Source organism: Hemicordylus capensis, chromosome 1 (assembly GCF_027244095.1).
Source record: "Hemicordylus capensis ecotype Gifberg chromosome 1, rHemCap1.1.pri, whole genome shotgun sequence".
In the NCBI taxonomy this organism is placed as follows: domain Eukaryota; kingdom Metazoa; phylum Chordata; class Lepidosauria; order Squamata; family Cordylidae; genus Hemicordylus; species Hemicordylus capensis.
The window spans coordinates 178,702,735-178,774,823 of record NC_069657.1 but is presented as its reverse complement, the minus strand read 5'-3'; the positions used below and the strand labels follow the sequence as shown (position 1 = coordinate 178,774,823).

The 72,089-nt window shown below is 42.9% G+C and overlaps 1 long non-coding RNA gene across 1 annotated transcript; it reads left to right on the top strand.

The window, feature by feature from the left end:
- Positions 1–62,022: 62,022 nt before the first annotated feature.
- Positions 62,023–70,140, top strand: LOC128346905 (uncharacterized). The gene is made up of 3 exons (XR_008317282.1): positions 62,023–62,125; positions 69,219–69,352; positions 70,014–70,140. It is a non-coding gene; the product is annotated as an uncharacterized LOC128346905 (long non-coding RNA).
- Positions 70,141–72,089: the final 1,949 nt, after the last annotated feature.

Here is a 72,089-nt window from a genome sequence, read left to right as displayed (position 1 = left end):
GTTCACATGAGCAAATAAGAGGAATTTCTGGTCTCATCTTTATAAAGTAGTTCTCAGTTACCTTGGCAACCTCTCTATCCTTCCCTGGACCTATAGAGTTTACTAGCCATGTCCATGGTGGCCGTCATGGAGAGTTCTTATTTTCACATCACAACAGGTATTTGGGGCATCAGGACTGATGTCAGAGGCTGGCATCATTGGGCAGCTTTCAAGAACCCAGAATCCTCAGAAGGACCCATTGTTGATCCCTGAGATCAACAGTGAGATCAAGAAATGGCTCTATGCCCACAGCCTTTGTGGTGTGGTGGTGATGGACATAGTCTCTTGGGATCCACCCAAGTAGAAAGGGGCTCATTGATGCCAGTTGCCAAGGGTCCCCTAAAGCCTGAACCCAGCCCTGTAGCAGTAGGGGGGAAGCACAAGTAATGGGCTACTACCTCAGAGGGCACCTCTTTGGACATAGTATATATATTAGGGCAATGTAAAAAACGACACTAGTATACACAGACAGGGTTCAAATAACTTAGGCAAATCCTGGTTTAGTGTTGCACCACTCCTGCATGGAACACAAAGGAGAAAGGATACTGTGAAGCATAATGCATGGACAAAGGACCCACAAAGAAAATGGCAGGCAATTACAGGCTAGCACTAGTAATACAACAGGCTTATAGAAGTTCTAGTACTCCAAAGAACTAGGATGCCTAAAATGAATCTACAATTCCAGTATTATTTATTTAGTACATTTCTATACCGCCCATACAGAAGTCTCTGGGCAGTTCACAATGTAACACAAGTTAAGTGCCGAAACATTTTGGAATCACATATTACTAGTGCTTTGGATTTTTTTTTTAATTCCTTAGTCTTGATCAACTCTGCCTACAAAAAGGATATTTGATCCTCAGCTGCAAATGCCATTACCTGATTTGGCATCAACCAGGTGTATGCATGGTTGTTTTGTCTTCTCAGGGAAGAAAATTGGTATGTATATATATATTTTAAAAATCAATCTAGCCTTATTCTGGCATGGAACTGGCTCTGTCCCATGATAATAAATTCTGGGCATGTTGAATAGGCATTCATAAGAATATGTTTCCCAGTGAATTTTATGCCAAGGTTTTGACACAACCATCAGTTATGCCAGATACAAATAATTTTCTCTCTGTCAGTTCAAATACACAGTCTTGTTTGGACTGCTCAAATCTATACTGGCACCAAAATACAATAAGCAATATTGCTCAACTGTAGGGCTGAAAACATAGACATATGTGTAAGGTGCCAGTAAATGAAAAATAGAGCTTAAATTAATTTGGGAATTAAAATTCTTAAAACAAATTCTCCTCACTCAAATTTGATTGAAAAAAATTCAAATTTATATTCTAATTTCAGGTTTCCCCCCTCCCCAATATTTCCAGTTATGAATGCTGTTAAAATTAGGGACTTACAAGGGAAAGTACAGAATTTGGCAAACTGGTGAATAACATTATTACCTTACTATAGATAGACAAAATTATATTTATTTATTCCATTTGTATCCTGTCTTCTTCTAAAGAGATAGGCTGGCTGAGGATTTGGAGCTGATCAGCTTCAATGCACTGATTTACCACACACTAAAAGAAATGGAGATATAGGCTTTTAAAAATATATCCTAATATTGAATTTCAACATTTGAATTTGGTTTATAAAATTTTGGCTGATTTCAGATTTGTGTGAATTTTTGCTTCAGTTCTATTCAAAAGATGCTAAAGATAAATAAAAGATAAATAAAATATGTGTTTTGTTTTGGATTGTGTATTCTAATAGTTACACAACTTATCAATATTTTACTGAAATGCAGCATGATGTCATAGAAAGGTGTCTCACACATTTGAACAGTTGTTTTTCATTTATTCATTAAACTCCTTTCCTCTTACTTTGCATGTTTGCATTAATAATTTCCTTCCCAGGAGCACGTTGACAAGACCATTTCCATGAGAATACCATATGCTTCAGAATGTTCTGACTGGGCCTATTATCTAATAAATCACTATGCACCTGCAAGAGAGATCCATGTCTTTAGCTGGAGATTTAAAAAGGGGTTTTCCACTGCTGAAGATACAAGCTATATTTCAAACTGAAAATGTCTTGCCTCTTCAGCAATGTGGGTGGCTGTAGTTAAAATGTCATAGAAACCTCTGGATGCATTAATCCTTCATTCACACATACAGCTATGTTGAATTATAACCTAAGTGATGTTTTGCTATATTGTTATGCAGTATGTATTGTTATGGCTTTTTAAAAATTTATTTTGCAAACTTTCAATGGCAGGGGTAATCTGGTATGTATGTGAAGATATAGTTTTCATAGACCTTACGAGAAGCAGCCCATCCTAATGAGCTGGGGCGGGGGGTGGGGTGCACTGAGCAATGATTAACCAGCCCATAAAGCTCTACCTGATGAACGGCCAGCCGGCAAGCTGTTCAGTCCTTGTCAACTCCGGGCAAGGCAGAATGAGAAAGAGAGGAGCAATGGAGTTGCTGAAAATCTGTGTCTTGTTCAGCACCCACACAGGATGGGCCGCTCCTTTGTCCTACTTTTCCCCATGTACTTGTTGACTTCAGGTTTATGTATTGGAATCCACCCATAACTTCACAAGAAGATGGACTAAGAATATAAATGAATATATTGTCTTTTTCATTTAAAAAAAACCCCATGGAATTACAGAGTAGCCTGTATTTGAACTATAACACACCTTTCAGAAAGACAACCAATCATGATTTAAAGACTCAGAGAGATGAAAAAAATTGCTATCATCCCTGCAAACATTTTTCTTCAGATGATATAAAAGACAATGGCATCTAACATTAAGTGAATAGGCTGGAGGCGATTTACAGATTGGCTTCATTTCCATGTTTCATTGCAGTAATGAGAAATCATCCTTCTCTTCTCTCCTCTCCCCTAGTATTGATGTATACAAGCAGAAAAGTATAGTCGTTGCCCCGTGATGGTCTGGCTACACTTTAACTCTTTAACGGTAAAGCAGGTCATACGTGCTTTTGGTTATGATGCTAACGTGACTTATTCCAGAACAGGCTGGCTAAAGCAGGCCTACTGTGGGATACTTGAAGTTAGGAGTAGAGCTTCAACATGTAACAAAGAAGCAATTCAGCCACGTTCAATTGGGTGGTGACTTTACAGCAATCGTAATTCTGCAAATAAAAAACTCTTCTTTTCCCCCTCCCCATTGCAACTCTTGACCTTTATTAGAAGGTTCTTTTCTTTATGTGCAATGCTACAATAATTTTATCTCATTCACAGGAGAATACAGCCAATATTCATTAGAGTTAATCAAACAGCATTATACATATTGAAGTGTACAGTGCAGGTGTTTCTAAATCTGTCAACAAATAAAGAAATGGCTCTGCTTAAAATTGCTGCAGGATTCTTGCAGAAATAGCAGTTTGGTGGAAGGCCCTAAAACAGCAGAGAAATTAGGTGGAGGTTTGTAGAAGCTAGGACAACAATCGGGCTTAATTTTCCTTGCCTTTCACCATGTCCCTGCAATGTTTCCATATGTGCGCTACTCTTTAGAAATCCCATGTGAGGCCAGTTTTAGTAATGCTGAGTCTAATTTTTAGGAGTGTGCCGAAACACTATTTGGACATCCAAATCGCAGGCACATACCTTTAAAAGCAAGAACTTACACAGCCCCTTTAAAGTGGAGGAGAGCAGGTCCATACTTGCTCTTCCTCTGATGGTCGCCATTGCCGTAATCTTGGTGCTCCTCCAGCTATGCCTTTGCACCAGTGGGGCATCACACAGGGGCAGCTGGGAGATGCCCCGTCCATGTGTGGGCATAGCTGGGGGGAGCACCAGGATTACTGCAATGGAGGCCATCGGATGAGGAGCAGGTATGGACATGTTCTCCTCTGCTTTAAAGGGCTGTGTAAGCCCTCATTTTTAAAGGGAAGTGCCCATGATTCAGATGCCCAAATCATGTTTTGGCACATTCCTACTAATTTTGTAGACCATGCTGTAATAGACTCATATCATTAAAAATGTGTGTGTGTGTGTGAGAGAGAGAGAGACAGAGAAGCATGGAAAACCTTCAAGTAATCTTATGTGCATCAATTAATTTGATGTGTTTGTTGTTTTTGTTAAATTGGAGCTGTAGAGGCATGATCTGGATTGGGCCCATGGGGAAAGGGCCCGTGGGGAGTGAGACCCCATCATGGTCTCATTCCAGATTGGTGTTTTCTGTGGCTGCTATTTGCCCTGGGAGGCAAACTCCTTTTGGTACAATGGGAGCTTTTCTCTTAGGGCAAATTACGGTTGCTTGGTGTGAGATCCATATCAGATTAGGAGGGGCAAAGGGTTGACTCTCATGCTGTGGTCCAGATCCAGACTGGATTTCTCTAGTCTCCAGTTTAGAAAAAGCACATCTGTTCTAGCAACACACATGTGTAGTTTGTCCCTCAGAAATCTGCTCTGAAAGTTCCATCAGCTAACCGAAATCTTGCATGCTTTCATCAAATTCAGTTCATGTCAATCTTGCGAAAGTACAGGACACTAGGCTTTCACTTTATATTCTTTACGATGGACGTTATGTATTCTTGGGCTATCTGCATTTTCACAAAATTGTAAATATCAGTTTTAATCAGTTTTAATCAATGAGTGTTGTGTATTCACATGACCTCTCTCATGATATTCTCATAACATTGTGAACCCAGTCATCTCCAGTAATGGTGTTCATGTCTCAATATCACACTTAACAACAAAGCTGAACTTCTCCTTGTGAAGTCTACAAATCTCATCCCATAATGATATGCAACAAATTACAATTTACAAAAGACTCCTATGCAACAAGTGTATAGAGCTATAATGGATCTGCAGAATTCTAATGTCAGTCTAAACATTCAGGAAGTTGTGTGTTTCCTGTTCAAGAGCATGCCAAACAGACCTATTCAGGGGACGTCAATAAGGCTGTGTGTTGTATCTCTGTGTGCGTGCGCATGTGCATGTGTGAAGGAGGGTGGGAGATCTTGATATCCTAAAGAAATTAGTAAGCCGTTACTATGAATGTAAACTGCTAGGGGTTTCTTAAATATGTGTGTCTGGCAATTACATCAAAGTTTCATACTCTCTGTACACCAGTCAGGTGACCTTTCCATGAGGCATGTGGTTGCCTCAGGTATAAACGTGAAGGGGGGCATAGGAGGTGGCAAGTGCCAATCACCCCGCCACCATAGGAGCCACCCCATGGTCCTGCTATTGTCACTCTTCCTCACTTCACTGGGGCATGCTGTTTATTTTCATCTCTTCTCCCCATAGGAGAGCACCTTTTCTTTCCCGTTCACCTTCAATGTGTGCATTAAGGTAGAACCAAACTCAGACCTTTGAACCCTAACCTTTAGAAAGAAGTGTTAACTGTGTCTGAGATACCACCAGAAACAGTGAATTTAAATAACAAGAAATAAGATTGAGGTTAAACATTTAAGGGTAGGCAAAAGGGTTATTTGCACATGCAAACAATAACAATCTTTATCCATTTTATGAGTTCAGTATCCATAGGTCAGCTCAGGACCACAAGAAGTGAAATTTAAAACTCACATCTTTAGCTCGGTTTATAAGGCCCACATTTCCAATAACAAAACTAGCAATGACAGTGATGTATAGTTTTTTTTATGAAGCCTGATAACTGATGGATATGTGATCTTATAAATGCTTAGACAAACTAATGCACATAATTATATTTTCCATTTGAAGTCTATTGCTAGGCATTATAATACAATATCATTAGTTGAAATGGCCACAATGATACAGCCTGGGCAGTTTGTCATGGTAATTACAGGGTGATTATTTTTGACTGAAATAAAGATTTCAGTTTTAGTATGGTGGAGAGCATAATCACAAATTAGAAGCTGCCTCAGAGTTAAACAAAAATATTGGGAGGGCTTTAAATATGGATTATAGTATAATGCTGAAACAATTTCTTTTAAAAGTAAAGTGTACACACTTGGTTAAATCTCTCTCTCTCTCTCTCTCTCTCTCTCTCTCTCTCACACACACACACACACACACACACACACACACACACACACTTTAAAGAAGTTCTGCCAAAAGGGGTGACAATTATTTAATTAATAGTCCCGATGCTTAACACTTTTTAATGTATGGGGGGAATTTAGGCATACTAAGTAGGGTTGATGTCATAATTTACATAACTGCTAAAATAGGCTCTTTCTTTTTTTTTTTGAAAAAAATTGACACAAAAATAGATCATTTGTCTGTTCTGTTTTCAGAATGGTTGATTAAAGTAGACAGTGTCCTAACATCTGTATTGAAAACTATATTAATCAATTGATTAATCACGAGGCATTAATCAAAATCTTCTCTAAGTGTTTTAGTTTTGGAGCAGCTCTTAGTATTTTCTATCAGATTCCTTTTAAGGCTTCCATTATAAAGATTAAATTTGGGTGGTAAATATTGAAGGGGTTGAGGCGCATGTGCCTTTCCGCTTGAAGGTCACAGCCATAGCTCATTAGTGTTACTTTTAATGGGATAAGAAGCAAAAGTTTTTAATATGTGACTAAGGCAATTAATCATACAGGCAGTTGATTCTTCTTCCCATAAGTATTCTGTATATTTAGAATATGCAAAGAGATCTTTTGCTTTTATGGATCCTGGAAGTGTGTGTGTATTTAAGTTATACAGGAAATATATAGTCAACAATATACTGACTGCAATGGAACACAGCTATATTTAAATAAGCTTTTCAGTATGTTTTGGTTTTGTTTGTATTGAACCATCCTAATCCTAAATTGGAATCCCACATTGGCCTTCTTTAAGTGTGCTTTTAAGAAAATCTTCCAGAGCTTATTTCAGGCTAGGGAGGGTGGGGAGGGTCCTCTGCAACATGGATTTAACGGGCTGGCCCACCTTCCTCCTCTGCTCCCAGTCACCCGCTCCTCCCCACTACACTTCCAAGAGAGAGAGGCTGAGCAAGTAGGAAGATGTGGCAGCTGGTGCTAGATCTCTCTGAGTGACATGGGGAGAAGGATTGCGGTCGGAGGCTCTGCTCAAAGAGACTGCAAGCTGCAGCCTTTGCCTGATGACTTACCCTCACCCCAGGAATGTAGCTAGGGGAAAGGGGGCTCGTGTTCGCCCCTCTCCTTGGCGGCCCTTTGGAGTGAGGGAGATCATGAAGAAAATAGGAAGGGGTGGAGCTGGGTGTCCCTCAGAAGCTGGGGGCCCAGGTTCTTTGAACCCATCCACTCAATTATAGCTACACCTCTGCTTCTCCCTCTCTGGGCAGTGCAGCAGGGAGGACTGGACACATTGGACCCGATTCCCACTACTCCAGCACTTAGAGGGAGAGCACAGGCATGCAGGTGGCAGAGATAGCTGCCCCTTCCAGGAGCAGCTGTTTTGTCCTTTTGCTCACTTACTCTCTCACCTGTGCTCTTCAGATGGACAGCACAGTGGTGGGGAATGAGCTGTACTGAGTCACTCAGAAAGAGAGGGAAGGTGAAACAGGAGAAACAGCGTATTCCATTTGCTTGCGTACTCTGGATGGTTCCTCTGTGCCCAATCCTCCCCACCATGCCACCCCCCAAAAGAAAATGAGTGAACAGGTAGAGCCTTCAAGAGGGAAAGAGAGCAGACAAGTGAATGGAAGTAGCAACCATCCCTGCATTTGCATTTGAATGGAAGACTCATGTGTGAGAACTTGAAGATATTCCCCATAAGGGATGGGGCTGCTCTAGGAAGAGCATCTGCTTGCTTGCATGCAGAAGGTTACAAGTTTCCTCCCTGGCATTTCCAAGGTAGGACTGAAAGAGACTCCTGCCTGCAACCTTGGAGAAGCCGCTGCCAGTCTGGGTAGACAGTTCTGAGTACGGTTGCCAACATTACATTGCCTGAATATGGGACACAAGTAGGGAGGGGACTTGGGGGCGGGAACATCTGTGGGTGCATCATCCTAGAAGCCTGAGTAGCAATACAGTTGTAACAACAACAACAACAACAACAACAAGCCCCATAATTTCACAAAGCTTCTTGTTCACACAGACCATCCTACATAGACATAGAGCAGGTGAAAAATTAAGAAACCTCCCACCCACCCCAGAATTACACACACACTACATCCCCACACCTTCCCCACTGAAAGCCTCACTGTTACAGTTGTAACAACAACAACAACAACAAGCCCCATAATTTCACAAAGCTTCTTGTTCACACAGACCATCCTACATAGACATAGAGCAGGTGAAAAATTAAGAAACCTCCCACCCCCCCCAGAATTACACACACACTACATCCCCACACCTTCCCCACTGAAAGCCTCACTGTTACAGTTGTAACAACAACAACAACAACAACAAGCCCCATAATTTCACAAAGCTTCTTGTTCACACAGACCATCCTACATAGACATAGAGCAGGTGAAAAATTAAGAAACCTCCCACCCCCCCCCCCCCAGAATTACACACACACTACATCCCCACACCTTCCCCACTGAAAGCCTCACTGAAAGGCTTTATTATCTGCCAGAAATGGTGAGTCGTTATCAGGAGTCTGCAGGTCTATTTACATTTGATAAGTAAACAATTAGCAACTTGCAAGATGCAAATAAAATCAGGCAATTGCTCCTGCACGTTTGCAGAGCAACTGGGGCTTCCTTTGTGAACTTTGTTGTTTCTTTTACATTATAATATGGACTTCACCCAGACTTCAAAGAGTCAATGCAAATGCACTGAGGGTGAGGGATAAGGGAGAGCCCCAGCTCTGCCAATAATATGTGGGGAAAGCGCATCCCGTTTGGGACAAGAGATTTTTGCCTCAGATATGAGACTTTTTGTATAATATGGGACTGTTGGGCTAGATGGACCAATGGTCTGTCTTGGTAGAAGGCAGACCATTGTGTTCCTAAATAAGGGGTCAGTGAGCAAGAAGTAGTCATAGCCCTCAGAGGGACCAGCTGGCGTCTTCTCTGGTTAGCAACCTGACTGGTCAGTCCTATATGGTCAAGAGTCCCTCCCCCTCGTGAAAGAGGGGAGAGTGAGTGGAAGCAGGAACAGTTGTTGCTCACTCCCCTCTGCCCTGTACTCTTCTTCTGAGCAGCACAATGCAGGCTCAGTCCTGTCTCAGAAGCAGGGGCAGCCATGCTTTGTAACCACCATGCAGTTGTCTGCTTTTAGTCAAAAACAGAAAAACATAGCTGCAAACAATAAAACAATTCAGAGTAGCCAGCAGACACACCGTCACTTCAATGGACAAGGCGACTTTGACGAGTCATCATTCATGTGTGCATAGAGGTGCCCTCCATTGAAGTGAATGGAAGAAACCCTTGCAGATGTGGGGTTATATACCCCATTTGGGATCCCACGCCCACCAGCAATAACATGACTGGGACAATCAGCTGAAATCCCACAAAATGGGTTGACCCACATGAACAGGCTTCCTTTTGTCAACTATATGCTGGGAAAGCTCCTAGATGCTCATGGAGCTATAGTTGCCACAACTGGCAGTGAGACTTATGGCTCCGGGCCAGTGTTCTCTCTAATTTTTTTTCAACTTTGCATGAAATGAGTTTTGTTCTGGGTGGCAGTATCAAAGTTGTGTGTGCTCATGTGCATTCAGAATAGGGCCTTCCTGGATCAACCTGAGTGGATCTGAGTGGACATTAAGAAACTTGTGAGCGCATGCACATGCCTTAGAGGGAACACTGCTCCAGACCATAACCATGAAGTAGAGGGCTTCCCTCAGTACTGTAAAGTGACATGGTTGTGTGGGCCTTTTTCACACAGAATAGTCAGCTCTTCTGTGTAATTTCATGAAGACATGCGAAGGAATAGCCGGAGGAGCTATCTAGACGAAAGCAAAATAACTTCCATTGAGTCAAATCAGCTCTTCATACTTCCACTACAGAGAAAACATTCAAAGCTGCTTTCCTAATGTGATTACGGAGGCCAATTGCTACTGGTTTGCACTACATACTGGTGGAGTGATAAAAAGCTTCTTTGATGTGCAGCAGCTCAAGATGCGACATTAAAGCAGTGGGGCTACTTTCTATTTAACTCTATTAGCATGCTCTGGAAATTATTGAGCTTTTAAAAATGATACTTGGATTTCTTGTCATATAATTACATGAAAAAGAAACATGTGTCTTAAAGCCTTGGAATAATCAACAGTACCTATTTGGAAATAAAATAATAATAAAGAAGCCCTCTTCCTCTGTTGTGCTTCCACAGCTGAGCTCTGTTTTCAGTTTGCTATTGATGGTGAAGGTTGGTTGCCTTCAGCAGGGAAGGAAATGCAATCTGCATAATTCCCATTAGTTCTTCATCACGCAAATATATACTGATAATAATTCTGTAGTGGGTTAGTTTGTGGCTAATCATCTTTGTACTTAGCAGCAGGTGCTGTGGCAGTATTGGAGAAAAGTATCATTCATTGTGGAAATTACAGCAGCAGAATTCGTCTGTCAAACACCTTCCCTTTTTAATAAAATTATATGTAATATTTCATCAGCTCTGCTCATGAAGGTCACAAAAGTGACTTCTGACATGTTGCCTTTCTGATTTTATTATAGAGAGACAGGCACATGAGCTTAGTAGGCAGGGGATCAGAAGAGGTTTTGGTGGTTCATTGTGTATATATTTTCCATCTACAGATCTTATATAAATGTTTGCATAGAGACATTATGGAAAAAGACCGAGGTAAAGAATAGGCTGCATCTTTGCTAACCATTCATAGAGCATGATGCACCAAATTCAGTGCTGTGGCCCAGAGCAAGAACTGTAGGACGTGGCATGTGGGAGAGAGGGATACTTGGCTGGATGGAATTCTTTATAGAGAATAAATAGAGCCCATGGTGGCACAGTGGTAAAACTGCTGCCCTGTAACCAGAAGGTTACAAGTTCGATCCTGGCCAGGGGCTCAAGGTTGACTCAGCCTTCCATCCTTCCAAGGTCGGTAAAATGAGTACCCAGAATGTTAGGGGCAATATGCTAAATCATTGTAAACCGCTTAGAGAGCTCCGGCTATAGAGCGGTATATAAATGTAAGTGCTATTGCTATTGCTATTTATGTCTGCATTGCTAACTTTCTTATCAGTGTCAGTGGATGACTTCTTAGTCTAAAGTAGCCAGGAATCCATGCTCGTTCTGTATGGATGAGAGCAGGAATGTTGAGATACATCTGTACTACTGTTGTCCTAGTACCTGCAGGAAGTTCTTCTAAACTTTAATTTGGGGTACATCCAGGCTGCCTTACATGCCACAATCTGTAATGCATCTGGTGACTGGTTTAGAACTGAATTTCTGGATTTATTTGTACATGTGTGTGGTAAAACTTGTTCCTTTTACAGGAGTAGAAGCCTTCCTGTAAGTGTCCAGCCAAAATCTCATGCTGTCCTTCTTTCTAGCCTTGTCCCAGCCCTTCCTTCTTTATTAATGGATTATTTCTTTTATTTAAGCATTTAGCATTAAGACTTTATACTGGTTGTGTGACCAGTGGCCAAAGCACCAGAACAGGTGGGATTTATCTAGAATATTACCTCTGTTTTAATAGGAGATAGTTTTTATGTCTTGTCACTATTAAGATATTTCTCTTTACAATATGTGTCGGTGTGTGTGTGTTATTTTGGAGGTGGCCCTTCCTTGGCAGAGGGTGATATGGTGGTGGGAGTTGGACATGCCAGGTGAGGGGAAGGTGCTCTGTCTATATCAAAACTGTCACACCCTCTGGTCCTTCTCCCATCTAAGGAGACCCCAGTAACTCTCCCAGCAGTCCCCCTTGCCTGAAGTTGGTGCTGTTATATGCCAGGTCCATAAATTCAAAGACCACAGCCCTCCAGGAGGTTATCCTGGATGAGCAAGCTGACCTGGTATGCATTAGGGAGACCTGGTTGGATGAAGGGGGAGGTATAAACCGCTCCCAGCTGTGCCCACCAGATTTGCAGATGCAGAACGAGTCAAGGCAGGGTAGGCAGGGAGGTGGGGTTGCCCTGGTTCATCGGGAGACTATCCCTCTCACCAGATGAATTGTCCACCATTCTGACCAGGTTAAGTGCCTGCATGCAATACTTGGATTGTGAGACAAAGTTGGGATTCTGTTGGTATACTGCCCAACCCGCTGTCTAACATCTCCCTGCCTGAGCTGATTGAGGTCATCTCAGATGTGGCATTGAGGACCCGGAGGCTGTTAGTCTTGGGGGACTTTAATGTCCATGCTGAGGCCGCCTTGTCCGGTGCAGCTTGGGACTTCATGTCCGCTCATAACAATCATGGATTTGTCTCAACTGATTTCTCATCCCACACATGTGGCAGGCCATATATTTGCCTGACTTGGTCTTTGGGTCAATGGTGGACAGTGGAACTCTGTGGATAGTCCAGGAAGCCTTAAAACCATCATCATGGATGGATCACTATCTGGTCAAGATTGGACTGAAGGTGGACCCAATTCACCTCTGCAGGGATGGGGGATCAGTTAGGATGGTCTGCTGTCATTGACCCAAAGGATCCTAATGATTCCTGATTGTTCTGGAGTATTTTCCTGCTGAGAGAGTAGATGATCCTGCTAATGCCCTGGATTCCCTCTGGATATGGGTCGGACAATTGACACAGTTGAACCTAGGCATCCTCTCATGACCTGCCGAGTCCAAGTGACTCCCTGGTATACAAGTGAATTGTGGACAATGAAGCAGGCTGGTAGATGGCTTGAGCGTCATTGACAGAAAAATTATGTGACTGAACATAGGCTAGAGCCCATATTAAGGGTTTGGAGCCTCCTATGTGAGAGCCCAAAGACCATCAAACATAACTCTCAGCAGCCTGCTGTGACCAATTTAGATTACATTTTGCGGATAAAATGTCTCATAACCATTCTGACTTGGATGTTAAGGTTTTTGCAGCACCAGAACTGGATGTTGTGAATTCGCCATCTGGTCTTGTTACGTTCAATGGTATTCAGACTGTGTTGCTTGAGAAGGTAGACAGGCTGTTTGGATGTCTGAGGCCTACCACATGCATGCTTGACCCTTGACCTTCATGGTTGGTAAAGGCTGCTAGGGAGGGACTGGGACCATGGGTGGAAGGGGTGGTGAATGCCTCTCTGCAGCAGGGGGTTGTGCCCCCTGAGCTGAAGGAGGCAATCATTAGGCTCCTCCTAAAAAGCCCTTATTTGTCTCAGATGATTTAAATAAGTTTCGACCAGTTTCTAACCTCCCCTTGTGCAAAGTATTGGAGAGCATGGTGGCGTTTCAGCCCCAGGCAACCCTGGATGAATCTGATTACTCTATCCTTTCCAGTCTGGCTTCTGACCTGAATACAGGATGGACAGGTCAGATCACCCTGATCACCCTCGTGGATGACTTACGCTGAAAGATAGACAGAGGGAGTGTAACTCTGTTGATTCCCCTCGACCTCTCAGCAGCTTTCAATACCATTGGCCATTGTATTCTTCTGAGTCATCTCTCCGGGTTGGGACTTGGGGGTGCCGCTCCTACCTGGAGGGTCGTACTCAGAAGGTGGTGCTGAGGGATGCCATGCTGCTTAATATATACATGAAACCTCTGGGAAAGATCATCCGTGGGTGTGGGCTGAGCTGCCATCATTATGCTGATGACACCCAGATCTACCTATCTTTTAAATCAGCAGACACCAGGGAGGCAGTGGATGCTCTGCACCAGGGTTTGGAGGCTGTTCTGGACTGGATGGCAGCAAACAAGCTGAAACTTAATCCAGGTAAGATGGAAGTGCCCTGGGTTGGTAAAACTGATCATCCGAGTAGTGAGGTAAATCTGGTCTTGGATTGGGTCACACTCCCTCTGAAAGACAAAGTCCACAGCTTGAGGGTGTTTCTGGACCTGACACTGTCCTGGAGGCACAGGTAGCAGAGATGATTTTTAACAGCTCCAGCTGCTACACCAGCTGCGACCCTACTTGGAGAAGTCGGACCTGACCTCAGTCACTCATGCTTTGGTAATGTCCAGATTGGACTACTGCTATGCGCTCTATGTGGAGCTACTCTTGAAGATGGTTTGGAAGCTTCAGCTGGTCCAGAATGCTGCTGCTTGTAGGGCAAGTCACTTCATGAGTGTCATAGCCATTCTGCGGCAGCTTCATTAGTTACCAGCCCACTTCCAAGCTAGATTCAAGGTGCTGGTCTTGACCTTTAAAGCTCTACATGGCTTGGGGTCGGGGTACCTGTTGGATCATCTTCACCTATATGAACCTGTCAGGGCCCTCCGCTCATCATCTCAGGCTATACTCATGGCCCCGCCACCAGCAGAGATCCAGTTGGTGGGGACCAGAGACAGGGCCTTTTTGGTTGTGGCCCCATAGCTTTGGAACACCCTCCCCAAAGAGCTCTGCCATGCTCCCTCCCTCTGCATTTTTAAAAACCAATTAAAACACATCTTTTAAAGGAGGGTTTTTAATGTTTTATCTAATGCTTATATCTGGTAGGTTATTTAGTTTTTATAGTTCAGGTTTTTAGCTTTTAACATTACTTTTAATTTGAACCTTTACCAAAAAAATAAAAAAAAATTAAATGTGGTTTTAACCTGGTATTTTAATGTTAGTCCTGCTTACCTGCTTTTAAAGGGAACAGATCAATTCTTTTTAAGGGAACAGATCAGATGTCCCAGATCAATTATTGTGTGCCCTGGTTCTCCACACTCCCTAACATTGGTGGATACATTTGTGATTAATATTTTCAAAAACTGGAAGAGAGCATAGGATTCATTTAGGTAGCATAAAAACGTTTAATTCTCAGAATCATAAAAGGTTGTGAGCTCGAGCTAGGCCCTTTGGCCTCATCCCTAGAACCTTTAACATATGCTGAAATGCCGTTTCACCCTTTCATCATGCTTGTTGCATGTACGTATGTAGTAGTCTTCTTCTGCATACAGATTGCTGCAGGTCCAGTGCTGGCTGGGAGACTTGTATTTTAGCTGACCTAGAAAAGCAAGCTAAGGGAACGTGCAAGTACAGAAGAGGCACCGCAGTGAGATGTCAAACTATTTGTCATAGCTTTGATTTATAGAGCTACTTTTAATTTGCATGTAGTTTATTATGTAATTATTAAGTTAGTTTCACAACTAGCCTTTCTCATCAAGATAAGGCAGGCATTGCTTCAGAGCCAACTTTAAAGGAGATTGACACATCTGAGAGCTGTCTCTGCATTAAAAGGCTGTTCTGTTTTAAAGACAGTTATTGTATTTTATAAATCCCTTAGGAGACCATGCTCCACCGAAAGCAGCCAAGGCACTTTTGCAAATATACATTAAGCACCTCACACTCTGAACCTAAACATCAGGGGTACCGTTTAAGTGCAGCGGGAGAAGGGACGTGCCTCCTCCATTTTTCAGACTACACCTTATTCCTCTTGATCATCTGTGTTTCTGAACAGCTCATTGGCTGTATGGGAGGACTCCGGCTGTAAACCATGATATGGGATTAACTATGAAGTATGCAAACCCAGTACAAACAATTTTGATAAAAAACAAAACAGGTGACAGTTTTGGTAACAACTGTTGGTTGATCACATTGCAATAATTATTATCACACACACACACACACACACACACACACACTTGTGTGTGTGTGTGTGTGTGTGTGTGTGTGTATATATATATATATATATATATATATATACACACATACACACACTATAGCCAGCAAACTGTTGCTGCCATTTTCCTAATTTGATCTGAAATATATATCTATATCTACACACACTAGATAGATAGATAGATAGATAGATAGATAGATAGATAGATAGATATCCCCCAAGAATGGGTCTTTTCAGAATTTTGTCATTTCGCTGCTGGATTCTAAAATGTTGTCATTGCTAAGCATTAGAGTATTTGCAAAAGTTCTTGTGGGAAATCTATAGTGTACAAATTCACCAACCATTCTAAAATGGCACAAAACGTTAGTGCACAGCCTTAGCAGCACTAGATTAGCAGAACATTTCCTGAAACTGCAATGGCCATGACACCCTACTTGTATTTGCTGGTGCAGCAAGTCTTAGATGGGGCTGTTCATGACTTTGGAACTTTTGGACAATTGTTTCTTTTTGCACAGCCATGCTTCCTTCACTGAGACACACCAGCTGCTCCAGTGCCAAAAAACATATGCTTATAATAAGAGACTTCCTAAAAATGGTAGTAAATGTTAGATGTTGCATTTCTGCCTGGAGTGCTTTTTTTAGGGGGAGGGAGGTGGAATCCAAATTACCAGTCCTGAAACTGATGGGTTTGAATGAGCTAATGAATACTGCTCTAATAATGGTACTTCAAATGTCATGACTATGATAGATCGGTTGCATTTGTTATCACTGCTCCCTGACTGCTGTTCTTTATTGGCATGCACCTCAATTGTTCAGACAATACAACATCAGAACACTGCTGTCATATTTTTGTTGTTGCAAAAAAGCCTACATCTGACCCTTCTTTGTTAGCATGACACTACTTGAATCCAGCTTCAGTTCCTGACAATCTTATGAAACCCTTTGAGACTTCACTAGTTAATTATTGCCAAGTGAATTTTTAATTTGCTCCTAAGATTACATGGGGAATGCAATCATTACAGGGAAGTTTGTTTTAGAAAGTGGCACTAGAGGGAGCTAAGTAATTGTATCATTTGTGTCTAAGAAAACAAATGAGAACATTCATTTTAAAACTTGCATTTTCCCCCCTTCCTGAACCTGCTGATTTTACAAATATGGCAGCTATGCCTCAGCAAATTATAAGCAATAATGAATTGGTTAATTTTCTGTAGTGAAAACTGCTAAGCCAAGATTATTAAATTACTGTATTTCTACTTAGAGAAAGTAGCTACCCGTCAGTAAATTAGGATTTCTAGCACTCATTGGGGAGAGAGAATTTTTTAGGTATTATCCTTGTTTATCATTATTTTGGGCTAGACAGAACTAAAGTGCTTATTGTTACTTTCTCATTATATAAGTTTGCTTCCAGGAATAATTGCTGAACAGTTGGATAACACAGAAGTTCTAGAAAGACACAAAGTACTCGTTTGTAATGCAGACAACAAAACACTGAAAATTCAGAGGTAATAGGCTGCACCTTAATCCCACAGTCCAGTTTTCTGTTAATTTTTTCTACGTTTAATAAACTGGATGTTTGAATTGGTTGGATTGATGTTTTAGTCAAACCATGATTCAAAGCTCTGTGTAATGCTCAGATCTCTGACTAAAGAGGGAATGTCCCATTCTTTTAAAGACTGTCTTGTCAAGAATATAACTTCTGAGTCTTTGCACAATTCCTATAAGGATATCAGGATAGTTCTGTGGATCACACTAGGGATCCAATTGTGTTTCCAGCCATGGAAAAATAGATGTTTCCTGGAAGTATCTGGCATTCATAAGTATACATCTGAACACAGAGGTTTGGTGTAGCTAGCTATCAAGGCCAATAACCATTGATAGACCAGTCCTCTCCAGGAAGTGATGGAATATTTGAAAGTTGTATTTTGTGCATGATTGTGTTAGAGAGAAATAAGAACAAGGGTGGCTTCAGGAGGTGGGGGAAGGTGCTCTCTTAGAAAAGTAGTTGTCTCAAGGTTGTCTCCTCCCATTTCAGTTTCAGAAATCAAACATGTAGGACATAGCTCATCCACCCAGAAATGCTGTTTGTTGCACTTTCTGTGCCCACTTAGTTTTTTCTTCTGGTGCCACCACTGAATAGGAAGTGCAGATACCCATGCTTCCTGTTCATTCTGCAGCTTTTTCAGCCTTAAAAGAATTCCCAAATTAAACCCACTTTCTTATAGAGGTTCTATAAGAAACCTGGCCCACTTCATTGTTAACAAACGCCCCCCCCCTTCAATGCTTACCATAATAATCTAAAGTTATGCATGCCCTAACATTATTCCCAAAGTAAGAAATACAAACCATCTTCTATATATATAATTCTCTAAGGTGTAACCGTGGCTAATCCTATGTGTGGCAGATCTCGCAAGAGTGCACAAGCAGCTGCTGGGAGAGGAAGAGTAATGATGGAAAGTGGTGGCCAGCTGGCCAAGAGAAAGCAGCGGCAGTAGGCAAAAGAAATAAGTTTGGGGCGGGCAAGTGTCCAGGCAGTGCCCAGCTCCTGCTCCTGCCAAGTAGCGCTGCCAAGTATGGCCTGACCACAGTCATCCTCCTTGCGAGGTTGGCCGAACAAGCTGTGGAGAGGACAGCACAGTCTCCTTCTCCGGGCCCACCTACAAGCCAAATAGCAGGTTGGGCTGTACTGGGGCCCAATCAGTCCTCTCTGTGCTTGAGCAGAGAGGCCTGTTTTAGCCCCAGTACATCCTGACCTGCCATTTGGCCGGCAGGCAGGTCCAGAGAAGAAGACTGTGCCGCCCTCTCCACTCCCTGCACGGTCATGGGGAGGGAGAGAATATAGGGGAAATGGAGCATGGAGGGTTTTTTGTGTGTGTGTAAAATGGAGCATGGAGGAGGGGAACTGAAAAAAAGATGCACAGAGTAGGGATGTTCACGAACCTGTTCGGAGGCCCTTTTATGGGCCTCTGAACAGGTTCAAACAAGGGGCCAGTTTAAAGTTCGACGGCAGTTGGGGTGGCTTTAAGGGCTGGGCTGGGTGCGCTTACACCCTGCCGTGTTTTCCTCACTGGTGCACAAGTATATAAGAGCCCGTCGGGGTGGCAGCATACCTCCCTGCCGCCCCGTGCAGAACGTTACTCAACCCACTGCTAAGTATGTGTTATTGCTTTGGGACGAATTCAGGACAGAGACCCTTTGAGATATTAGGAACATAGGAAGCTGCCATATACTGAGTCTGCCTAGCTCAGTATTTTCTTCACAGATTGGCAGCGGCTTCTCCAAGGTTGCAGGCAGGAATCTCTCTCAGCCCTATCATGGAGAGGCCAGGGAGGGAACTTGAAAACTTCTGCTCTTCCCAGAGCGGCTCCATCCCCTGAGGGGAATATCTTGCAGTGCTCACACATCAAGTCTCCCATTCATATGCAGCCAGGGCAGACCCTGCTTAGCTAAGAGGACAAGTCATGTTTGCTACCACAGAACCAGCTCTCCTCTCCTTTCATTAGATGGATAGTACTTTTCTTAGCAGTAAAGCATCCTCACACATTTTTATTATTTTGGTGGAAGTCATAACAGCAAAAAAGTAATAAAGTTCAACTTTAACACATACCCTTCCCCATCATGGTTGTGGGCTGGGCCAAAATGCCAAGGCCTTATTCATGGGCCAAAATGCCAAGGCCAAAATGCCAAGGCCTTACATAAGTACTAGCAGAGCTTTAAACACCATATAATTCAGATGCTGCTGCTGAAACAAGGTATGCTGGGGGAGCTTACATTGACCTGTTTAACTGTTGGTTCTAAGCTCAGTCATGACAAATAGAAAATAATTTTCCTTCCAGCTCAGACTTGGCTGGTAGACGAACCTTGCAGTGATCAATTTTGTTTCTGATTTTACGTGCAGTATGTAGTTTGGTTCACTTGCTGGAGTGATCTGTAGGCAGTAATCAGCATCTTGTCATGCCGCTTCTTGTTTCCCATTGATCCTTGCATATGGCATATTAGAACCTAGAGAGTTGGTTTTCATCTAGCAAGGAAATTAGTTGGTCTTCACAATATTCTGGTTCCTACCCAAGGGCAGTCCAAGGTAGTGAGGTGCCTCAGGCAAAACTCCACATTCTGCCTTGCCCTGCACCCCTGGTGCGGGCCAGCCCCCTTTCAAAACTGACCCTTGCAATCTTTGAAAGGAGTACAAAAGCACTCCTTACAAAGCCTGAAAGGGTGAGACATGTCTTGAGAAAGAGCCCTGATGATGGCGGCATCCTGCTGCCCTGTAGGCACCCCAATAATTGGCTGCCTGCCTCATGTCGCCTCATGAAAGGGCCACCTCTGTTCCTACCTCTTGGCAATTCTACATTCACATGCTCAATATCATGATATGGTGTCCAGTTACCACTTGTGATACCCTTTAGTCATCCTGTTGTACTCACAGTTAGAGTGGCTGGGATTTGCTAAGGCATGCTTATTGGGAAAATGTGGATTTTTATCCAAATTGATGGCCCTGAATTGGAATTCAGATTATAGCTTTCCTGGAGTAATTAACTGAGTGTAAAGGAATAATCTTGAATGTGTGGGGAAATAATGTTTTAAAAATCTCAGTATAAAAGTGCTCACATTGATTGATTTCAATGCTCAGGCTGTGGAATCCAAGGACTTAAGTACTCCCAGCTCTCTGGATTGTAGTCTTAGTCTTCTTTTAGTTGGATTGTGCCCCTCTCATACAACTGACCTTTAAATGTAGTGCTGAATATAGCTGTGGAAAGTGTAGTTTTGTTCTTCTCCTGCTTGTGAAGAAGAAATTATTTGGCTTTTTGTTCCTTGCTATTTGTACCGAATCCTTTTGCAAAACCATTTGACTGTGCATAATAACTTTTTGAAGTGGTGTGTTTGAACCGATATCAAAAGAAATTGACCAAATGAACCACTCATGAACAAGTGAGCCATTATCAATTACTAACTCATCAGAATTCCATGGCAAGTAAACTGCAGTTTAAAATACGTTATTATGTTACCGCTTGATGTGTTGTGCAACGGATCAATTTCATATAAATATGAATAGTAATCGCTAATGAGATCTTCCCTGTTTAATTCAAACCAATCTGTGCCACCCTTGAAACAAGAGCAACCAGCATGCGGAATCTATGGTATCTTTTGCATTAGTGCTTTAACATTTTACACTTGCAATAATAATCTTCAATGGTAGTTTTCATGCTTGGCAAGAATGTGACATGTTCACCTCTGCTCTAATACTTTTCAGGACAAAATGTACACTTTAAGCTGTGGATAATATTTGTAGTAGGTTTGGCATATGCTTATGGTGCTTTGCCATGCAATCTAATCTCTTTTGTAAATAGGGTTATGCCATATGAACAGTAATGCCATTTTTCTAATGTTGGGTGCAGACAACCAAATTGAATCTGTGGGGTTTCCATATTCACATGTGTGGGGCTCCTACATGTTGGATTTCTATACTTCAGTATACTTTGTGAAAGCAGAGATACCACTAAATCCCAGAAATTAAGCTGAATTCAGCAGCAAGTCTACAGATCTGTCTGTGGCAGAATTGTGATGAGCCAGACGCAGGAACATCCTAACCCAGAACTTAACAAACTTACTTGCTCCAGCTCCTGCCTCATGAAAGTGGGCACCAATGTAAGAAGCTCCACTGATATTCTGCTGGTGTTCGGGCACAGGGCAAGATACTTATGGCAGACCTGGCCTCTTTTCCTCCAGCTATGAAAAAGTCTTTATCTGGTGCTCTTTTGTCATCTACTGACTTCTCTCCTGCAATCAAGCTGAAGCAGCACTGTTATTTGGTGAATGGGCCATCTTCCAGTGCCAAAACACAGAAATAAAACCCCGCTTTGGTCAGATGAGAGCCTTGTTTTTGCTTTTATACCTTTCTTCTTCCTCTTCCTCCTCCTCCTCCTCCTCCACCACCACCACACAGTCTACCAGATATTATTGACTGGATTTGGTACTTTAATTATTGGGCCCTTTCAAAGGTTCTAGGATAATTAGGAATATCGTTTTAGTATTTGTGCTGTCCAGAGTGTGTGGCCTTCTGTAGTTGATATGTTGTAATTTAATGATGCCAAAGGTGTTGAGATGGTGCTCAAGTTCTTTTGGTACTGCACCAAGGGCAGCAACAACTACTGGCACCACTATTGTTTTCTTTTTCCAGAGCCACTCAGTTTCAATCTGAAGGTCCTTGTATATAGTAATATTCTCCTATTGTTTTTCGTCAACTCGTCTATCCCCTGGGATTGCAATATCAATTGTCAGAACCAGATTCTTCTTGATGACTGTCAGATCAGGAGCATTGTGCACTACATGCCTATCAGTTTGTCTTCAAAAATCCCAAAGGATTTTTACTTCATTTTCTGTGACCTTCTCAATCGGAGAATATGCATGTAAATCAATTGATCTTTCACCAGGTGACTGCTCAGCTCTGAACATATGAATGGACTCCATTAAAAATGGCATTGGGTTTTATTAGAGCCAGCGTGGTGTAGTGGCTAGAGTGCTGGACCAGGACCGGGAGACCCGAGTTCAAATTCCCATTCAGCCATGATACTAGCTGGGTGACTCTGGGCCAGTCACTTCTCTCTCTCAGCCTGACCTACTTCACAGGGTTGTTGCGAAAGAGAAACTCAAGTATGTTGTACACCGCTCTGAGCTCCTTGGAGAAAGAGCAGGATATAAATGTAATAATAATAATAATAATAATAATAATAATAATAATAATAATAATATTTACCCCCAGTGAAGCACTACCTTGGCGTGGTTGTGGGGCTTGCGTGCTCTGAGGAAGGTGAGAGCTATGCCAGAGGTCCAACCATACTGGACAGGTCTCACCAGCAGGGGCGTAATGATAGGGGGGCAGGCAGGGCACGTGCCCTGGGCGCCACCCCGGTGGCCCACATGGGGGGCGCCAAAAAGTGGCATCCCCCGACCCCCCCCCGGATCGCCCGCCGAGTGTGGTGGCGGGTCGCCCGCTGAGTGCGGTGGCGATGGCGGCGGGTCACCCGCCGAGTACGGTGGTGGCGGGTCGCCCACCGAGTGCGGCGGCGGTGGCGAGCGGCGGCGGAGGCTGGCGGCGATTCGGCGGTGGCGGGCGGTGGCGGATCGCCCACCGAGTGCAGCAGAGCGACGCCGAGGCCTGCCGTCTGGCCCGGTGTTGCTTCCCAACTGTGCAGGCATGCCAGACGGCAGGCAATGCTGGGCCAGACGGCAGGCCTCAGCGTCGCTCTGCTACACTCGGCGGGCGATCAGCCGCCGCCCGCCACCACCTCCGAATCGCCGCCAGCCGCCGCTGCACTCGGCGGGCAACCCGCCACCACCACACTCAGCAGGCAACCCACCGCCGCCTGCCACCGCCGCCACCGCACTCAGCGGGTGACCCACCACCACCGCACTCGGTGGGCGACACGCCACCGCCCACCAACACCAAATCACAGCTGCTGCACTCGGCGGGCGACCTGCCGCCACCCACCAACGCCAAATCACCGCCGCCACACTCGCCGCCAACGCCGCCGCACTCGGATCGCCGCCACCACTGGTGATCTGCCACCTGGGGCACCGGCACAGGTATGTGGGGGCCGGGGGGCAGGGGAGCGCAATTTCAGGGCAGAGCTTGCCCTGGGCGCCGTTTCCCCCCATTACGCCACTGCTCACTAGAGGAGCCAGACAAAGAGTGCCTCTCCCAACAACAATATGGTGAGACGTAACTTTAATAAATCTATACCGGATCGGTCATCGCCCGGGACAACAAGGACCGCGCCCGGTGCTGGAATCCCTGGACATCTGGTTGCAAATGGGCAACAGGACTCAGGATCTTCAGTTGAGCAACCAAGGCTGGAGACTGCAAGGTTACTGGAAGAAACGTCGCTTAACCGAAAAAAATATACGAAAAATGCCAACAAGGAAATAATGATCTGCTATTACAAGTCTAGTCCAACTAGAAGAGGTTATTTAAAAAGAATGTACCAAATTTGGAAAGAGAAGCATCCAGATACAGAAATGACAGAACAAAGGCTAGCAGACCAGAGAAGATTCATAATAAGAAACAAAGTATTCACAGGAGTAGAGCTGGAAGAACTGCAAAGAGCAACACAGGCTCAAGATATGGAAGAAGAATTACCACCAACTGAAGCAGTTGCTCAGGCGCAGGTGGAGGAGGTGTTGGAAATCGAGGATGCCACTGTTGCTGAACTGTTTCAAAATCAAAACCAGGCAACCTCCCCTTTGCCTTCACCTCAAAAACCCAAATGCCATTTAACAGAAAAGCAACAAGAACTAAAGCAAAAAATAACTGAACCAAACAACTACCAGGGTTCGACTTCCAGTGCTAAAAACACTTGCCAAAAAACAACTTACTCAGGCATTAAAAGATGTCAATGCTGCACTTGCAGAAATAACAACCAGTAATTTGCAAGAAACAAACCAACTAATGTACAGTGCAGCAACAATAACAACACAAGAGCTCGGATATAAGATCAGTGGACCTGTCAAAAAAGAAAGCAGTACATCACCTAAATGGAAGATTAGATTAGAAACTAAAATCTCCAGGCTCAGGTCAGATGATAGTAAATTGAAAGATATGAACGACAAGAAGCTGAAGAATGAAAACACCAAACAGTATCTGATCCAAAAATACCACCTAGATTCAAGGAAAATTAGAGAAGTCCTGGAAATAATAAAGCAGCAAATAACAGCAGTGTCAAAGAAGATTAGCAGATACGAAGCCAGAATCACACAACACAGGCAGAATCTCCAATTCCAGTCGAATCAGAGACGTTTCTACCAAAGCATAGAAGGAGAAACTACAAGAAATGTAGAAACACCAAATAAAGAAGAAACAGTGCAATTCTGGGGGAAATTATGGGACAATCCAATAGATTATAATAAAAAAGCAGGCTGGATGAAAGAGGTCGAAAAATGTAACCAACAAATGCAAGATCTAATAATAACACCAGAATTAATAAGTGAAAGAGCAAAGAAAATTAAAAATTGGACTGCGCCAGGCGACGATGAACTGCATGGCTTTTGGCTTAAGCACCTAACAAGCCTTTATAAACAACTATCAAAACAGTTCAATCACATTTTGCAAGGAGGTGATATTGAACAATGGCTAACAACTGGGAAAACTCATCTCATCATGAAAGACCCAGCAAAGGGTGCAGTTCCAAGTAATTATAGACTGATAACCTGCCTCCCAACCATATTCAAATTATTAACTGGAATAACAGCAGATGAAGTGATGCAACACTTATTAACTAACAAACAGCTTCCAGTTGAACAGAAAGGAAATTGCCCGAACACCAGAGGCACAAAAGACCAGCTGCTGATTGACAAAATGATTTTAGAAAACTGCAAGAGAAGAAAAACCAATCTAAGTGTTGCATGGATTGACTACAAGAAAGCCTTCGATTCATTGCCTCACACATGGATACCAAAATGTTTAGAAACAACTGGTGTCAGCAAAAACATTCAGATATTTATAAAAATAGCAATGAGCATGTGGAGTACAAAGTTAACAATCAATGGCGAGACACTTGGACAGGTTAGCATTAGAAGAGGCATTTTCCAAGGGGACTCACTATCCCCTCTGTTGTTTGTAATCGCCATGACCCCACTTTCACAAATACTAAACAAAACAGGCCTCGGATACCAAACATCTAAAACATCCAGTAAAATCAACCATCTGCTGTACATGGACAATCTGAAGTTGTATGGGAAGTCCCAGTCAGAAATTGAATCACTGCTATACACTGTCCGTATATTCAGTAGCGATTTAGCAATGGAGTTTGGACTTGACAAGTGTGCTGCATTAATAATGAACAGAGGAAAAATAACAAAAACAGAAGGAATAGAACTATCCAATGGAAGCAACATCAAGAACCTGGAAGAGAAAGAACATTACAAATACCTGGGCATTCTCCAGGCTAATAACATTGCACACACTGAAGTTAAAAGAAAAATTGGAAGTGAATACATCAGGAGAGTTAGAAAAATCCTCAAGTCCAAACTCAATGGTGGGAACACCATACAAGCCATAAACACCTGGGCTATACCTGTTATCAGATACACTGCAGGAATAATAGACTGGACACAGGCAGAGCTAGAGACGCTAGATTGTAAGACCAGGAAAATCATGACCATCAATCATGCTCTGCACCCCCGCAGTGATGTATATAGGCTATACCTCCCTCACAGCTCAGATGGAAGAGGAATGCTGCAAGTCCATCAAACAGTAGAGGAGGAGAAATTAAAGAGGCCTTGAAGAATATATAAGGGACAGTGAAGAAGATGCACTTCAAATGGTCAATAACGAGAAACTATTCAACACCAATGAAACAAAGCAGGCCTACAAGAAAGAACAAGTCAAGAACCGAGCAGAAAAATGGAGAAATAAGCCCCTGCATGGTCAATATTTGCACAATATAAGTGTAAAATCAGACATCACCAAGACCTGGCAATGGCTTAAGAATGGCAACTTGAAGAAAGAAATAGAGGGTTTAATACTGGCTGCACAAGAACAGGCACTAAGAACAAATGCAATAAGAGCAAAAGTAGAAAAATCCACAACAAACAGCAAGTGCCGCCTATGTAAAGAAGCAGATGAAACCGTGGACCACCTAATCAGCTGTTGTAAAAAGATTGCACAGACTGACTACAAACAAAGGCATGACAAGGTAGCAGGAATGATACACTGGAACACATGCAAAAAATACAAGCTACCTATAGCGAAGAATTGGTGGGACCATAAAATTGAAAAAGTTGAAGAAAATGAAGACGTAAAAATATTACGGGACTTTGGGACTACAAACAGACAAACATCTGCCACACAATACACCAGATATAACTGTAGTCGAGAAGAAAGAAAAACAAGTTAAAATAATCGACATAGCAATGCCAGGGGATAGCAGAATAGAAGAAAAAGAAATAGAAAAAATCACCAAATACAAAGATCTACAGATTGAAATTGAAAGGCTGTGGCAGAAAAAGACCAAAATAATCCCAGTGGTCATTGGCGCCCTGGGTGCAGTTCCAAAAGACCTTGAAGAGCACCTCAACACCATAGGGGCCACAGAAATCACCATCAGCCAATTACAAAAAGCAGCTTTACTGGGAACAGCCTATATTCTATGACGATATCTATAACAATTGACAATAAAATTCAGCCATCCCAGGTCCTTGGGAAGGACTCGATGTCTGGATAAAACAAACCAATCAATAACACCTGGCTGACTTTGTAAATAAATAATAATAATATTTAACATCAGATGATATGGAAGTTCTGTTTTCACAGATGGCTCCTGAACACATCTAAGGCATCATTTGATGCAACAGTCAATGAGGGTTGAATGTACATACTGTATATGTATTGGTCCTAAGTCACCATCCTTGTACAGGATACCATTCCAATTTCCATATGCCCCTTTTTTAGTTGGTCTGTGAATTAGTATAAGGCATTTAACTGAGCCCAGGTTATATGTGTCATCTTTAAGCAATACAAAGAATAACTGAATGTTTGCTTTTTAAAAATGTAATTTAAGTTTGTCCTGACTCTTGGAAACCAGCAATAGTCAGCTACCAGCCCTGAGTTTCCAAGTGGCAGGAAGTTGGTTTTTTATAGCAATGTATAGGCAGAATGATCTTACAAATATGTCGTCATTTAAAGGCAAATCATAATAGTTTAAATATTTAGTTTCCATGTTCTCAGTCTCTGTTTTACTGGGAAATCCAGAGATCTACAATGTGACTGCCTTAAGATTTTTCATATATCACAGAACCGGCTAGTCTAGGAAAGAGGAAAATTCTGATTTGGGCAGCACAGAGAAACACACACACACAAGTTCTGGAATGGACCTTTGTTACTCCCAGATGTCTGAAAGTTCCCTGGTCACTTAATTGCTTGTAATTTAAGCACACACCAATATTCATACCTTTTCTTCTAGCATCTGACATCAGACACAGGGGACGTGGTTTCCCTCCCAAACGGGGCCGCACGGCCCTGTTAGGAAAGGAGATCAGCCCACGCTGCATTGGGCAGTGTGGGCTGGAGCGACTCTCCCTGCCAACGCAGCGTGGGCTGATCTAAATGGGGCTGCACAGCCCCGTTTGGTAGGGAGATCGATCGGCCCCGCTGCATTGGCAACAAGACCAGGAGCAGCTCTCTCGGCCTTTAAGTCAGGTAGAGTTACTCTGGCCGCGCTGCCAATGCAGCGCAGGCTTATTTCTGCTCCAAACAGGGCCGCGCAGCCTGGTTTGGGACTGAAATAACACCCCTGCATCTGACATCAGATGTGGGGGGTGGGTTTCTGGGGCCGTGGTCGCGGCCCCTAATTGGTGGTGGCCCAGGTTCTTTGAATCTGTTCACCCAGTGGTGGTTCTGCCCCTGAGAATATGGTGGACATTTGAACAAGAATCTATGCCAAGCATCAGGCAAACCACAATACCTATCTGGTAGTCTGCATTTGCTTAATGGGTTATAAGCAGATCTGAGAAAATGCTTCCTTTGCCAGTCAGAGCTGTCCAGTTTTGTCCATCACATCCACCATATCACGTGTGACCTTTTAAAAGAGATATGCACAAAATATGCAAATATCCTTACAATATATATCATATGGAAATGAGACCACAATTATATATACTTGGGGGTCACCTCAGCAAGCACCTAAGAAATAAAGACAAGTTAATCTGATTTCTGAACATACCAATTCACTATTTCTGTGGGAGACAGATTATGAGTGCAGGCTAAAGAACAATGCACCAAGGAAAGGACCATCAGACTCTTCTCTCCTTTCCAGGCCCCATAGTTCATAAGGACTTTCTCCTTTATAGCTAGGTTACATAAAAACAGCCCTACTGGATTAGGCCCAAGGCCCATCTAGTCCAGCATCCTGTTTCACACGGTGGCCCACCAGATGCTGCTGGAAGCCTACAGGCAGGAGTTGAGGGCATGCCCTCTCTCATGCTTTTAACTCCCCTACAACTGTTATTCAGAGGCATCATGCAGAGGTTGAATACAGAAGTTTCTTTTTAATTACCATATTTACCCAAATAGAAGGCAACTTTGAATGTAAGATGATGCCTTAAAAGATAAAGGCTAAATACAAGTAAATACTTGTAAATACTTGTATTTACCCAAAATAAAGAGCAATCTGAATCTAACTCCCTTCCCAAATATTTAACAGGAAAGAATTGGGAGGAAACCTCATCTTAGATTTGGATAAATGCAGTAATGTTGATTTATCTGGTTGTAATGGAGCTGGTATCCAGCTTAAGAATTTATTGCAGTCTGATATAAAGAATATTTTCATTTCCCAATGTCTTCTAAAATAATGCCATTCCTAACATACGTGTTGCTGACTGATATGGAAGGTTCTTTACGTATTAATCTCAGACCCAGCTAGTGCTACCAACTATACTTCCAACATTGTGACCATCTGGCATTTCCTTGTATACCAAGAACATCAAGAAAAGAAGCAGTGTGAAGAAGCAACAGAAAAGATTCAGAGAAGAGTGAGAGCTGCAGATGGGATAAACAGAGAAGCAGACCTGAGCAGACGTATATTAAACTACACTTATTTTTCTCCCATCTGAACTCTCTGACCTTCTAATTCAATGTAACATCTGTATAAGAGCTTCACCCCCCTCTTTACAGGGGTTCAGCTTCACTTTGGGACAATAATGCCATCAAACCAGATTTTGGAACAAAAATTGATTGTTACATCCAGGCCAATATCCAGGATATTGGACATCCATATCTCTGAATGTCCAAATGAGCTTGGGCCATACTAGTGACATGTGAGATGTGACAAGGTTGAGCCAGTTCATCATCGAACTGGGCCGGCTTGAGGGCTCACCCTCAAGCTGGACTGGGCCTGGATTGGCTCAATCTCAAGCTGAACCCCCCCAGGCCAGCTCGGAGCTGGTTCGGGGGTTCTAAGTTTTAAAAATAAAATGATAATGATTATTATTATTTACACAATCAGACAGGTGCTATTGACTGGTTTGTTTTATCCAGACATTGAGTCCTTCCCAAGGACCTGGGATGGCTGAATTTTATTATCAGTGTTGTTGCTGTTATCATTATAGATATCATTGAAGAACATAGGCTGTTCCCAGTAATGTTGCTTTTTGTAATTGGCTGATGATGATTTCTATGGCCCCTATGGTATTGAGGTGCTCTTCAAGTTGTTTTGGAATTGCACCGAGGGTGCCAATTACCACTGGGATTATTTTGGTCTTCTTCTGCCACAGCCTTTCAATTTCAATTTGTAGATCTTTGTATTTGGTGATTATTTCTATTTCTTTTTCTTCTATTCTGCTATCCCCTGGTATTGCTATGTCGATTATTTTAACTTGTTTTTCTTTCTTCTCGACTACAGTTATATCTGGTGTATTGTGTGGCAGATGTTTGTTTGTAGTCAGAAGTCCCATAATATTTTTGCATCTTCATTTTCTACAACTGTTTCAATTTGATGGTCCCACCAATTTTTGGCTACAGGTAGCTTGTATTTTTTGCAGATGTTCCAGTGTATCATCCCTGCTACTTTGTCATGCCTTATTTGTAGTCAGTCTGTGTGATCTTTTTACAACAGATGATGATGATGATGATGATTTAGGACTCACCACCAGGTCCAGGGGTGATGCTGTGGCCGTGGGGGGGGGTCTTCCATCTCTTCCTCCCCCTGCTGGCCTCCCCTGCTCTTCAAAGGGCTGTTTCAGCCCATGTGCTGGCTGTTCTGGCCCTTCCTCTGGTGGTGGTAACCATTTTGGAGACCTCTGTGCATGAGTCCTGGTCCCAGGCCATGCAAAGTTTAGAACTTCTGAACTCACTCAAATTCAAACCAAGCTGGGAGTCTGTTCGGGAGGCACAAAACCAAACATGCCTGATTAGATTAGAGTCTGGTTCATACTCAAACTGAACCAGGCAAACCAGTTTTTTGCTCACCCCTAGGCCATACCCTTTGATGGATGCTTAAAGGTGTTGTTTTCCCCTCCTCTGAATTGTGAATACTTCACACAGTGTCTGACAATGACATCCATAAGCAGGGGTTATTAGTGAGGAACGTGATTTTTACCAATTTCCCCCTTTCATCTGATGCCCACTGTGTATCATAAAAATATGTCCCTGAGGATTGCATGGCCCTCAGGGACATAACTTCGTGATATGCAGTGGCCTTCTGAGGGAAGGAGAGATCAGTGAAAATTGCCCCTTCTCCCAGTCACGCAACAACACAGCAGTAGTCTGGAACTCAGCATTGCTGTATGTGCACAGTGCTAATCTGAATGTCAGACAATGTCTTTATATCAGTTTCAAATCTGATCCCAAATAGTTTGGTTGCTCCTATCTTTCTTATTTAGATGGGTTGTGCACCTATCATTCCAATGTTAAAAAAGCAGAACACCCACTGAAATCATTGCCAAATTTGCATTCATAAAGTGGGATCTCTTTGCTGATCCCAAGCATAATAAAGTTGAAATTGCTCATGGCTCTAATTCTCTGCTTGAAATGATCAAATCAGGATCATTGCCATTTTCAAATACATCGTAGTGCTCATCTAATTGAGTAATCATCAAAATGTTATCCGGTATGTTAATCATAGTTTATCTTCTGACTTTATAAAGTAATACATCATTAAAGAAGGCTATATATTCTTATCATTACCAGCCACAGCAATTTTCAGCAACTAATTAGTCAAGAATTAACTATGTATTTCACTTTAAAAATGTAGATTTGAACCTGGAAATGTTTGATGAATATTTGATGATCCTATTTCATTTTAAATATGAAGACTTTAACCTTGTTCGTGCTGATTAGTTCATGTGCTAATTAGTTACAGAAATTGGGGTAGCAAACACCCTTTCTAGAGTTTTAGAATCTGACTTTTCCATATAAATAAATACAAATAAAAGTAAAGATCTTATTAAAAATATTATTCTCTATGATGTGGTTTTATATGAGACTAAACTTGTCATTATTCTTTTCTACTCAAATTGTAATTTTGCAATATTTTCCTTAGTGTGGACTGGTGCATCCATTTTGTGGTGCTGTGAAATTAAAAGAAGAATATTTTGTGTAACCATTTTTTGAATACAGAACACGTAACAAAACATCATTGCAGCTTTACTTTGACATGCTAATTGAACTAGAAGGTAAGGGTGATCTGTGCTCAGAATTTTCAGTCTTACTAGATAGCAAGCATGTATTTTCCCCTTTGTTGAGCAGGGTGCACCTTGGTTTGCATTGGGATGGGAGACTACATGTGAGCATTGTAAGGCATTTCCCTTAGGAGATAAGGCCATAGCTTGCAGAAGGTTCCAGATCCCAGGTTCACTCCCTGCGATCTCTAGATAGGGCTGGGAGAGATTCCTGCCTGAAACTTTGGAGAGCACTGCCAGTCCATGTAGACAATAGTGAGCTGTATGAACCAATGTCTTTCGTAGTATAAGGCAGCCAGCCTCCTATGTTCCTAGGGCAGCTTTACAACTACAAAATGATAATCTGAATCTGTTGTTGGTGAAAACTGATAATTATCCATGTCATATTTTTCTTTATCTGTGATCAAGTAGCTTGCTTCAGCCTACTTGGCAGTGTCCTTTTCTACATGGTGAGTAAAAATGCAGGATTGATGCTTGCATGGAAAATAACCATGTCATCTGTACATTCTACATTATTCCTGTCTAGAGCTGTGTAGAGTTATGGCTGTAATGTGTGAATCAACCATGCTGTAATGTCAACTGCTCTAGAAATTTTATATGAAAACAGTCCTCATCATTGCTGAGGGCTATTCACAGATTACAGTGTGTGTGTGTGCGTGTGTGTGTGCACGCGCGCAAGTGTCTGCACAAATGTACATGTTTTTGTATGAATGACTGTAGATGGTCAACCTAGGTACTAGTCCCGTCAAATGTATTCCTATTGGATTGTGATCTCCTTTCTTCTTGTTTGGCTTGTTATCCACCAGAGCCCCTGGTGGCGCAGTGGTAAAACTGCTGCCCTGTAACCAGAAGGTTACAAGTTCGATCCTGACCAGGGGCTCAAGGTTAACTCAGCCTTCCATCCTTCCGAGGTCGGTAAAATGAGTACTCAGAATGCTGGGGGCAATATGCTAAATCATTGTAAACGGCTTAGAGAGCTCCGGCTATAGAGCGGTATATAAATGTAAGTGCTATTGCTATTGCTATTGCTATCATTCAAAATTAAGTGTTGTCAGGGCAACTGTGCCTCCATTGGAAGCAGGGGAGGGATGAGGAATTGGAGAGCAAAATGGAGTGAGTTTCAAACTTTGTTTGTGAGGCCGCAAGTAATAGACATAGTGACAGCTTTCTCTCTGTGTGTAATATTTCCTGAGCTCCATGTCTGGCCTTGTGCTTCACTCACTTCTCTGGTCTGCTCTGTAATATGATTCTGCATTTGAAAGGTTCACTCTTTCAATATGTGGCTGAAGTTGCTCTAGTTGAACTTGGCTTTATGTTGTGTTGTCTCTTAGGGACATCAGCTTGGGTGGTAGGTCATGGGTGCTACCTGGATCAGTCACTGACTTACTGACCCAGATAAAATTCAAAAATCCATTAAAATCACCTGACTGCCTGATTGTTTTGCAGGTTGGATGGTAGGTAGCACCCACCATGCCCTACCAACCAACCCTCTTTGCTGTCCCTAAGAGCTACCCCATGGGAAATAATGGAGTGGTTGATGTAATGGAGTGGTTCATGTTCCCCATAATTCCCTAAGGACAACCCATTTCAAACTGCTTCAAGTTGAACCATCCAGGCTGTTTGACCAAACCAGTTCACAAACCTGTAGTTTGAATTCAGTTTGAATTTGGACCATTGGAAACGGTATGTGCACACCCCTAACTGTGACTAGGAGTGCACAAAACTGGCTGACCCAGTTCAGTTTGAGTCCGAACCAGACCTGAACAGGACTGGACCAGTTTGGTTTTGCCCATCGAGCCCCCACTGGGCTCAGTTCAGTTTGGGTGTGTGTGTGTTCATGAATGAATTTTAAAAAGTTTTTAGTACTTACCCCCTCTGGGGGGCTTCTCTGATGCCGTAGGGGTGGGTCATCTGCAGAAATTCCCCCTCCCCTGCTGGCCTTCCTTGTGGCAAAAATTGCCCAGTTGGGACATTCTTTGGCCCTTTCCAGGCCTTTCCCCCTCGCTGTGCCCTTTTGGAAGCTGCCGTGCATGTGCAATGGGCCTCTGCATAGCCTGGGTAATGCTCTCATAGAGGGTAGCTGAGAGATCTTTGAACAGCTATATTAAACAAATTGTGAGCATATAAAATATGAAATATACAAAATATAAAAAGCAGTGGCTATAAAATAAGATTATTTTATAATCTTAACTGCCATTCTGCTCCTGTCTCTGCCTTGCACCCTCCTGGACATTTTGGGTTTTTAAAAATTGAAGCCTTAACTCTGATCAGGGAGAGGGAGACGAATTGCCTTTAAGCCGGGTATATATATATTTAAAGGGCTGTAGGGTCAAGGTAGTCTATTTATGCTGTGTGTACCACACACAGTATCTATAGCACTGTAGTGCACACACAGAACCTATACAATTTAAAGCCCCCCCAAACAGAAGCAGGCTTTATGGGGGGCGGGGTTGGAGGGGAGCAGTGGGGTACGTCGAAGGGAAGGGAAGGGAAAGGGGATTACTGTGGTTGCTCCTAACCCACCCCTCCTGTCCTACAGTCCTGCTTAGTACCTAATCCTCCCTCCTCCAAACTAGGCCCTATTTAAAGAATTCTAATCTGATCAGGAGTGGGGGGGGGCCTACCTTCTGGCATCTTCTGCTGGAGTTGTCTGACCAGGTGCTTCTCCCAGAGGTACTCAGACTGAGCAGACTCTGTGTCTCAACAGCTGGAGGTAGGGCAGGTGGGCACCAGGTAGACACCCACCCACCCACCCAAAAAATCAAAAGAAAAGGATGGGTAAAATAACAACACAAAAAAACCACCAGGGAAACAGAGAGAACCTGGGAGGCTGTGCATCAAACAGAAGTCACAGAACACACTAGCCTACAAAAACAAAACATGAAATCCAATCCAGGCACACAACAGCAGCAAAGGTGAAGCCTGGGGCTACAAAAGAAAAGAAATAAAACAGTCAGCACAGCATCCCAGTTATTAAAGCCACTGGCTACAAAGAGAAGAAGAAATCCATAGAAGAAGAAGGAGAAAAATCCACAGCAAGGGGGAAAAAGCCTAGTTAAAGCCACTGGGACTTCTGGAACAATTAAAAAATAAAGGGGGGGAGCAGTTGTTTGTGGGGGAGCAGTTCGTTGTCCCTGCAAAAAGGGGAAAAAGAGACTCTCTGTCTCGTTTTCCACCAGGCAGGACCAGGGCACCACTACCACTCTGCTCTCTGCTGTTGCAATCTCTGATCCTTCCTCCCCTCTTGATGTATCCTTTTCAAGAGAGGCACACTATAAGGGCTCTCTCTGCCTCCCAGTACCTTTAAATACATCTTGAAACTTCTTCATTTGGCCTCCCTCCCCTCTCCTCACCTCAGCCAATGGGAGCACATTTGCCCATGCCAAGACTTGATTTGTATGATAACAAGCCAACCAAGAAGCAAGATGGCAAGCCAATTGGAAGCCAGTGCCAGGAAAACTACCAGCAAGAGAAAAACAGGCCTCCAAAATGGTGCTCGAAATGTTGAAGCATTTCTATTCAAAACTGGGTTGCTTATGCACTTGAAAAAAGGCCCTTTGTTTAAGGGGCATTTTGTTTTGAGCTCAAGACACTAGGAACGGCCCATTTCAATGCTGAAACATTTTCCACAACCCTAGGCCTACCCTTGTAGTGCAGTGCAAGCCCAGGTAGGGCTGCTCATGTCAACAGACTTAATGTGTGAATAACCCTTGGAATTGTTCTTTAACCAATCTGTTTATTAAGGTAAAGTTGTGCCCTTGAGTCGGTGTCAACTCCTGGCAACCACAGAACCCTGTGGTTTTGTTTGGTAGAATACAGGAGGGGTTTACCATTGTCATCTCCTGTGTGGTATGAGATTATGCCTTTCAGCATCTTCCTATATCGCTGCTTCCTGATATAGGTGTTTCCCTTAGGGTTAGTGGGAATTCGGACTGGCAACCTCTTGCTCCCTAGGCAGGTTACTTCCCTGCTGCACCACCTCTAAGGCATCACTAATTTGCTAATTACAATAGGTTCAATACTGCAGTGATTTTCCAGTAATTTTCTTGAAGCTAGTAGCATTTTGGCCAAATCTGGGCTGAAGCAAACCAGCCTCTGGAATTTAGAGTATGTCATCTGAAGCAAGACAATAAAAACCCTTCTAGATTAGGAATCAGATTAAGCTAGCAGAATTGTTATTTGACAGTTTGTAAAATATTTTAGTATCTTTTGACAGTAGCAGTTTGAATCTTGGCAAATGTACACACCACTTGCATTTTCAAAGCTTGGTAATGAGTATTTCCCACTGTAATGGGAGTGAGTTGAGATTTGGATAAACCACTTAGACTTGTGAACTCTGACACGCCTGGTAACTATGTCTTTGCAAAAGAATTTTGTCAAGTAGTGGAGCTTCTACTAATAGCACATCCATCTTTCTGCACACCATAAATCTTAAGAAAATTTCTATTACTCTGCAATTTGTCTGGCTTATGCTATTTATTAGCTATTTTATTCTGCTGCTTTAAGAAGTAATGTGATGTTCATTTTATTGCTGGTTCAATAAATTGTTAATTATAATGCAGTGATTGCTGCTGACGTGATTTAAAAGCCACATTAGCACTATAGCATTAAGTTTTAACTATTTTACCCTTCAATTCTCTGTTTATACAACAGTAAAAGGAAAATGGCCCTAGACTAATTTAAAAAATGAAGGTACTTGTTTGTGTGGATCACGTGACAGACTAGAAACTTTTCTGTCTGTGAGTTTGTCAAAGGTTGAGCTCCTTTTTTGCAAAGAGAAGAATACATTACCGATATGCAATGTGCTACATGATTGCAGAGGATAGTGCTCTTGTAATGCAAAGCTAACCATAATGCTCAATTAACCTAAGCTGCAGGCAGCCTAGTACTCTTAGTAGTCTCACCAGTGGGAGCTCCTATAACTAATCTGTCAATAGCAGCCCAATCCTATTCCTGGCAAGCAGGGCAAATCAGCCAGCAGTGCCCTGGTTGCCAGGAAACCACCCCTGCCTTAATTATGCTGACATTTGTCTGGCATGGATTTGTTCTGGTGTCCACATCTCCTCTAGGCCAGATGCTTCCTCATCACAGTGGGAAGGAGAATGAGAGTGCAAGAGAAAGGGGGGTAAGAGTGTGAAGGAGAGACAACATGAAGAAGAGGTGTTCTCCTTATCTTGTAGCCTTCTTGGCCTTGTGCAAATGGTAGCTGGGAGTCCTCTCCCAGTTCCAATGTTGACTTCATTCAACATTGTAGCCATCAGGGCTTGTAAGCTAAAATTGGTTACATAAACTTAATAGCATAATGGTGGATAGTTGAATGCGTATTGATACATGAGATGATTGGATATTCGAGCTTTATGAAACAGTTTAAATGGGATATTCCACATGGGCTGATTCAGATGATGTATCTGAACCAACCCCACCAGCCTGCATGTTCACTTCCCTCAGGGATCTACTCTGAAGACTCATAAGCAGTGGCATAACAAGGTTGGAGGGGGCCTGTGTTCAATAAATGAACACACCCTCTCTCATTTTTTTCATTATGCCATTAGGTGACATGATTTTTTTTTACATTTTTTTTTTTTGCCTGGCAGTGGCCGCCACCACCAAGTCTTTGTCTTTACCTCCTCCGTCACTGCCGCCACCGCCTTTTCCCTCCTGCTGCCCCTGGCCCTCATTTCATCTCCACTGCTTTCATCATTGCATTGCTTTTGCATTGCGGGCTAGTGTGCTGGAGAGTCATTTCTTTCCTCTCTGCCAGCACTGCAGGAGCCAGGGGGAAGGGCACTCAGGAGGCCAGGGGAGGAGAAGGAGGCAAGAGTGATGCAGAGAGGGCAAAATGAGGACTGGGGGCTGGAGGAGGAGGCAGTGGGGGGACAGGTGAGTGGTCTTGGGGGAGACGGGTGAGGGGCCCTCAGGGGGCCGCTGGGGGCAGTGGGCTCATGTTCTTGCAATACCCCCATGCACCACTAGTTACTGCCCTGCTTGTAAGTGTGGGTTGGTGGGTGGTGGTTCATTCAAACTATGCCTCACATGTGATTTAAATATTACATTAGCAATAGCAATAACAATAGCAATAGCACTTACATTTATATACTGCTCTATAGCCGGAGCTCTCTAAGCGGTTTACAATGATTTAGCATATTGCCCCCAACATTCTGGGTACTCATTTTACCGACCTCGGAAGGATGGAAGGCTGAGTCAACCTTGAGCCCCTGGTCAGGATCGAACTTGTAACCTTCTGGTTACAGGGCGGCAGTTTTACCACTGCGCCACCAGGGGCTCTTAATGAATTTAAATTAATGAATTTAAATTATATGCAAGGGGCAGTTCAAAGGAACCCCTCCGCATATGCTTATTAGTTTGATGGGCAGAGCACCGAAATGTGAATTAACATATGCCTTATCATGTGTGGGCATGGCCAATTTGGATGCATCAAGAATTGCAGTTCTTGCATTAGTTTGTCCATTCAGGCTAAGTTCCACAGTCATCAGTACCACTGGATGACAATTGGCAATATCCGTTTCTTCCAGTTCTGAGAGAGTCTCATTCTAGCAGTATAATGAGACTCTTTCTCAACAGTAGGTGAGAAAGTCTCTTTGATGAACTTCTTCTGTACCTTCTCTTAGAATTCCCAAGATTGCCAACATTGGACTGGGCTGCATATCAGGGCTGAATATTGCCTTCACCTTTCTTTTTAAATTAAAACAAAAACTTGTAGCCAAGGTCCAAAGCACCTGATGTGCTCACTCGCACATGTACCGGACCACTTTGGGTTTTCCTTTCTAATTTCAATTCCTTGAGCTGCCAAGGAGGTCCTGACTTTTTAGAGGTCCTGACCTTTTTAGAAGGGGGGGGGAGAAGCGTGGGAAGGTGATACGACCCTGAAGTAAATGCAAAAGCTCCTGTGAGTGTGTTGAAGAGCTGCCCACAGTTCTTTGAATCCCATCCTGTTCACACACACATAAATACTAGAAACACACTAGATGCTGAGCACAGGCTTATTTCTCATACATTGGTAATGAACACATGAATGAATGAGTGCTTACTTTGCAAAAGTGGTGCCTGCTTGTGAGAATCATGTGAAATTAGAATAATTGCTCCAAGTGCTGTTTCAGTGCTGTCTTAATTTTCAGCATCATGATTTCTCCAGTCATTGGACAGCAGAAATTATTATTATTGTTATTGTTATTGCTATTGTTAGTGATGGCCTTGGTGGTGGCAGTGGTGGTGGTAGTAGTAGTATTAAAGGTGAAGAGATACAGCATAAATAGTGTATAAGGATAGTGAATTATTGGCTCATTGAGTTGAATGGTTCACAAGTTACCCATAGGCTAAAATATGTTCAAATTAATTCTTTGCGGAATAACCAACAGGAGTTTTTTTTTTTTTTTAAATAAAAAAAATTAAGACTATTCACAGATAATTTGTGAACAGAAAAGGGGCTACATTTGGTTGAATAATTTATTCAGTGTGAATAATTTACCCAGTTCAAGTCAGCAGAAAGACAGAGAAAGAGTTTATTGAAATGTATGGGGAAATATAAATGATTAGTAATAACAACATATGCTCTGATTAATAAAGAAGGCAAACAAAATGGTTCCAGTTAAAAATATTGTGTTGCACTTTGGTTTGCTGTGACATATTTTGATGCATTGTACAGTCTTGAGATTTATGTTATTGTGAGAGACAGAAAAATACTAGTTGCAGCTAAGAATTTTCAACCACAGTAGCAGGGAACATTTTTCTGAAGAGTTTGGGTAATGCAAACCAGGCATTTCAGATATAGTATAGCTGATGAAAGGTATACATTACTTCTGTGGAATCCATTCTCTACACTATCAAATCTTCTCTTAATCATGTGCATATCATAGAAAATGGTTCTTAGGTCAGGATGGAGTGTTATTTAAAACAATCAGATGCCTTCATAAATGCCAACTATGTGTCTCATTCTTTCCAGTCTTTCCATAGCATTTTTAGTACAACTTTACTAGATCCTGAAGTTACAACGTTATGCATTTCCTCACCCTAGTAACAACCATCAATTAGATGAGATGGTGAGGAAACATGCAATACCATGACATCAGGACACTGGTAATTTGTCCTAGACATTATGGAAGGGGTGAAGGAATTGTACAAATGAATGCCATTTTCAGTAAAAGGTAAAATTGTGCTATTAAGTCAGTGTCAACTCCTGGCGACCACAGAGCTATGTGGTTTTCTTTGGTAGAATACAGGAGAGGTTTACCATTGCCATTTCCCAAACAGTACGAGATGATACCTTTCAGCATCTTCCTATATTGCTGCTGCCCGATAAAGGTATTTCCCATAGTCTGGGGAACATACCAGCAGGAATTCGAACCAGCAACCTCTTGCTCCCTACGCTAGTTACTTCCCCACCATGCATTTAAAGGAGTGTAATCCCAACCTTTGAATAACCACAGAGTAAGCATTGCTTTCTGAATACAGTTATATTGCTTGCTTGCTTGCTTGCTTGCTTGGTTAGTAAGTACATTTGCTTTAGAGCTATGTAATGAAGTAACCCATCCTGATCCAGTGCAAAAGAGATTTGCATGCAGAATTGATGCAGGTGTGCAGCCAAATGTGGATGAACATTACAGTGCTCATCCAGTCCACACTGAACCCAATGAATGCCTCTGATAAAAATACAGACAGCCATTTGCATCCAGGCAATAAAGTTCAACAGCTAATGGGTTGGGGACAATGGGCTGGGTTTCAACGTAGTGCTGCACTTCCATGAATGGAAGGAGAGATGAGTTTGTGGCAGGACCCTCGTGTGAGCACAAATCTCCTTCTGTTTATGGAAGCTGCTTCCACAAATAAAGCAGTAAGTTGGGATCCAGCCTACTACGTTGACTCTTAAATCTGGACAGTGCTCAGTAAAATTTCGTGTTTAGTACAAATTGATTTAGTGTTTAGAACAAATTTAAAAGAAATATGCTGTATTGATTATCACTGATTATGATACTTGGGTATGATTACTAGACTGTTTTTAGTTATCCCCCCCTACCCCCACAGATGATGAGTATGCTACAATGGGTTGGAATCTATACCGCTTCGGTGGGGAACTTTTTTGACTCTGGAAGATCCCTTCTGAGAGTCCAAAGTGCTGGAGACCAAAAGCTTAGGATCTAACTCAATATTATGATAGTGGTCGACACTCTACACAGCCATATAAGGGCCGAGCAAGTCGAGCTCTACCCACAAAGGGAGCCGGGACAATACTTGCATTGCAGACTTGCCTTGCAGTCCAACAAGGGGAGAGGGTGATAGAATGGGGATGCCATTGTTGCTTCTCTCCTGTCCCCACAAAAGCCATGTTCTCTGCTAGGAATATGTCCCTGAGGGCTGAATAATCCTAGTTGTTTTAAATATGTTAGTGCCTGAAATCATTAGCATTACAGATTTTTGTTCTTAAAGGGTTACTGTTCTTCTGGTCATAAGAAATACATAGAGGCTATTCTCACGATCAATGGAAAGCGGGCTAAGGGAGTTTCTCTCTCTGATCATTAGAAAGGGCTCACTCAGTGCTGAAAAAAATACACACACACACAAAGTGAAACCTCCCTCTCTCCTTCCTTCCTCCTTTCCTGATGTATCCTCTTCTTCATAAGGGCTCTCCCTCTGCCTCCCAGTCCCTTTGAATACATTTTGAAATTCCCTCCGGAAGTGTTCCCCCCCTCCTCCTTCCCCTCAGCCAATGGGGACACTGTTGCCCATGCCAACACTTGTTTTGAATGACAACAAGCCAACCAATAAAGAAAGGCGATCTCAAACAAATCAGAAGCCAGTGTGAGAAAATCAGTCAGCAAGGGGGGAAAGCCCACCAAAATGGCTGATCAAATTCAAATTGATTCGACCTCAAATTGATTCGACCTCAGATCAGCCCCTTCAAATTGATCAAATTGATTCGACCGCAAATCAGCCCCTTCATTTAATTTATCAAATTATGATTTGCCCCCAATTCAGCATGAGTTGATTCACACACAAATCAAAGTGCACATCCCTATTTGTTGGCAGTTATGAAGGTGGGGACCAGTAGGCCTGTGCAAAGCTTCAGGGGCCTACACAGCAACAGCTCACCTCATCCCAAAGTAGAGCACTGCTTGGTTGGGGCCAAAGCTTCACTCCAGCCCCCCCATCCCTAAAACAATTTATGGTGACTAGACAGGGGACAAGAGACAAGATGCTTCTCTCTACCTTGGGTACAAGCCACAAAAGAGCAGGTAGTCAATGTCATCTTCCTCAGCTTTATTTTTAAATGACTTTTTTCTTTCCTCTGTAGTCCTGGATTAGCATGGTTGCTCCTAGATTTATAGCCTTTCCCTCAATGGCTGCAGCCTTAGAAAAAAGGTGCCTGTTCTACAAAGGAGGCTTGGAACCTGGCCCCCACCTGCTGCCTGTAAGTTATAGGAGTGGCGGCGGGGGGGGGGGGCAAGTGTACTTGCAAGCCCTACCAAAGTCCCAAAACAAAACAAGGACCCTACCAAAGAGCTAAGATGGTCCCTGAACTGAAGCAAGGCTGCTTTGCACCAGCCTAGAGACTACCACCTTGAATTATTTAGATTTTCTTTTACTTTGCTCTTGCATTTTTAGCATATCCTTTTAGCAGAAGTGAGGGGAAAATATAGCATTGTTTCTTGCTTTCCCCAACAACTTAATGCTGAAATAAATACTTGCTTAGTTCCACTCTTGCAAAAATCAACTACATTATCTTACCCTCTCTGTCTTCTGGAGCTGGCACAGCATAATGGACATGAGTCAATTTTATATTATGAGATCCATGCAGAATTCTGTGTAGAACTCAATATTTCTCTGCTTCTCTCTCTCTCTCTCTTTCAGCCATTGTGCTTGTAATCACCATGTGCCCTTGGGCATACTACACTTGAAACAAATAGATCCTACTGATTTCAGGTGAAGCTTAACTTAGAATAAAAGAGTTTGGACCCAAACATTCTTTCAATAGGCTCTTTATAGTTCTTTTAGTTATACGTCTTCTGGCACAATGCCATTTCCTAGGCAAAGTAATTTTATTTTTCCTAACCTTTTCCTAAGTTTGTCATCATGTGCTCACTGGACAGTGAATCATGACCATCTCCAGGTCCCTGACTAAAGAGTGTGCCTGCATGATCTACTTATTTGCAAACATGTGCTTGTCATATTCACTATTTAAATTTGTAGGTGTGAAATGCCTTTTCCTGTGTCCTGTTTCCATAAACACGTAATATGTCAAGAGAAGTGGCCTAAAATTATTGCTTCGTTCAGGATCCATTTACTCTGTGATTCCTCTTCTTCTAGATTCAAGGCCAGGAGGCAGCAACTCATCTTTTTAAAACTATTATATGGCACCCTGTAATTTTTAGCCATTTCAAAAATAAAGGTGATGATAAGAACATGAAAACTCTGTGCATTATATTGCCTTGATGTTATATATGGCATATTCTACTTTAATGTTATATAGTGCCATAACATTAAAGTAGAATATGCCATATATAACATCTATAGGAATTATGGTCTATTTCTTTTAACTTAACTACATATGAATGAATGCTAGGGGACTTCTGTAATTATTTTTCTGCCATGTAATTCTCTTCAGTATGGAGCTAAGAAATCCCCAGGTCTACCTTGATGCTGTCAGTATTGCATACACAGATGACGTGAAACTGAACATGAACTTGCAACTAATATTTAAATGTGAAAGCTGACTTGAACCAGATTTCCCTCATGGTTAGAGATGTCATGGGTTTCCTAAAATGAATAGCATTCTGTTGAATACTTTAAGAACAGCCAAGTTACATGTGCAGGACATTTATCTTGAAATGGGGAATGGTTTAATTTCATGCCTTTGGACAGTAGTATACTGGCCTAGCTTTGTCACTTACACTTTAATTACTCAAGACAAGTACTGTGTAATACAAATATATATATTTTTATGAAGATGAAGTGAGTATGCCTGAACAACTAGATGAACTGGATTTTTGCACAAATAATCTAATTCCCTTTGAGAGAAATGCCCCTTCCTCACAGTTTGAGCAAAGAAAATAATAACAAAATAACATGATTTGATTGTACAACCATGAGACTACCATCTGACATGCCTCCAAGCAAGAGTAACAAAAAGAATGCAATGATAGATTACTTCAGGGCTTTTTCCAGAGGGTGGCAAGGTTGGGCATTTGGAGGAAACAGAGAGAGGGAGTTGTGAAGAGACCCATGGGGTGGTGAAAGAACAGAAGATGAAGGTGCCGAGAGCCCAGTGCTGCAAAGAGCCCTATTCATACATTAAGCTTTACATGTGTATAACACATAAATGTTTGTGTGTGAATGACTGTACATGTGCTCATTTTTTTTAATGAACCTGCTACAGGCCCCCTCAAATGCAAGGGTACAACAGGAAGTGTCCTAATATACGTGTGTTTAACAGAAATAACTGAATAACTGAATATGGGGACAGATATGTATGTGTTTACACTGTACACCTGAGCCACCTAATGGCGCAGCAGGGAAATGCTTGAATAACAAGCAGAAGGTTGCTGGTTCACTGGAGATATCACCTCATACTGTGTGGGAGGAGGCAATGGTAAACCCCTCCTGTATTCTACCAAAGAAAACCACAGGGCTCTGTGGGCGCCAGGAGTCGAAATCGACTTGATGGCATGCTTTACCTTTACATTGTACACAGATTATATGTGCATTGACCATGTATTAATAGGGCTAAAGAGAAACATTAAAGACAGAGTTGCTCATTGTGTGGGATCAGAATTTAAGGGATGAATAAGATCTTCCTGTGCTGGTTGGGGTTACACTCCCCCGGAAGGAACAGGTACACAGCTTGGGAATGCTCTTGGATCCAGGCCTCACCCTGGTATCTCAGGTGAGGCTATGGCCAGGAGTGTTTTCTATCAGATTTGGCTGATTTGACAGCTGAGTCCATCCTTGAAGAGAATGACCACAAAACAGTGGTGCATCAGCCAGTAATCTCCAGGCTTGACTACTGCAATGCACTCTATGTGGGGCTGCCTTTGTACGTAGTTCGGAAACTTCAGTTAGTTCAAAATGGGGCAGCCAGATTGGTCTCTGGAGTAACCATATTATGCCTGTCTTAAAACAGTTGCACTGGCTGCTGATATGTTTCCGGGCGAAATACAAAATGTTGGTTATTACCTTTAAAGCTCTGAACGGCTTGGGTCCAGGCTACTTTAGAGAGCGCCTTCTTTGATATGATCCCCATTGAGGTCATCGGGAGAGGTCTGTCTCCAGTTACCACCAGTACGTTTGGTGGTGACTCGTAACTGGGCCTTTTCTGTAGCTGCTCCTGGCCTATGGAATGCACTCTCGGCAGATATCTGCAGTTTAGGCTCGCTGTCGGCCTTTAAGAGAGCCCTAAAAACTTACTTGCTTGGCCTGGCCTTTCAAGGTTTGTAAATTGTTTTTAAAAGCATTTTAATTAATTTTAAATGGTTTTAAAATGGTTTTTAATTGTTTTTATATTGTTTTTAGCACTGTGTTTTAAATGGTATGTTTTTTTAGGTCTTTTTAAATTTGTTGTACACCACCCAGAGCCTTTGGATGGGGTGGTTTATAAATATAATGAATGAATGAATGAATGAATGAATGAATGAAGTGTTATGGAGTTCAGAAAAAGAGGGTAATTTAGGATAGAGAGAAACTTGTGGGATTAGAAAAGGCACAGCTGGCAGATGCAGGTGCAAAAAGGCCTGTATGGTAGACAAAGAAAGAGAAGGATGAAGGACAGATTTGTGGGGTGGGGGAACATGGTAATGGAGATGCAGATGGGTATGCGGAAGGACTTTGGTGTAGAGAGAGAGGAGTGCTGTGGAATACAGACAGAAAAAGAAGGATAGCTGAGAGATGAGGATATAGACCTTGAATGCTGAAGAGACAAGCTCAATTCAGATTTTATGCTGTATGAGTGTACAGACGGCTGCACATTTGTATACATGTCTGTGTGAATGACTGTACTTGTGTTGATTTTCAAACCTGGTGGCAGGCCCTTCAAATGCATGGTACAGATAGGAAGTGTACTTCTGTACCTGCCTTCAACATACACGTAAATGCACGGGCAGATTAACCTCTTTGTCGCCAAGAGAATTTTGCCACTGTTGGGGGGGGGGAGAGGAAATCTCCCCTTTTCACCAGTGAGCTCCTCTTCCCCTCGTATTTCAGGCAGCCGTTGTTGCCTGAACAGTGTTTATTTCCTTTTCTCTCCCTCGCTGGGAGAGAAACAAAGGGAAATAAAGACCATTCAGGCAGCCGTTGCTGCCTCAAAAGACACGGGGAGCTTGCTGGACTTTGGAGGCAGAGCTTGAGCGAGCCAGGTGACGGAGGTTGCAGTTACTGGAGGGCGGCAGGGCTGGAGTCAGGCCACTGCCACTCCTGGTGGCATTTTAAAAAGTACAATAAAAGGGGGCACTCTTCCCTCCTCATCCCCACTTCCTGCAGCCAGCCGCGCTAGCGCTGATATTTTTTAGAGTGAAAAGGGAAGATTTCCCCTCGTGCCCCCCTCTGCAGCTACCGCCACCCCCAGAGAAGCATGGCAAAATTTGGGTGGCAAGTTGCCGCTCCTCAAATTTCGCCACCGTAGGCAGAGGCCTCTTCTGCCTCTGCCTTAATCCATCATTGTGTACATGACTGTACCTGTGTACAGATCTGTACTTGTATGCATTGTACACGCTTTGTACAAGTGATGAACATAACATATGAATGGGCCTACAGAGAAGAGAGAATGTTATGGAATGAAGAAAGACAAAAGCTCTATTCGGACATTTTGTTGTACTAGTGTACAGATGTCTGTACACAGGTACGTGTTTTGTGTGAATGGATGTGGCTGCGTTCATTTAAAAGTGAACCTGGGAACAGGTCCCTCTGATGCAGGGAAGAAATAGAAAGTGTACTGCTGTGTCTGAAATCAACATAACGTGTGAAAATATGTACTTGTGTATGCTGTACACTCATTGTATGAATGTTGGACATGTGTGAATGTAGCTAAAATGAGTGAGGGTTAAAAGAGTCTCTGAGACAGAGAGAGAAGAAAGCATGGGCCTAAGTGCTGAAATGAGAAAATGTGAGTTACCAAAGAATGTCTTAAAAAGAAATCACCGATCTAAAATTGTAACAACAAAAAACTGCCCTGCAGTTAATGTTGCAATCCAGCCTTGTTGAGTTAATACAAACCTCACAGTGGCCTCAGAAGGTTTTCAGTGTGTACCTCTCATGCATGAGAAGAGAAGAGCAAATACCTCAAGTGTTTTAGCCCTAAGTTTCTGACCTCTCTTCTGTTTCAAGGCCAATATATTGTATGAGTAACTCCCCAAAAGGTGGATAAATCTTCTGGTTTATATTATTTATTAGAATGAATAGGCCCTGCATCGTTCTCTATCACGTATGTAAATGGCCAGTGTAGGTAAATCACAGTTTAAAATGGTGGGATAAGGGCTCTCGGGGCATTCCACGAGGTGGGGGGGGAAGCTAAAGATTTTATTCAGTCCTAAGAGACTTAAAGGATTATTTCCTTGTAAAATAAAACTGACAGTTTTTCTATAATGTTTTTCTGGCATAATACACATGTTAATCCTTAATTTCCTTCACCAGATGCAATGTAATCCTTCTCCTGCAGACACTGAAGCACAATTGCCGTTGAGTGAACAAGAATTTCATTCACAGACTCAATCGCAGCCTTGCTCTTTAACTTTCAACATTGTCCTTGGTAATGGGAAGGCGGGTGGTGGGGGGGACACAAGCCATATAAGTAAACCTGCAGTTGAATGAATGTGGGTTTAGCATTTCCCTTGAACTATAGTAGGCATGAACTCCACTCTGCTTCTGGGATTCTGCTCACTTCCTGATATAATAATACTTGGCATGCAAATAGTGTTCAGTCATTTCACTTATTTTTATAAGCCTTACAACAGCTATGTAAGATACTATTCTTGCCATAACCTCTTGATGTGGGGGGAGACTGAGGCTAAGGATTGTGGCTTGACTAAGGCCACCTAATTAGTTCATGGCAGTGTCAAAATTTGAAAAAGAGACTTCAGGAACAAATATCAAGCACTTTTCTCAGGTTCATGTTTTGGCTAATTTTATCCCATTGTATCTTCAACCATTGCAAAAAATTCCCAGTCTTCCCACCAGCTTCCTCATCTTGCTTCCACACTAGGACCTTTCAGTACTGCCGAAGCACTGATTTTTGCCAGAATCAGCTAGAAGCAGAATTAAAATGTTAGTTTCACGTTTGATATATTACTGTATTATCTGGCAATGCTCATTGGCCAAGTTCCTTCTATAATGTTTATTGAGAAGGCATTCCCATTCTTTGGCTCTTATTACTTCCTGTTCAGTATGACTGTGGCATTATGGATGCATTATCCAACACAGGCTATCTTCCGTGGGGCAGAGGCAGGTGGTTGCCTCAGGTGCAGATGTGAGGAGGGGTGCACGGGGTGGTAGGTACTGCCCCCACACAGCACCTGCTAACTGAGCAAAGCGGCACCTTTAAAAAGGGATGACTCTCTTTCTTTAGCAGGGGGAGAGCAACTGGCCCTATCTATCCCCAGCACAGCATCCCTCCAGTGGCTATTGCTGGTGTCTATCTTATGTTTCTTTTTTAAGAAAGAAACTCTTTGGGTACAGGAAGACATTTTATTTATTTATATATATCAACAGAAACCACTTTGGGAACTTTTGGTTAAAAGGCGGTATATAAAACTTGTCTCATTCGCATCCTGCCATCCACTGCTGCTAAATTAACTCACTCTGAAGGAATGAAGCCCGAGCCTCCTCTTTTTGTATATAAGATTTCTGTATTGCAATAGCTTTGCTTACACCCTATGTTAAAAAGCTGTGCAGGGGTCAAAAGTTCACAGCTCCATTTCTACAGATTGGTTTTGGAGGGGGAAGAATTGTACTGGTGTAAGTTTGGAGGGAAGAGAGGATTTGATTTGTTTGGGTATGTTTTAAAATAACGGAGGGGACTCACTAGTGGAGGGAGGCCAGCAGCGGCCTGTGTCCAGCCGTCTAGCCATTTAACTCCTGAACAGAGCTGCACAGCCCCTTTTGGGAGCTAAACCACTCCCCCTTGTTTGGGCCCCTTGCCCCGCCCCCTACGTCTGACATCAGACATGGGCATTTAGCCATGCCCCACATTTGACATCAGGGACCACGCAGGGGCATGGTCTAGCTGCTGAATGAGGCAGCACAGCCCCGTTCGGGAGTTAGACCGAGGCCAATGCTGCATTTGCAGTGCTGGCCATTTAACTCCCAAACAGAACCATGCACCCCCTTTTGGCAGCTAAACCACACACCCTCATCTGACATCAGATGCGGGGGGCATGTCAGGGCCACAAGGCATGGCCTTTGAAGGACGGTGGGCCGGATTCTTTGAACTCAGTAACCCAATAGTGGCTACACCCCTGAGGGGACTTGAGTTGTTTTGACTGGTTTGTTTGAAAATATTTGGAGGCAAAAAGTAGAATATAAGGAGGCTGCCTGCAGCAGAGTTTTAGTGCAAGTTGGAGAGCTGAAAAGTCCAAGTGAAGGAGTCCAAGTTGGTTGGAGAGTTGAAGAGTTCAAGTGAAGGAGTTCAAGAAGTGCAAGTTGCGGTCAGAGTCAGAGAGAATCAGAGCTGGTGCTGGAAAGAAAGCTGAGAAATCATTGGGAGAGTTGTGACTCTCTGGAAGACTGAATCATGCCCAAAGCAGCTGAAGGAACTGTCGGGGATTGACCCCTCAGAGCTGGGAAGATAGAACAGGCCCTGAGACTGAGCAAGGAACAAGCCAGACTTGCTGCAGAAGCTGACTAGGAGTGACTGCAAGAGGACTCTTGGTGAGGACTCTGAGCTAGGGCCCAGTATTTGTGCAGGATAGATTGGATGCGTTTTTCTCATATTTGTTCCTTGTGCTCATATGGTTGCTATTTTGTACTAAATTTTCTAAAAGATCTACTGTTTAGCTAGGAATTGTTATGAATTCGATTTATGATTGCCCTTGCCACCACTGCCTGGACTGGTAACATAATCTGAGAATGTTTGCTTGCATGTCACTGCTGCTACCCTGGTAGCATGGCCTGAGAATGCTGAGCACCCACCTGCACAGGAAGTAATATTGTCCTTCATCTCAGGCAGCAAGATATCTTGACCAGCATTATCACTTCATTGCCCCCTAAGTTAGTCAGTTCCTGTTCCTTGCACGGGGATGATATCTAATTAATGGTTTCCTCTCTTTCCTTAATTAATAATAGCCCCTGACTATGTAGCCTTTCAGGTTGGCCTTTCAGACAGGATGACAGACACACCTTTCCCATTTAGCTTTTGGCATGTCTATTCACTGTATTTGATGGTGCTTTTTCTGGGGTTTTGACCTTTGTTTTTATTTACACCATTTGACTTTATTGGTGAGTGTAAGCCATCTTGAGTTTCAGAAAGCTGGCAAAAAGTGCTTTTAAGTTTGAAATGATTAAATAAATGTTAATTATATGATGATAATTTAATATGTTTTAATAATATAGTAATTATTTTCATATAGAAAATAAATGAATGTTTTTATTTTCTTTTTTAAAATGCAGCACTTTCTTTTCAAAAGGAAAAAGGGCAGCACCAGGCACAGGATTTCCAGGCACACTCTGAGATGCTGTACATGGTTACAACATTCCCCTGACCCCGTGTGTGAATAAGGCTAAAGTATATAACTAGTCCAAAAATATGATATGCTGCACACATATTGTTGGAGATGGAGTTCCAGTGCATCGACCTTTTGCACTGACTATCCTAATGACCACTAGGGGCATTGGGAGTAGGGGCATTCAGTGAGGGTCTCCTTACCTGTCCCTGCTTGCCTCTACTCTATGACCCCTGCCTTGACTCCTCGGGTACTTCCTGTAGTGAGTCAGTCCTCTTCCTTTTTTCCTAGAGAGAAGATGGAAACATCTCTCACTCTCTCCCTACCTATTCATTATGTAGCTGATAGATAGAATAGATCTTTCCTATCTCAAATGTACTTCACTAATAAATCAACTTAGTATTTAGATTGTACAACAATCTCCATGCATCTTCTTTTAGTAGTTGCAACAATTAAACACTACACTCTACTCTGTAACTGGAGTGGGTAGCTTCTCTTGTTGGCGCTCTGTGAAATAATCACAAATCCCAATACATATAACAGGCGAAACCCATGTGTGTAGCTGTGACTTCATTTTTTCTTTTACCACCTCAGCCCCACTGCCAAAGAGATAAGTTGCTTTTTAAACTGAACAGCAGCTAAAGCGGGAACTATACCAAAACTAACAAATGAAACTCTGACTGTGCATACAATTCTCCTCAATGTGCACTTACCAATTCCTTGGCTTTTGGCCATAGGGTTGTGACTGACTTTGGTCAGATTTAGCCATATGACTTGAAAACAAATCAGGATTTAGTGGAATAAATTACATAATCTAAAGTTCGAATCCCTCCAAACAATATTTTATATCAACAGCCATCAACTCCATAACATTGTAGTCTGAATGATGATTCATTTGAGATTTTAAACAACTCCATATGATAGTTTTAGCAAACTCTAAGTGGAATGCTATGCTGCTGACACATTTTTTCCTCACCCAAATGAGTAGTTTCGAGTCCATTTTGCATCCTTGAAAGAAACAGTTAAATTACTGAATCCCAAAAGGGCTGAGCATTTCTACAAACAACACTCACAGGGGAGGGAAATAAAGGAAAATGAATGGTTCTCGGCTAATTACTCATATTAGGCCTCTTTGGTGGTCCAAAGCAATAGATTACTTCTTTTTTATACATATTTCTTCCATCTCCCTGTCACATGATTGCTTGGGTGATTGCTAGTTTTGTTGTTTCAGATGTCATGCTCTTTCTATTCCCCCTCCCAAGAATCTTTAAAATTAAACATCGGAAAAGTGGAATATACCTGTCATTTAGATCAGCTAGAACAAAAGTCTATGGAAATACATTTCTACTTTGAAGAGGCCTCCCTGCTGATTTTGTTTATCAGAAAATGGCAAGTTTTTGTTCCTAATGGGCTGAAATTTAAATAAAATCTGACCCTGGAAATAAAAGCAGCCATTATGACAAAATAAAATTATATATTTTATAGACAAAATTGAATTAAAATGCTAGTTTCCTTTGGTTAAATTCTTTTACATAAGGAAATGAGTGCATGCTAGAGAGAATGAGATAGAAAGCTGATTGTTGGAGTAAGCTTTTAAAAAGATCAATAATCTTATGTAATTTATGTTTTGAAAAAAAATGGCTAAGACTTCCATACAATATCTTAAATTATAACTACATTTGTGTTTTTCATTGAATTACAGTCTGAACTTGGGGTGAATGAATGTAGAGAGATTCAAATGTATCTCCTGTTTGGATTGCAATGCTATTCCCCATTAAATAATGGCCCACTATCTAAAAAACAGAAAAAGCTTTACCAACCGTTGCCCTTCTAATATACATAGCTGTTTTTGCCCATTTTGTATGAATACACTTACATAATCATGTAAAACCACTCTTGGCAGTTGGTTTTATAAATCTGGTATACTTCCCCAACATCCCTAAAGTCATGAATCTTGGTAGGCCAGTTGTCAACACACATGTGGGTAACGGGGGCTTGGTGGTGGAGCTGTTCTGTGATGCAATGGGATGATTGTATCATTCATGCAAATGGATTCATTCCGTGGCTCATATATATAAGCAGATCAAATGAGGAAGAACTAACATTTATTCATATTTATGAGGAGAGAAATTTGGGGGGGAAAGAATGCTGTCCAAGTTGGGGATTATTGCTGACAAGAATAATGGCATATTTGCCATTAGTTTGCCACCAGAGGTACTTAAGGAGACTGTATAGTATGCCGTTTGTAAAGGAGTTAAACAAGGGTCTAATTCACCACAACTTCAGTCGGGTTGGCCTAAGGCATTGTGGCACCTAAGGCGAGGTGCAAACATTGCCTTGCTTCGCCTCATGAAAGGACTGCCCCTGAACCTAACGCACGCAACAGCTAAATCTGTGTGATGAACTTCATGAGTCGTGTATACATTCTCTGAGGTAAATCCTAGCTTGTGTTAAAGAAAGCAATAAATGAAAGAAAATAAAATGGGACCTTCTTCCTAGCAATTGCTGGGAGAAGGTGGGGGTTGCAGGGAGGTACTGGTGGAGTTTAGGGGATCTCTCAATACCACCCATAACTACATCCAATCTTGTGAGAAAGGATGATGTAGAATCCAGAGAAAGGAGTTGTGGTATGCAAGGACAAGTGGAATCAGGAATAGTTTAATGCAATAGATATTGAGGCTATTCACACGAGCGTGCAAAACTGAGCTAAGGGAGACCAGCCCAGTTTTGCACGCTTGTGTGAAAGGGCCCGATCCCAGCAGCTACACAGCAGAAAACCTGCCTATGTAGCCACCCTGAAAGAACTCCCATTGGTACCAATGAGTATATAACAGCCCTCATGAATCAGAACCATACGGGGGAGTAAATCCCTCCTACCTCCTACCATGGTCCAGATCCATGCCTCTCTCATACAGCTGATTAAAGTGGATTACATTCTGTACAGCCTCCCATGTGTGTTTACTGCACCAAATGCTCTGGGGTGTGGGTGTGCTGTGCAGTATTTCAGCTCATTAAAAAAGGTTCATCACTTAAACATGTGCAGTTTGACTCTTCGTTTACCTGAGCTGAGGTATTGGGTTAACCATGTTAGTTTCATTATTATTAATTTTTCCGTGCACTTACATAGTGAATATTAAAACATATTTGATATAAATGCAAGGAGACAATAAGGGGTACAAAAAGAGAGTTTGAAGAGCATATAGCTAGAAGTGTCAAGGGGAATAACAAAAACTTATTCAAATATATCAGAAGCAGCAAACCTGCCAGGGAAGCAGTTGGACTCTTAGATGATGAGGGTGTTAAAGGGATTATTAAGGCGGATAAGGAGATTGCAGAGAAGCTGAATGAGTTCTTTGCATCTGTCTTCACAGCAGAGGATATATACCCGCTCTGGAACTGAGCTTCTCAGGCTTGGAGGCTGAAGAACTGTCTTGAAAAACTAAAACTTCAAAATGACCTCTTTAATGCATTAAAGATATTAAAATGACTTACAGATCTTTTCACAAAACAGGTAAGCTAAAACAAAACAGAGCAAACATTTCAGTTTAATACATCATCCTCAGTGCTCCGTTTAGTATGCCAGCTGAAGGCACCGAAATACAGAAGCTGAGAGCTGAAAGCAGCAAACAGGTAATAGAGAACACATGAAGGAAAAGAGAGCAGACCTTTTGCAAATAATATATTAACTCTTTCAGTAACAGATGTATTATCTCATCCTTAACATTAATATGACATTGCAATTGTTCTATGTGAACATTGCTTATTGAATCTTAAAAGGTAAAGTTGTGCCATTGAGTCGTTGTTGACTCCTGGCAACTGTGGTTTTCTTTAGTAAAACACTTTACCATTGCCATATCCTGCGCAGTATGAGATTATGCCTATATCGCTGCTACCCGATATAGGTATATCCCATAGTCTGGGAAACACACAAGAGGGGATTTGATTTCAAACCAGCAACCTCTTGCTCCCTAGGCAAGTTACGTCCCCACTGTGTCTTATTAAATCCCTTCAGCAGCCAATATTGATACAGGCAATACTGATATGTTCTTTTGTATCAATATTGGCTGTTGAAGAGAATTTAAGAAGATGTAGTATTCAGGAAGCAATGTTCATAAAACAATTGAAACCTCATATTTATGTTGAGATGAAAAAAGCAATGAGATACATCGATCACTGTAAGAGCTAATATATTCTCTGCAAAAGATCTGCTCTCTACTACCTCATATGTTATCTATTATTTGTTTGCTGTTTTTGGTTCTGTATTTAAGTGCTTTCAGATGGCATACTACATGGAGCACTGAGGATGGTGTATTACACCGAAACATTTGCTTCATTTTGTTTTAGCTTACATGTTTTGTGTAAAAAAACTATAGGTTATTTTAATATATTTCATGCATTAAAGAGGTCATTTCACAGTTTGTCTTTGGAGCAGTTCAATGCATATTTCATCGCTAGTATATCATGTTATTCAAAACTAAAATTTAGCAAATTTCCAAGGCCAGATGGCATCCTCCCAAGAGTTCTGAAGAAACTCAAATGTGAAATTACTGAACTCCTAGCAAAAGTATGTAACTTGTCCTCACAATCAGCCTCTGTACCAGAGGAATGGAAAGTAGCTAATATTTATTTATTTATTTATTTGAATTTGTTTTTACATTTATATCCCACTCCGAGGAGCTCAGAGCGGTAAACATGATTATTTTTATCCTCACAACAACCCTGTGAGGTAGGTTAGGCTGAAAGATACATGACTGGCCCAGAGTCACCCAGTGGGTTTCATGGTTGAATGAGGATTCAAACTTGGCTCTTCCCAGTTCTAGTCCAGCACTCTAAGGGACTAGTGGGGATCCAGGAAACTATAGACTAGTTAGCTTAAAGTCTGTGCTTGGTAAATTGATGGAAAGCATACTTAAGGACAAAATTGTTAAAAATATAGGAAAACCAGGAATTCTGAAGGAAAACCAGAATGGCTTCCACAAGGGCAAATCTTACCTCACTAACCTTTTGGAGTTCTTTGAAGAGTGTCAACAGACATGTGGATAAAGGTGATCTGGTTGACAGAGTGAGTATACTTTGAAAAATCTTTTGATAAAGTCCCCACTAAAGGCTCTTGAATAAATTTAGCAGTCATGGGATAAGGAGACAAGTTCATGGTAACTGGTTGAAAGGCAGGAAACAGAGGGTAGGAATAAATGGACAGTTTTCACAATGGAGGGAGGTAAGAAGTGGGGTCCCAGGGATCTGTACTGGGCCAGTGCTCTTTAACTTATTCATAAATGATCTAGCAGAGAAGTGGCCAAATTTGCAGATGACACTAAACTATTTAGGGTAGTAAAATCCAAAACATATTGTGAAGAGCTCCAAGACAAATTCATGGAGGATAGGTCTATCAATGGCTACTAATCTGGTGGCTATAGGCCATCTCCAGCCTCAGAGGCTTCTAAATACCAGTTTGCAGGGGAGCAACAGCAAGAGAGAGGGCATGCTGTCACCTCTTGCCTGTGGGCTTCTCAGAAGCATCTGGTGGGCCACTGTGTGAAAAAGGATGTTGGATTAGATAGGCTTTGGGCCTGATCCAGCAGGGCTGTTCTTATGTTCTTAAATTTCTGTCTCCTAAGGATGAATTGGCCTTTTAAAATGCTAATGGTACAGTAGCACAGTCTAACAGGAAGTGCCATATTCACATTGTCCTCCTGTTTGATGGGGCTATTTAAATGTCATAGTCCTATATTGAGGAAATGGGGAATGAATCCAGGAAACCTATGTGTTTTCACTATTTCCTGCAGCAAAGATTTAATTGTGGTGATGATGACAGCTTAGGTAAACCTGTGTGAGAACATCTATGTAGAGATTATTTGGGGGGAAATGGTTTAGCAAAAACATAAAAAAATAAAAATGTGTTGGCTATAATGTTCAATTATTTTTTGGGGGAAATCCTAGAATTAATTCTGGGCTTAGCCACTGGTATAGGAAATACTTCTGTTTTCAGAGCTGCTAACAATTTCCACTGACAGTCTCTAACACATGAGGGTGGTCTGTACTTTCTGAACATCAAGGCACATTTATGTTAGAGGAGAGATCCAAGAGCTTAACCTTAGCCACTTGGGCACAACATGCAATCAGCTCTCTTTGCTTTGATGTCTCATTCCTTCCTGTGAGTTCCTCTTTCTCTCAGCCTCACCCGTTGTAGCGGAGGCTCTGCTGTAACTCCTCCATGATTAAGGAAGAAATGTGAGACACATTCTTTTGGTATCCTCTGCTCATTTAAAGCTGATTCAGACAGCAGAGCATCCAGCAATGAAGAGTCTGTGAATGAGGGAACATAACCTTGACTTAGCGTATTTTTTCAGCCAGAGTCACAAACAAATTAAAGCTGCAATCCCATAGGCTCCAACTGTCCCTATTTACCAAGGACAGTCCTTGTTTTATGAAATCTGCCCTTTGTAAATCCCTAATTTTTGTCTCTTGAGGTTGCCTTGTTTCACCTGAGTTGCTAGAGTTGTCATTCCTCAACATCCAGCTCCCTCCCCAAAGTGGATAGAAATTAAACCTCCAAGTGGCTGGATACTTTGTGTTTCTAATCTACCTGGCTGCACGACACTAAGGCACTATGGAAAACACACTAGCAGATAGAATCCAGTCTTCAACAATACGTAATCATGGGTGGGAGCTTGAGCAATAATCATAGGTGCTTTTACCCCTGGACTTCTGGGCTGAAGTTCAGGGCATCCACACACAGTTGGGCCCCCCCAAATATTCTAGTCTGTCCGGGGTGGTATGGTCGCTGGGCCCGGTGGTCAAGTGTGACCTCTGCTTTAGAGACAGAGCGGGGAGTGGGGAAAGAAATATGTTGGATGTCAAGAAATACGTGGCATACACGGTCATGGTATGTGTATATAGGGGGATGAAGCTTAACTTGTGTGTGTGGGGTGTGTGTGTGTCCAAAAGCTTTTAAGTGCAGGCTCCAAAATTACTTAGGTGCACCTCTGGCAATAATCCTTGATATGAGAATTGGTCATTACCAATGTACAGGTATACCTCATTACTTGTGGGGATTCCATTCCTCATCTACTACCACGAGCAACAAAATCACAAATAATGGGGCACTATGCCTATGGGAAATGCGTGCGTGCGTGTGTGTGTTAGTTTCCAGAATTGACAAAAAAGTTTTAAAAACAGCCAAAAAATGCACTTCTAGCCCTCTAAGAACCACAGATATATGGGTTTTAACCCTTTTGTATCCACAGATAATGAAATCAGGACACCCGAGTATACATGGAACTGTGAATAGCAGTTCTACGTATAAAGAGGTTTGCCTGTATTCCTACAGTATTTTCATCTGAGAAAGGTTAGAAGGTATCGGCTTGGCTCATCTGCTTTGGTAATCTGGAATAATGTGCGCAGCATGTACTTTATTACCCGCACTCTGCTTCTGGCATGCTTGTAGTCAGAACTGTACACACCAACTTCCAGTTTCCTTGACCACTTCCCCACAGTCATGTCCCATCGGTCATGCAAGCTTGTAATATGGTATGGTTATTGTTTTTGAAGTTGAGATTTTGGATAGTTCCCCTTTCCCTTCTTTTTGCTCTCCATCCATGGTCCAGAATGGTTACATCCTATATCATTTGATACATTCAGCTTTATACTCTAATGAATATTCATTGAGTACTTTGGCACAAATAATCTCAATCCTGTTTTGGGGGGAAGGATTTTTACCAAAGATTTTTCACAGTTCCGATTACATGTTTCCATTGGCTTGCTCCAAACTGCCTCTCATTTCCAAAGACTCTTTGCCTGTCAATCTGAAGGGTTTGGCTATATGGCTTCTATATAGAGTGATCTGGTAGCCTTAAAAAGCTCTGTACTGATACTGTAGTGATATAATGGGGATGATATTTGTGCAGGCAACCAGAGTTCCTTGCATTCAGAAGATAAATTCTATGAACAATATACATTGTAAATGGAATAATACCTTGATAGAAAACCAATGCCATTATTTTGTGTGGCATTTTATCTGCATATTTGTTATGTTCAGAGACTTTTTTAGAAAACTGCTTGCACACTTATTTAACTAGTGTGGCACATGCACAGATATTATTTTCCCTTTTAACCTAACTTAGAGCATTATATTACTTCTGTATCACGGTACCTGCAGTAACCTATAGCATGAATTATTCCAGTTGAACAATTAGAGATATTTGGAAGGAGGGAATGGGGAGTAAAGATGCACTACATTTAAAATGGAAGAACAAGTCTGCTCTAATGACGGTGATTTATTCCAATTTCAATACTTCTTCTTATGGAAGTACGGTGCATAAATTATTTGTGCCATCTGGCTGACAATCAGTGAAAAGTCCATTTCTTTTCATTATTACTTTTATTTTAGTTTGAAAAAGACACAGCTTTTTCAGAAATTGTCAGCAGATGGTGCTAAGAACTTACCTGATGTACTTGGACATCATGTGGAAAGTTTCTCACTAGGGATGTGCACGAATTGTTTTCGCGGAGTGGGGAGCGGTACCTTTAAGGACAAGTAAACTCGGTCCATACTTGCTCCTTTGCCTCTCCACCGCATTTCCTGGTGTGGCACTGCACTGCTCAGAAGTCTGCACGCAGCTTTGTCCATGTGTGTCCTTCACAGTGCGGCAGCAGCAGCATGCACATGGTCAGCATGGTGTTGCTGACCACGCACATGGCCCAATCTCTTTAGACTGAGTTCAAGGACTGTACAACTCCCTGTGGGATTGCATGTATAGCTCTTCTGGGGATATTCAGACTGGAGACTCTTTGGTCTGATCCAAAAGTCTCTAATCCTTGAATGTTCTGATCACATAATAACTGCACACCAGTGCTTTTTGTGAAAGTTTAAGGTTAATCTAGTGAATATAATAGAAATCTGTCAGACTGCCCTAGAATTTCCAAGGAGCTCTCCAGTACTTAGGGGATAGGAAGTGGATAAATTATTCCATGAAATGCATTGATTATTTCAGCCACCCCACCTGTCATCAATGGAGTTCAAGGAAACATAAGGCATATTGCCTTCCTTCTCGTCCTGCTCCTCTGGTATACACATGGAGCAGAACGAGGCAGTAGTTTGCTGAGAGAGACTCCCACCTCAGCACATGCGTGATCATATTTTTTAATGTTCCCCTATAGTCCTATTTCAACATCTCCCTGAAATGCAAACAGAAAATGAGAATGCTGGAAAATCAGAATTTCAGTCCTGTGAAGAGCATTCTGTGGCCGCATTTGCACACAACCAGAGGTCCCTTCACCTCCAGTTTTGCAAACTTCACATCCAAATGCAGGCAACCGTAGTTTAAGTAAAAAATGGACCCACAGTTTCCATTCCTGAACAGATAATTGTACCTTCGGTTTGCATTAGGTTCCCCACCTGTACCTCCAGTTTAGGGTTGCATTGATATGTTCAAACTCTGGGACCACAGTTAGCCCTTTCCCCAACCAGAGTTGAGGGAGGAAGCTTCTCTCTCACTCTGGCTGCCATTGGCTGTGCAGGCTGTCCTTCATGAAAGAAGGAAGCCCACACAGCCAGTTCCCCTGCCTCTCTGCAGTCTCACTGACTGCAGAGAGGATGTTCTCCAGTACAACCAAATGCAGATGGGATAGCAGGGGGAAGGGGGCGTGCAGAACCACAAGTCCTTTGGACCTACAGTTCCCTGTTACATCTGAAGGCAGTTGTATGTACACTTGTATATGAGGGTACTTGATGTGTTCAGTTAGACATGATCCCACTCCCTTTCAGGTAACATCTGAACAGGGCTATTTATTGCCTGTTATGTTTGCCTAATCTACTTATCTTGGAGACAGGATAAAAGGCTGAGAGACGACTAGCAAGCCAGAGGCTGCCGGTTCAAATCCCCGCTGGTATGTTTCCCAGACTATGGGAAACACTTATATTGGGAAGCAGCGATATAGGAAGATGCTGAAAGGCATCATCTCATACTGCACAGGAGATGGCAATGGTAAACTGCTCCTGTAGTCTACCAAATAAAACCAGAGGACTCTTTGGGCACCAGGAGTCAAATCAAGTTGACGGCACACTTTACCTTTACTTAAGATTATGCACTATTCTTGATGCTCTCAATGTTTGATCAGCTGCCCATAGCATTTTGGCATCTATCTAACAGCTAGTTACACATGTGCAAGCCCAACATAATTCAATGAGATGTTTCGGGTTTTATAAAAACAGCTAACTGTAACAGTCTTCCCAGTAAATGGAGGTGTTTGTTAGCCCATTTTATGGTCCTGATCAAGGCAAAGTTAATCATGCTTAAGTCCCATTGAATCAATGGGGCAAGTTAGTCAGAACTAACTTAATTTCCATTGATTTCAAAGGGACTACTTTTGGTTGGATCACGGCTAATATGTGCATGTGAGAGAGTGAGGAGGAAACTGGAAGGATAAGCTTTCTATTTCCCTAATAGGTTTTTTAAATTGTGCATCCATTTCTGTAGTTTTGTTAAGTTGATCCCTTTCCCCCCTCCAGAAACTGAAATATACTCCACTTCCTCTTTTTTCCCCTTTGAAAATTAAAAGCCTCTACCTTCAAGAAGTGAATGATACATTATCTGCTTTCTCTAAATTGAACCCATTTGGAGCTATTTGCATCCTGTAGAAACCTACAGCTGAGTGCTGCGCTCAGAGGTGTAATGACTGGTTGTCACAACACGCTGGAGGTGGCCCCATAACAAAATGATCCCCTGTCAATCCCCTTGTAGGAAATGCATTGGCAACCTGTAATTCGTCCCCAGTATTAACATCCTGCCTGAGTTTTGTTAAATGGCACTTTCTAGGAAGTAGATTTGGTGAACTTGTGTTTAATAATGTTTTAAGAGGAATTTTTGATGGAAGTTTTAGAAAGCATCACATGGGGTTAGCAGCGATTTGTCATTTGTTTCTAATTAAAGGACCTAATCTCTTATCACTGGAGCTGCCTATTTTTTTATACTAAAGGCACAGATGTGAATGGAAACATATTAATGAGATGTCATACTACACAGTCATTTAGTGTTTTGTTTAACTTAAACATAGCAGAAAATGCACATCTAAGTAGACACACGACATGATATTCAAATAGGATTGTAATTTCCTGCATTTGCATAACCTCCAGTAACATTTGATTTAGACCCACCTTGCATCCTTTATTATTTGATTTTCAAAACTTCCATTTGCAGCAAACATCACAAACAAAGGAACAGTAGCAAAAGCAGCTTTGTTTTAAGGTCCCTTTCAAATGGTTCATTGTTTCTGGACATCTCCTCACCCTCCAAAAACCAGTAATTGTGCTTGCTCATCCAATCAAGATCCAAAAGATTTTTCCAGTGGTTGGTTTAAAAGAATAGATTTAGAAGGATGCTTTTAACCATGCACTCTTGCTGATTGCCTTTCAATCATTCAAAAGTTACTGTATTTGCGAAGCTAAATAAACAGATGAACACCAGGATAAGTATAAAATATAAGTAGTCCACAACTTCTTTCAGTAAATAACAACTGGAAAACATAACAGGACTAGTGGGGAAGGGAGATTTCACGCTGCTTTTCTTTGCCAAGAGGAACTGATCTTGCGATTTATTTTTATTTTATTCATCATATTTATATACCACCTTATATGTGTATCTCTAGGTAGTGATACACATGCAGCTGCCATGTCTCTCCTGCCACCCCTGGCTCATCAAACCTGATCCAATTAGTAAGGAATCTGAGTCTTGACAGTTTTGTGTCAGGTAAGCCAAAACAACTGCCCAGTTCTCCTGGGTGCTTCTTCACTCTTCCTGACCGCTACAGCTGTAGGAACTGCCCAGGCTTAAAAGTCTTTGCCCAACAAATAACTCTCTCTGGCTGAAATTTGTCTATCCCCCTATATCCAGACACACTTTTAGCCATGGACCTTCGAGATTTGGTCCATGGCCTCCTGCCTCCAGGGGGCCTCCAAATGTTTGGGGGGCTCCTCAGAGCCCCTCTGCTGCTGGCAGCGGGATAGGATATGGCTGCAGCAAGGGCAGGGGGCAAGGAGAAAGTCCATGTGAAGGAAGGCCGGAAATACAGGCTGCACAGCAGAGAGGCTCATGCAGTCACTTGGGAGGGAAGCTGGAAGGAGCTCACTGCCCCCATCCTGGTAAAAGGGGGAGCTCTCACTTCCTCACCTCCTTCCTCCCTGCAGCTGCTGCCACCACCGCCATGCCCCATCTCACCCTCTCTGGGTCAAAGAAAAATGTTACGTAAAGGGGAACTCTCCCTTCTTTGCCCCCCACCCTCCCTGCAAGTACTGCCACTACTGTGACAGCAACGTGTTTTTTTTAACGTAACGGGGGGACTTTCTCCTTGCCTCCCACCCTCGCTGTAGACATGACCAACCCTCTGTGGGGAGGCCCACCCCAAACATTTGGAGGCCCTCTGGAGGCAGGAGCAGTGGTGGCAGCTATTTTTTTTAAAAAAATAAAAACTTAAAGGGGGTCCTCAAGGGTGGGGGGTTATTTTGGACCTAGGTGTTCCACTGCCTATCTCCCATTTCTAATAGTACACCTCCACCATCACACTAGTCAAACCTGACATAAGCTCAGCTCAGCTTGATTCTTTTCACTCCCTCAGCAACCTCTCTATACACAACTGGGTGCCTCTCAGAAGTTTAACTATGGCCTACTTCCATGACATGAACTCCATTCTTCCGGAAGAGCTCAAGAGACTGCAGGGTGACAAATCAACGTTCACTGATCCAACTCATGATCCCCTCTATCTCCTGATTGGCCTTCTTTCATGATTTATCAACAGCAGTAGGGTTCCTCATTCTCTGTCGCAGTTGCCTAGTCAATATCTACACTAGTGCACTTTAACTACATTTTAAAAGTTCCTTAATATTCCCAAGATCCCTGACCTCCTTGCTAATAAACTCCAAGTCTTTTTTCACAGAGGTAGGGGAATTGTGGGACATTTTCAGTACATAAGCATGTGCCTACTACAAGTGAGGGTATGTGGTCATAGCCTAATCTAATGGGCCCACACCTGGGAAGTGGGTGGTGATAGAGGAGTCTATTTTAGTTTGGCTTGTGCTGCTGATATCTGGTGGTAGGTTAAGCAGAGCATGCAGCAGGACAACCTGATGCCCTGGCTTTTGGAAGCCGCCCCAGTCTAAGGAACCTCCACTCATTTTGGTGCTGTAGTCAGTGGAGAAAGACTGAGGCTGCATTCAGATGTAATGGCTAACCACAGTTAATTGTTTCAATTCTTAACTCCAATTTGTGCAGCAGATGTTCACCAAACTGTGGCCAACCAAACTCCAGTTGCTGGAGAAGGTAGCTCCTCCCTGCTGCTCAGTCACTGAGGCCAATCCCAGACAGCTCCACGGCCAGACTGTGGGCAAAGCATCAGTAGCTCAACCACAACTGGCCACAATCTAGAAGGGGTGTGCCGAGCCCAATTGTGCATTTTCAGAGCACTCCACCTGCCTGCCTGCCCTCCGCCTGGCAGCCCACTTAATGTGAAGCTCCCAAGTCTCTTTGTTAAAAGATAGAAATGATTCTCTACTACCTCCCTCTCCCTGAATCCCTCTGAATCCTTGCATGCTCCCCAGAGGAGATCCTGACACTCCATGTACCATAGCCTGGCTACATACGCAGCTATGGAGTACACCAAAGGGGCCGTGCATTTGCACAAATTTAAAAATCCTGGGTCTGCTAGGTCTGTGCACCATATACAGATAAGCAGGAGGGGAGAATCGTGGGAGAGGGCACTTTCCTCTTCTCCCCCAGCCCCAGGGCAGTGGAGTCGACTGCAGGACTGCAGGTGAGTGTGCACCTGTGCACAGGTGCAGATGGCCAGGCAGGTGCCTTGTTTACATGGCACTTTGGCCGCTGTCCCCAGGATCAGGAAAGCAATTTCTGGGATACCCATGTCTATCGCTTCCCAACACACAGCAACACAACACATCTCTGTTTAGAGCACCCATGACCTGACACACTCGTGAGCTGGTGTAGTCCACGTGAGATTTGGTTCCTGTCATTGTCACAGAAGAAGTATTGCTCCAAAAATTGGAGCAATTCTTATCCCGCTGGCCCTGTTCATGAGTAAGCCAAGTTGTACACACACACACACACACACACACACACACACACACACACACACACCGTCAGGGAAGTGGCTAGACCCCACTTCCCCACCCTTTCTCAGTTTTTTTAAAAAAAGAACAGATCCCCCTTGAACCTCCCAACCCTCTTCCCCTGTGCAGACTTGCATGTACCCAAAGGCATCTTGATGCTCCCTTTGTCTTTGCCCGGGCGTGTGCATGGAGGGGAGAAAGGGGTTGACATTGGGATGGGTGCTTAAACCTGTGTCAAAATTTCCATGTCCTGGTCTGACCTCATGCCATATGTAGATATCCCACCCCAGGTATTCCTAGGAGAGAAGAGCTTCCATTCCCTGGCCACCATGGGACAGTGGGGTGGTCATTCTGGGGTGCTGGCAGGGGTGCATATGTACACATGGGCATGCGGGCTGGCTGGCAGGAGGCATGGCTTCACAGCAGCTTGCCCATGGTCCCCAAGGCAAGGAAAGCAGTCCCTGGGGTAGCTCTCCACGTAGCACACCTGCACACAGCAACCTGGCTCTATTCAAAGCCGCTATGGGCTGACACTTGTAAGGGAGGTGTAGCTGGGGAAAGGAGATATATAGCTCTCTTGAATCTGTTAAGCCTTCTCCGGGCATTTCCTCCTCTGCCCCTGCAATGGTCATTCTCATGAGTTGTCTATGGTTGTCCCCATAGCCTTTCCCTCTCATGCCTGGCCAGTGAGCTCTGGGTTGGGTGGCTGGATCCTTGAAGAAGGATTTCAGTTTACCCAAGACTGACCCTGGTGGCTGGCCTTGATCATGAGTAAGCCTGGGGTGAGGCATGAACCTAAAGAAGTGGAAGGGGCTGGCCACCACTTCCCCAAACTCTCTGTAAAAAGAATAGAAATTGGCTGCTCGGGAATCCCTTCTGGAGGGCTGCCTTTCAAATGCTGCCAATAGCACCTACACTGAGCTGCGGCATGGACACTTTCACCCCAAAGCCTGCCAATAGCACCCCCACTCAAAACATTTGCATGGATGGTGTGGTCAAGGGGCTGTGGCACAAACCCTGAAACCCACTCAAAATTCCCAGGTCCAGTCCAGCATGGCTCTATATACAGATCTCCAGGCACAGGGATTCCCGGGACTAGAGAGCCCCGGTTTCCAGTTTCCCCAGGATGGCTGTGTCTCCCATGGGGGCAAAGGCAGGGGTGCACATCTCCACCTGGGCTGGTGGGCTGGCAGGGGGGAAGTTTTTGCAGCAGCTTGGCCACAGTATCCAAGACATCGAAAGCTGTCTCTGGGGCACCACTCCCGATGGCTGCCATCCAAAAAGCAACCTTGCTCTATTCAGAGCCCCAGTGGCCTGACACTCTTGTGAGAAGGCTGTCCATGGGAGAAAGAGATGTTTTGCCATCTGTATTCATATCAGATTTGTCTGGTCAATTCTTTCCCCTCCCCTCTGATGGTCCTTCTCATGAGTTGTCTAGGGGTGTCCCCACAGCCTGGCACTCTCTTGAGCCGTGGTATTTTGCTGCAGGCTTCGATGGAGGTGCATTGCCAATCCATACCTGCTCATGAGTAAGCCTGGGGTCACAAACTCCCCAAAAGGGTAAGGGGCTGCCCCCCTTCTCCAACATATATGTGAAGAAGTAGAACTTTGCTGCTCTTCTATTCCTTCTTGTGGCAGCCCCTCAAAAGCAGACAGGAGTGCCCCCCCCGCAAAAACCCATTTGCTCTCTGGCAGGTGATGGGATGCCCTGTGCAAGCTAGCTATCCCTGCCATGAGGGGGCTATTTGCCAGGGCATACCCACTTGCATGGGAGATGTGTGCACAGGGCTTGGGCATGGATCTTTAAACCATTTCAAAGCTCCCGGGCTAGGTCCGACATGGTGCTGTATGGATTCTAGGCTCATGGATTCTCTAACTCATGGGTTCACAAGATAAGAGAGCTCCAGTTTCTAGGGACAGTGGGCTTGCCCTCAGGAGCAAGTGGCACATGGGCATGTGGGCTGGCATAGCACAGGGTTTAACAGAGGCTTGGTGGCAGTCACCAGGATAGCACTCACCCAAGTGCCTGTCTCCACAGCTTTCCTACACAAACCATCCTCCCTTGCTTCCCTTAGTCTGTCATTCTTGTGAGAGAGCATTCTGTGGGGTGATGGCCTAGGTCTCCAGTGTGATGATGTCTGAGATGGAACATCACAGGTGGCCCTTCTCATGAGCAAGACTTAAGGGTCAAATCTCCCCACCCAAGGAAGGGACTGGTTACCCCTTCCCCAACCTATATGTGCAAGAAGTCGGCTCTTATACCCAACCCCAGGGATCCCTCTCCCCCCAGTGTTTGCTCCCCTCCTGGCACCATGATGGGATGCCCTTCGAATGTTTGTGCTTGTGAGCATACATGACTGCTACTCCCTTCTCAGGGAGCAAAGCCCTTAATGCCCATCCTGTTCCCTTTCCCCCCTGCTTGCCAAGTGGGGAAAGCAAGGGACAGAGTGGGAATTGGGGCTGCCCTCGAGCAACTGCATGGCTTGACAGGATGGCCAGTCTGGATGGGGCATGATGGCCTCCCTGTTACCTGGCAACCTCATAGCCGCACAGCTGACAGGATGGGAGTGGCTGATTTTCCAAGAGGCTTCCAGCAAGAAGCGCCAAAAGCATGAAGCAGCCAAGTCCCTGCTCAGGGGTTTGGAATTTGGTGCGAAACCACAGTTATAGCTGTGCTAGGAGTCAAACATAACACATTGGTGGCAAAACTACAGTTGTCGGTGGTGAATCTTAGAGATAACCAAAGGTTCCAATTGGAGTTTGGCAAGGCAAACCAGAGTTAGCTTTTGAGCCATAACTGGCCAGGTTTAACTGCAGTTAGCTGTTATGTCTGAATGCGGCCTTAGTGAAGATATCAGCAGCATGGAACAAACCAAGATGGACTCCTGCCACCCACTATCTACTGCTCACCTATGGGTCCAGTAGACTAGATTATGACCACATCTAAATAAGGAATCCATCAGTACTGGTGAATCCATGTTCACCAGTTCTACTGCTCCTGTGAAAAATGTATTCAGCCACCTCTACGTGTCTTAAATCCTAAGGCCTGATAACTCGACATAGGACACAAAGTGCATACCACCCCAGCATCTGAATCCCCCTAGCTCCCATTCCTGCTAGAGCAGCTGAAATCTCAGCCCCTGTTGATCCAAATTCAACCAACAGCCACCAGCATCCTCCTTAATTGGATCAAATATAAGCTTGACTGGTCACAGATAAAGCGCCACCCCCTCCTGATTGGATTGTGATGTATTCCTTCCTGCAAGGCAGAGACTGAGCATAAATGACCAGCTCTTGCTATGTACAACAATTCTTGTCCCTAAACTCTTTGATCAGTTTTTGACCATTAAAACTGGACCAACAGCAGTCTCCAATACCACATCTGTAGTGTGCATTGTCCACCCCAACTCACTAACTCTCCAAACACCAAATAAAGCAAACAGAAAGGCTGCCCTAAAGCAGTCTAAACTACAGATAAGACTCCAGTCAGGAAAACAAAGACTTCAGCAGATGCAGGCAATCTAGAATCCCTGACTGCCAGCAGTAAACTAGGCAAATTGTAAACACCTTACAAATTCTGAAGTCTGCACATGGATCTGGGTGACTGTTAGCCTCTGAATGGATGAAAAGATAAAGTAGCAAGTGTCCATGATTGTGCCAATTTCTTTTCTTTTAAGGAACAGCACAATAACGTAACTTCTCCCATGGTTTCAACAGCCTCTGGCCAGGCCAAATTAGCCCCCCTTGCTGCCCTTGATAATCTCAAAATGCGTAAGGGTTCCTGGAATATGTGGCTCAATTAGCCAATGCCAATGACAGCAAGACTGCACTGTTCTCTTCAAGCTGCCAAAATTCAATTCAGCCCAGGCCTCCTTTTCTGCTCACAGTGCACTGCTAGCTCTTGAAACCTGTGGAACCAAAAATGGAACAGGCATCTGGCTCATTATCCAACAAGTGCCTTGTAGTGAACTGAAGATGACATGCCAAACACTCAAAACCAAAATGCCTGCCAAGACTTATAGCCCCAGGCAAATTGGAAGGCCTAGTTTCCACTTATCACAGAATCTTGCTGTACCTGGGAATCATCTGCTTCTGTGAGACCTGCCTAAAATGCCTAGGCCATTATCTCCTCTGGCCTGCAAAGCCTTCACTTGAAACAGACCTTGCCCATAACCATTCCCCACCACACAGATACTGCCAGAGGACAGGAGGTCCTTTCTCTGTGCAGCTCCATCCAACTCTACCCAAGAGTGCCAGTGACACAATTATTATGTACATGATTATCCAGAAATGAAGGGACCTTTCTTGAGATTCAACAGTTCTTTCATCATACCACAAGTTTTTGACTCTCTTTCAACAGTCAGACTGTTTAACATCAAACTCTCATTCATTCATTTACTATGTCAGCAGAACAGATGTTGAAATCAAGGGAATTCAAGGATTGTTATCCCAGGATAACTGCTAACCAAGCCGCACTCATGGTTCTTCATAGCAAGAAAGCCAATCAATCTTTCAAAGCTAACCAGCATATTGCATGTTCATGGAATTATTAAAACAATGTTTCCTCTTTAAACATTCAGATAAATTTGCATACAGATTAGATTTGTGTAAAGATTTAAAGGAATCACCATGATAATTTATATCAATGATACGCTGAAATTTTAATGAAGGGAGGGGCATGCTCTTGAAACTGCCTAGGCTACATTTTGATGTCTCACGAACAGGAAATGAAAGAACTGGTCAAGAAGCAATAGCAGTGTGTGATGAGAAATACCGGTGAATTTCCCACATCTTGCTTTTGTATGTAGAACGCAATAACAGTTCTACAAAAAATACTGCCAGTGGACAACTTTTAATGGTAAGCAGCTTCAAATTCATAGAAAAGTAGATATAATGTTTTAAATAAGTAAAACAGTAGCCATAGGTGGTCGAATCCAGGGTCTCTGTAAAGGCTGCAGCCTGCACGATAGAGATCATACTCTCCCTGCTGCCTCCAAATGCCTGGTACTGCAGGCCTTGTCCAATGCAGCCCTAAGCCTCAACAAAGTTCTGCACCTCAAGGTGCCAGTGAGTTCAGGACACCTCCTAGTATTAAGTTCTGAGTTAAATTCAGGTGTGACTACAGAGATTCCTAGATCTCTGGTGCTCAAATGCGGGCATATGGAACTCTCCCACTGTATTAACACATTTTACTGCCTATAGTACTGTAGTAAATTTTCAAGTGCCCAAAAGAGGATATAGTCCAGTGGTTACAATTTAACATCCACGATACGATACGATAAATCTTTATTGTCATTGTCCTGTACAGAACAACGAGATTGAAAGAATCTACAGCAACCTCTACAGGACAGTGGTTACAATTTAAAACATTTCTGCTAATTCTGCTGTGCCATATGACTGGTATTCCTTCCACATTCCTCACAGTATTCCCTTATAACTGTATAACTCTTTTCTCCTTAATGATTAACAGATAGGATTCTTAAAGCTACCGTTTTTCTCCTACTCTCCATTATTTCTAGTGTGGACCATGGGAGACTCTTAACCTCCATAGTTCCAAACTCTTTACCTCCATGGCTAGATCAAGGGAGTGCAACTGACGAAACAACAAAACCAATGGCTAGTGCTCATATAAGGTCTATTTGTTTAAGGTAAGGCAGTAACAAGACCCCTCCTCATTCTTTGATTTGTGTCTCCCTCACTGGCAACAGATTTGGGTCGTTTCAAGGTCAGGTTGCCAGTCTGGATGCATATGTAGCTATTTCTGAGGTAGAGCCTTATGATGCCAAAATATTGTCTACCCTTGAAAAATGAGGGCATGGAAATCTGGCACCAGGGCGGAGCTTAGTAGTAGAAGTGTGGAGGCCAGAAGTAAAGGGGTGAAGCCCAGCAGCAGCTCCAAAACTGCTTGCAGTGTCTATCTTGGGGGCGGGGAGCAAAAAGCTGAAGAAACAGGTCATTAAAAACAACAACTGCCAAACCTATTTCAGAGGAGGGAGGCTTTACTCTAGGCTTGTAATGCCTCTCTTGTCGTCAGAGAATGCAAGTTAGCTGAGCAGTTCGCCTTTCTCTTCAGACTCTGTTTAAGTTTCTTCACTGTTCCTTCACTAGCTTTGTGCCATCCAGATACTGGCTACCTCCTTACTTCTGGCACCCTTTGTCTTGGTTGCCTTTTCAGTCTTGCCTTTATACCTATGGGCATCCAACCAGGCAGGGCCTAATTTTCATCATATTAGTTTGGCTTTCTGAGGGTGATGTGCCTAACTGTGGGATTCCTGGTTTTTGTTTCCTTCTGGGTGCACATCTTTCTCAGAGTTCTGGATCCTCTTTTTGTTTTGCAATCTAGGTAAATAGAAATTTGCTGATGGTCATTCATATTGACCATCATCTATTTGCTTGATCATCCTATTTGCTTACGATACATTTGAGTTCAGCACTCTGTGTCATGGACAGAACTGTTATCACTGTGACATTAATATGTTTATTCTTTGATACACATTCAGTTCATGTTTATTTGCCATGTCCATTAGTCATAACAATATATTCAGAACAAAATTAAAATATAAAACAAAAATCAGCATACAGATATCAGACAAATTTTAACAGAACACAAAACAATCATCTTGAGTAGATAAAGTTGATTCAAATTTTACTGTTTTTTTAGCTATACAAATGAAAATCAAACTTCCAGAAGCATTAAAATAGATTATATTGTGTATACAGTATGATATTCTAAGGACCTCTTACTAGAGTTGCAGTGCCTGGTCAGAATCTGGGACTTGACAAAACAATGGACATTCCTTAATACTCCAGGATGGTTTTTTAGATGGTGGGAAGGCATTAGAATCTGGTAAGATGGCACATATCACCTCCACCTGATGGGAGGGGTTGATGTGCTAATGTAAAGAGAGAAACTGCAGTTTCTGCTAACTGAGTGCAACAGAGACTGAATGAGATTGCTGAAGGCTAGTCATTTTTAGGGCGCAGAAGTGTCTTCCTGGGGAACTCATGCAACCTGTTGTTGCTTGTAGGAGTGCTCTGTTATTTGCCATCTACTGCTCAACCTGTATATTTCTAAATAAACCAAATATTCCAAATACACCATAACAGTGGCTGACATCCTGAATTATGAAATGCTGCTGCTGCATTCTACTAACTCAGATCAGGCAAACATGCCAGCGGGGAGGGGGCAGTTTTCTTCCTGCTTCTCTGAAATCACTGTGAGCTATGTGAAAATATGTCCTTGAGGGTTTGACAGTCCTCAGGGACATATTTTTGTATGGCAGAGAGCATTTCTGGGAGAGGAAAAAGTAGTCAAAATTTGCCTCACCTTGCACATGAGCACCCATACTAACTGCTTTACTCTGAATTCAGCATCAGCATCAGCACTTTCTCCCATCAGCAGCACTTTATAACTCAGGATGACAGCCATATTAATAGTAACAACACAGTAAGGAAGGAATCTTGGTTCATTCCAGCTGTTTTGATGACCATTGTCTTTCTTGATTTGTTTAGCATCACCTCATAATACCACACAGTGTATTAAAAAAAAAGCAGATGTGAGCCAAGTATTACTGGAATTTTGTTACTCTAAACAT